Genomic DNA, 72,089 nt, shown 5'->3' with positions numbered 1-72,089 from the left:
ACCAGATCTAAGGCGTTTGGACCCCTCAACTTCAACCACCACTACTGACCGCCTCACACAAATGGACTTCTATTCTTACCTGCTATTTTAGCGCCCCAATGAATATTCTTCTATTCTGCAAAGGAAAAAACTGTTTCAGGAATTCTTAGTTGATGCATGGGCTGCTACTGAACAAAATAGATTACGGTACTACATATTTAGGCAAGATGTACTTTGTGCTGAATTCTATCAAAATCTCACTAATGTCCCAGTAGAAACCTTAAATCTAGATCAAGTTGGAAGGCACGTAGTTCTACCAGCATCATACATCGGCAGTCCAAGGCATATGTTTGAGATATTCCAGGACTCAATGGCTATAACTCGGTTCAACAACCATCCAGATATATTCCTCACCACGACTGCGAACCCGCATTATGAGGAAGTTATTAAGGCCTTGCAGAAAAACGAAACTGCTACTGATCGATCGGAAGTGGTAGCCCGTGTGTTTAAACTAAAGCGAAAAGCTTTAATGAGAGAGATAAGAGACAAGGGTGTGCTTGGTATTGCTGTTGCACATGTTTACACAATTGAATTTCAGAAACGTGGTCTACCACATATGAATGCCCTTATATATCTTTGACATCAAGACAAAATTTGTGTGCCTGCTCAGGTTGACCGCATTGTTTGTGCTGAATTTTCTGATCTAAATATCAACTGAAATTGTTCCAAGATCATTATCAAATGTATGGTTCATGGGCCATGTGGATTAAAAAATCCAAGTTGTCCATGTATGGTAAATAGGCATTGCAAAAGTCAGTATCCCCGTGCTTTCGAAAATGTTACGACCATGGATAAGAATGGATATCCTATCTGCCGTCGTCATGACACTGGTGAAGTTTTAGCTAGTGGTGGTAACTTCAAAAGAGTTTGTTTTAAAAGTGAGGTTCATCCTAAATTGTTTAGAGTTTGAGTGTGAGAGATGTGAAGAAGAAAGGTAGACTCTTGTATGGATTAGATTGGTTCTAAGCTAATGAAAACATTGAAAGCCTTAGTTGTTGGTATTGAAATGACTTGAAAATATTGAAAGAAAGATTGATTAAAACTTAAAATAAGAACAACAAGATAAGATTGAAGATTGAAATAAGAACAAGTAAATAACAAGTTTTGATTGAAAGGAAATAAAACAAACAATAAAGTAAAAACTTGAATTGAAAAACTACACAAGAAATTAAACAAACCAAATGGTTTGGATCCTAAGACAATGGATGGTTTCTCTCTCCCTTACTTTTGGGTTATATACCCCTACTTTTGCCTTTTATAGATTTGCCCTTCTCCATTACAAATTAGACACCTCACACTTCACTTTTGCTTTTGCTTTTGCTTTTGTTTTTTGGTTTCTTCTTGACCAAGGTAGGTTTTAGGAGAATGTCATATTTTTTAGATAAGGGCATCCATCTGTGGTCTTTTGAATTGAGGGCTTTAACTTTTGACTTTGACCGTTGACTTTAACTTTTTTAGCACTTTTCCATAGCAGCTTATGGTCTTCATAATAAGCATGATTAAGGCTCCTTTTGGTGCTAAGACGCAGCTTTTATGATAAGTGGTCTGAAATACTCCTTAACCTGGAAAAGGCAATAAAAGCTATGAGTTGTCTTTTCGTTAAGCGTAAAAAAGGTTATAATGCAGCAATATACGGGTAATAAAACGCACATTTGGGAGCTAATCAACTGGTAAGAAATATTATGTTAGAGGGCATGAAGTTGATAATAGGGATGTTGTTCCATCCAATCCTTATCTTTCTAAGATGTTCGATTGCCATATTAATGTCGAAGTTTATGCCGGGATACATTGTGTCAAATACATTCACAAGTACATATTCAAAGGACACGACAGGATAACAGTGGTGTTCAATGACTTGGATGAGATACAACAATATTTAGATGCATGATATATCGGGCCACTTGAAGCGGTTTGGAGGTTGTTCTGGTTTTCTCTTCACCAAGAGAAGCCGTCTGTTGTGAGATTAGCATTTCATCTCCCTGGAATGCACTGAGTAGTTTACAATCCTAATGAATCAACAGATGTTATTCTCTTAAGGGCTTAGCAACAAAAGTCAACTCTAACTACATTTTTCGAGCGGTGTGCTTCAGATCCTGATACACGGGAGCTTACATATCAAGAATTTCCTGAACATTATGTTTGGAGTAAAAGGTGGCATAGATGGACAAAAAGTACTCAAGCACTTGCTATTGGCAGAATGTACTTTGCAAGTCCTAACTCTGGTGAGCAGTTTTATATGTGATTACTTCTAACTATTGTAAAAGGCCCGCAATCTTTGATGATCTAAAGAGAATTGGAAATGGTCCTATGCTTCCTACTTTCAAAGAAGCGTGTGTTATGCATCAACTTCTTGAAGATGACAAAGAATGGGTGCAATGTTTACAAGAGGCTGCAATCATGCAAACTGGGTATCAACTTCGTCGACTTTTCTATATTATTCTCACAGAGTGCAATCTGGTGCAACCCGAAGCCTTATGGAATGAATTTTGCGAAAGCATTTGTGATGACCTCCCACACAAGCTTCAAACCATGTTCTTCATTCCTCATCCTACAGATGCCCAAGTACAAGATTATGGCTTATTTCTCCTAAATGATATTCTCTACAAGTCAGGTGATAGAACTCTTGCTCATTTTCCTACAATACCACTCCCAGTTAGAAATTGGAGCTTAGTCGTTGGGAACAGACTTATATGGGAGCAAAGGCAATTTCAATTTGGCCCACACAATAAAGAGGAACATGCCAATGCCATCCACTTAAATGCTTAGCAACACTTTGCATATAGTGAAGTGACAGATTCAGTAGCTCATAATAGTAGACGACTATTTTTCTTGAATGTAGCAGCCGGCACAGGAAAAACTTTTGTTTACAACACCATTATTGCTACGTGTCGTACTCAAGGACACATTGCTATTATGGTGGATTCATCCAGAATAGCTTCTTTACTATTGGCAGGTGGTCGGACTGCTCACTTAACCTTTTGCATCCCATTAGATATTATGGATAACTCTGTATGTGGATGTGGGTGTGGGTTCAGTAAGTGTTCACCACAAGTAGAATTATTCAAACAAGCTAACCTAATCATATAGGATGAGGTCCCGATGCAAAACAAGTTCTATTTGGGAAGCTGTTGATCGCACACTTCATGATATTCGAGACAATGACAACCCATTCATGGGGATTACTGTAGTTCTTGGTAGTGACTTCCGTCAATGCCTACCAGTTATACCCAAGGGGCCCGAGAGCAAATTGTTCGTTCTTCCTTGTGATACTCTTTTCTTTGGAATCACGTCAATGTTCTCACCCTGGTACAAAACATGAGATTAAAGCGTGGCACTTATGAGAATTTACTATTTGTAGAGTTCTTAACAAAGGTATGAACATTTCTGTCCTAATTTATAATATTCTTCTCTATTATAATTCTCATAATATTCTATGTCACATTTTATGTCATCAGGTTGGAAACGATCCTGAAGCGGTTATTGAGCTACCCTCAACGATCCATCATTGCATAAATCTTCAAGACCTGATTTCTGCTACTTATCCTCATTTGGTTGAAACTTCCACTGTCACCCCTGACTATTTAACTAAGCAGACAATTCTTTTTGCAAGAAATGATGATGTCAATGCCATTAATGCAGCAGCTTTACGTATGTTCTCAGGAGAAACTAGGACCTTTCTGGCTGCTGACAAGTTGGATGAGGTAGATGCAAATAATCCAAGAAATATTAATCAGTATCCAAATGAGTACCTAAACTCACTTGATCCCACGGGTCTGCCACCATTTTGACTCAAGCTAAAAAAGGGTTGTCCAATAATGTTGCTGCGCAATATTGCCTCCAAAGATGGGTTATGCAACGGGACTTGCTTGATGGTGTTGCAATGTCAACCACACATTATTTGAGCTAGAATTCTTACAGGTGAAAAATTGGGTAACCGTGTATTTATTCCAAGGATCTCTTTGTCACCATCCTCTTCAAATTGTCATTTCAATATGACAAAAAGACAATTTCCTATCCGTTTGGCTTATTCCATGACTATAAATAAATCACAAGGACAATCCATGAAGTTTGTGGGAATCGATCTTCGAACTGAAGTTTTCAGCCATGGCCAGTTATATGTGGCATTATCCAGGTGAACTTCCGCTGCCCGCATAAGTATTCTTCTACCTCCAAACGCTGAAAAGCTTACTACAAATGTCGTATACCCTGAATTCTTACTTTAAGCATTTGTCAGGTCAGTGCATAAGTAGTTTATTTTCCTTATTATTAGTTTTATTTTCTTTTCATGGTTGTTTATATTTACTTATTCAAAAAAAAACAGGCGAGGTTCTATCCAAACTTCCTGCACATCATGGTTTCCTTCTTCGACTGTTATTGGTAGTGTCGAATGAGGTTCAAGTTAGTGCCAAATACGCGTCGAGTTTGTCTGTGCCAGTCGAGGATCCTTCAAACCAAACCAAGCACTGTACTTAGAGGAGTCTGTATGAACACCTCTTACAACCTCTAATGTTCTATGTCCTAATACTCTCCTCCTCCTCTTTTTTCTCTCTCCCTCCTTTTTTTCCTCCCTCCCTCTTTTTCTTCCTCTCTTTCTTTTCTCCACTATTCCTCTTTATACTTCCCTCTTTTCCTTCCTAGCCGTTGATCCCCCTTTATCCTTTGGTCCATCTTGGCACACCTGTATTTTTAGGTTTCCGCGGCCCCGCTCTCATGCCCCCCGTTCCTCTCTTGTTAAGCTGCCTCCCCTTTGAATCTGACCGCATTGTTCTATCACATGCTATCGTACGACTCTTCCACTTTTGCAGAACCACGGCCCAGATACGGTGCTTCGCTCCCTCCGGTTTTATGTTACCTCGGGCTGGCAGACAGGTCATCTTCATAGCCTAAAATGGGGTTGACACAAATGCCCCCTCTCGGTCCGCGGATCCAATCGAATTCGTGGGCCGAGACTGCCTCGCTGTCATACCATCACGCTGTCTTGTCACCCATCAAACACTCGAATCTTTCTGACCTTCACGCTGCCTGCTGCTCGAACCACTAGATCCTGGCCACGTGTCCCTAGGCACGTGTCCTGCGGCGTATGCCTATCTAGCCCTGCTTCCTCGTTTCTCGCGATGCCACGCGTTTGTTCCTCAATGGCCTTCCTTTTCACATGCGCCTCCCTCCTTTTACCATTTTGCCCCTGACTACTCGAATCCCGCCCAAAGCCTTTATTTTGCACTTCTTCCTCTCCTTGACTCCTCACTTCTCACTCTTCAAAATGTCCCTTCAACTCTTGTCTTCTCCAGTTTCTTGCGTTTTCTTGCGTCTCCAAACTATTCCTCACACCTGCCATTTCATCTCCGGTGAGGTTTCCTTCGCATATCTCATTCGCTACACGCACGGAACGTCTCCTCGACTCAGGTTTGCGCTCCTCCTTCTCCGTTTCTTTTCCTTGGTATTGTAAGTAGGTGGGTCATCATTTTCATTCTCTCTTTATTTTTCTTTGTTCTGGTTTTGCCCATTCAGACAACCATCCCTTTCTTTCCGCTGCTCCACCATCTCTCTTGCCCGCCGCACAGTCTATCTGGTTCACCCTACGCTGGTGTCATGTCTGGCTCCGACCCTGGCGGATCCTCCGCCGCCGGATCTACTAGATATGTGTCCCCGACCTCCCGATCATCTGACTCTATGGCGGGATAGGGATCTTTCGGTCCCTCCGCGGATCACCCAGAATCTATTTCCACAGAATCAACCCTTGGGGCTGCTGTTCCATCCACCTCAGGTAGACCTTCTGCACTGCCTCCTCCTCCATCCCACTGCCGCAGACCTAATCTGGCCGCGGTAAGGGCGGCCTATGACATCCCCGAGGATGTAGTCCTGGAACATGTGCCTGGGGTCACCCATTTCCCTCATCTAGTGCCGCCGCGGCCAAGGTTCCTGGTAGCAACCGTGGGGCAAATAGTGGCTGGTCTCCACTTCCCTTTATCCTTGCTAGATGTTGCAGTCTGCAACCATTTCAACATTCCACCGTGTCAAGGCATCGGTAACTTCTGGCGAATCATGTACGCTGCCAACTACTACAATACCACGAATATCCCTCGCATTTCCCTTCAAGACGTCATTTCCCACTATTTTATCAAGAAGAGCACCAAGCTCGGGAGCGTGGGGTACCAATCCTTCTGCTTGCGTCCGCAAAAGAAGTCTTTCGTTATCCGCGTCACCTCCTCCGATAAGGCCTGGCATCACTATCCCCTCTACGTGTCTGGGAACTACCTCTTCGTCGCTCTTCCCCCTGAACTGTCTTTGAGGCACTCCCATTTTATCCGCCACGGTGAGTCGCGTCGAATGCTTTGTTGGTTTCCTTTACTATCATCCCCTTGACATATCTCTATCTTCTCTTTTCAGGTTGGAACCTGGATTCCCACTCCCAGATCTACACTGGTGTCCCCTCGGAGATTTTCACCAAACTCCGCAGCCTAGGGGAAAGCCAGTGCGACGTCCTCGGCATCGACCCCGACAAAGGGAGTCCACTCCTCCGAGATCCATCCCTGAAAGATATTGGTAAATACCGCGGCCCTCTATACCTTTTGCCCCCGCCAAAAGAGAGGAAACCCAAATCGTCTCCGCCCAAGAAACGGAAGGCGAAACCCACCACTCATCGGTCCTTTGGGTACACCACCAAGATCTCTAGCAGTCAAACACTAGCCCGCAAGGCCGCAACCTTTCAGCCACGTAAGCCCTCCAGTGGTTCTTTCCACAGTTCCCTCTGCTACTGCCCCTAGATCCTACTCTTCCATAGCTGACTGGGACGACGATTTTGCTCCCCCTGCAGGCACTTCTGACAACATGGACGTCACCAAACTCAAGCTATGGGACAGTGATTCCGATGGCGATGCGCCCGCCAATGCAGCCGTCGAGGGCCCTCTTGCTAAGAAGGCCAAGACTAAGACTACCCCTCCCACCATCCTCCCTCATCCATCCTCCCACCGGGCTTTAGTAAAGCTTATCCAGATCCTCCTTTCAAAGCCGGGGACCGCGATGTCACCACAGCGCGTGGGGACTCTGCGATGTCATAACCCGGATGGTGGCTGGATAACCCCCTCTTCTTCCCTCTTCTTCCCCCATCTCCCTAGGGACCAGGTGTACGGGGATTCTGGCTCCTTCGCTTCTCACCGAGCAGCGATCTATACAGGCTGGGAACGGGTACACATCTCATCTATCTCTTTCCTTTCTTCCCTATTCCTTGTCCTCTAACCTGACTTGTATCTTCAGCTGAGCCTGGACGTGGGCTATGTGATTCGTGGCCTAACCAGTACCTTGGAGGCATTTGACTCTGTGAAAGCCGAGATTCACGGGCTTAATGGGTGGAAAGCAAAATGTGCCCAACTTGAGAAGGAGAGGGATGAGGCTCGTCTCGCTGCCCTCAGACACCACAAGGAGTTCCAGCGCTCCGAGGAAGTCTATAAGGATTACGTGGTAGGTGTCGCGTCTCAGCTTGAAAATCAGAGGAAGGCCGATAAGGCCGCCGCCCAGGCTGACTTGGAGCAGTCGCTGAAAGGAGCCGCTGAACACTTCAAGGTCCTTGCTGCCAAAAAGATATCCCGGGAACTGAAGCAACAGCTGGAAGCTCTTACTGCCGCCGGGCGTCTTCTCCCTGACCCACCTCCTGCTTTGATTTCAACTGATCCCGCTCCCGTATCCCCTACTCCTGAGACGAAGACCGCCGCCCCTCCTGTGGTGTCTTCTTCCCCTATCAATGTGGATGGATCCGCTGACGGGACGGAGAAGGGTGGTTTGCCATCTAATGCCTCGGGCGAGCAGCAATGAAGTGGACCTAAGTTTCTTTTTGTTTGTTGGCCAAGCCATTTGCATTATATGTATCTGATATTTTGATACTTCAACTTTTTAGTTTCACCCCCTGGGTTTGGATTTCTGGGTACTCCCAGCAGACCGTAGTGGGTCCCTGTTTCAGTGTTGCTTATGTCTTGTGCAAACTCTTAGTAATTTAAGTGTTCCTTTTCCGTATTGTGTTGCCACCCCTCCTTTTTTTTTCTCTTTCGTTACTGCCTTGATTTCACCGCAGCGTTTGTCTCTGCCCCCTTTGCTTGGGTGTCGTAGGAGGCCGTTGAGCATGCTGGCCGTGGAGATATTGGGGGTAGCTGAGCATGCTCGAGCCACTCAGCTTGCCCCCAAGTTGATTGAGGAGATGTTGAGGGCCGCCGAGTAAGCCCGGGCCACTCAGCAGGCCCTCAAGTTGGCCGTGGAGATGTTGGGGGTAACCGAGCACGCCCGAGCCACTCAGCTTGCCCCCAAGTTGATTGAGGAGATGTTGAGGGCTGCTGAGTAATCCCGGGCCACTCAGCGGGCCCTCAAGTTGACCGTGGAGATGTTAGGAGTAGCTGAGCACGCCCGGGCCACTCAGCTTGCCCCCAAGTTGATTAAGGAGATGTTGAGGGCCGCCAAGTAAGCCCGGGGCACTCAGCCGGCCCCTCAAGTTGACCGTGGAGATGTTGGGAGTAGCCGAGCACACGCCAGGCCACCTTTGCCCCCCAAGTTGATTAAGGAGATGTTGAGGGCCGCCAAGTATGCCCGGGCCACTCAACGGGCCCTCAAGTTGACCGTGGAGATGTTGGGGGTAGCTGAGCACGCCCGGGCCACTCAACTTGCCCCCAAGTTGATTAAGGAGAGGTTGAGGGCCACCGAGTTTGCCCGGGCCACTCAGCGGGCCCTCAAGTTGGCCGTGGAGATGTTGGGGGTAGCGGAGCATGCCCGGGCCACTTAGCTTGCCCCCAAGTTTATTAAGGAGATGTTGAGAGCCGGCAAGTAAGCCCGAGCCACTGAGCATGCCCCCAAGTCCACTACACATTCCATCATTGATGTAAAACCCCTTATCCGCTGCTCCTAGCTTAACACACGTGAACGAATGCACATTCATCAGATGGGAAAAATTGATTATCGCTTTCATTACCACAATAGCAAATTCAAAATAGCATTACAAAGCTTGAATGAAGCAAATACAATTTTCTTTAATTGAAAGTACTCATAGTACAAATTACTCGTGAAATTTTTTCAGCATCCGGATGTTCCACGGCCACTTGATGCTCTCCCCTTGGGGTGTCTGCAGCTTGTAGGTTCCGGACGTCCCTGCCTCCACCACGGTGTAGGGTCCCTCCCAGTTGGGTCCCAATTTTCCATCTGTCTCCTTCTTCATGGCCGTGGTCACTCTCCGAAGCACCCGATCCCCCACACGGAATGTCCACGGCTTCACCCGTTTGTTATATTGTGTCTGCAACCTGCGGTGATACTCTTCCAACCTGTGAGATTCAGTTCCTCGGCCAGAAGTCTTTTGTTAACTCCTGCCTCTACAACCTTGGTTCTGGTCGTCGGGGCCACCATCTCTACTGGGATCACCGCCTCCACCCCGTAGGCCATTGAGAAGGGAGATTCCCTTGTAGAAGTCCGCGGCGTAGTGCGATACGCCCACAATACATGATTTAACTCCTCTACTCAACACCCCTTGCGCTCTTCAAGCTTTTTCTTTAAATTGTCCATGATCACCTTGTTGGAAGACTCAGCCTGACCATTCCCCTCAGGATTGTACAGGGCTGAAAAACCTTGTTTTACTCAATAGGCCTGGAGGAAGGCCTTCACTTTTCCCCCTGTGAACTGAGTCCCGTTGTCCGCGATAATAGTGTGTGATAGCCCAAACCGGCATATTATATTTTCCCACAAAAACTTTCTCACCTATTCCTCCTTTACCTGCTGCAAAGCCACGCCCTCAACCCATTTTGTAAAATAGTCAGTCCGCCTAGCATAAACCTCCGCTTTCCACTGGCCATGGGTAGGGGTCCAACAATATCCAACGCCCACATAGCGAATGGCCAAGGGCTGAAGACCTTGTGTAACGGTTTTGCAGGTGAGTGTATTAGCGGCGCAAAGATTTGGCACTTCCGGCATCTCTTGGCATACTCAGTCGCATCTCTCTTCATATGGGGCCAGAAGTACCCCTGAGATAGCAATCGATGAGCCGTTGTCCTCCCTGCCGAGTGGCTTCCACAGCCTCCTTCGTGAACATCTCCCAACACCTCTTGCGCCTGCTGCGGTCCCAGGCATCTCAGGGGTGGTCCGCTGACGTTCCTTCGATACAACTCCCTTTCTGTCAGAATGTACCTTCTTGACCTCTGTTCCATTCTCCTTTTCTCATCCTTGTCCCTGGTATCTATCCTCGACAAGTAACACTTGATAGGTTCCATCCGCCCCTGCTCTTGCTCGGTGGTCAAGCACACGTCTTCGTCCTCTGCGGTGCTTGGTACGCTTAGCACCCGGATTTCGATAGACCTCCCCTCTATCCCAGGAAGCACTGCGGCCACGTAAGCCAAAGCGTCGGCATGCCTATTATCTCCCCTACCTAGATGGGCAAAGCTAATTTTCTCAAACTTTTCTGCCCTTCTCTGCACCACCTCTAGATATTTTGCTATCCGAGGGCACCGTGCCACAAATCCCCCGTTAACTTGACATACTACCAAATTCGAATCTGAATACACTGTGAGCTCCTGCACACCCAAATCCCTAGCCAGATCCATCCCCGCTACTACTACCTCGTACTCAGACTCGTTGTTCGACGCCGCGAATCCTAGTTTCATTGACAACTCCAGGTGAGTGTTCTCGGGGGTGACCAGCACCACCCCAATTCCGTTCCCAGTATCCGTGGCTGATCCATCTGCAAATACCCTCCAACCATTTCGCATGTCCCACGGATCTAAGGGGTCGTGATTTTGGTCTGTCTCTTGTTCCATCACCATCTCTTCCCCCCAGGTGTGGTCCTCGGCCGGGAATTCAGCTAGGAATTCTGCCATTGCCTGAGCCTTTTTTGCGGTTCTGGCTTGGTACCCGATCTCATAAGAGCTAAGTAGCACGTCCCACTTCAACATTCTTCCTAATTTCTCGGCCTTTAACGCCTACTTGAGTGGCAAATTAGTCACCACCACCACCGAATGAGCGTCGAAGTATGGTTTCAACTTTAGTGCTAAGAAGACCAATGTCAGGGCATACTTTTCGATCCTACTGTACCTAGTTTCAACATCCAGCATGGTTTTGCTTTGGAAGTACACCGGCCTCTCTGCCTTCCCCACTATCCTTATCAACACTGAACTAATCGCACACTCTGATACCCCCAAATACAAGTACAGCTTTTCTCCCTACCCTGGCCGCGACAAGATCGGAGCCTTGCCCAAATATCCTTTCAATTCCTGGAACGCCCTTTCACATGCCTCGGTCCACTAGAAGTCGCTCGTCCTCCTTAACAATAGATACAAGGGCCGACACTTGTCCGAAGACTTGGATATAAACCTATTGAGAGCCGCGACCCTACCAGCGAGCCTCTGAACTTCCTTCACATTCTGCGGTGATGGCATCTCTATCAACGCCCTAATCTGATCTAGGTTCGCTTCTATGCCGCGATATGTGACTATATACCCCAGGAATTTCCTGGATGTCACCCCAAACGTGCATTTCTCTGGGTTCAGCATCAGCTTGTGTCTTCGTAATATGGCTTAACGCCTCTTTCAAATTCCTCAAATGTTCCTCTTCGGTCATACTTTTCTCTACCATATCATCTATATAAATTTCCATCTTCTCCCTAATTTTATCCTCGAACATCTTCTCTCCCACTCTCTGAAATGTGGCCCCAGCATTCTTCAGACCAAAAGGCATCCGGGTGTAGCAGTACGTCCCCCCTTCCACTATAAACGATGTCTTTTCTTGGTCAGGGCCATACATCACCACCTGATTGTAGCCCATTGACGCGTCCATAAATGAAAAGAACTTATATTCCACGGTTCGGTCCACCAGTTCGTCTATCCGCAGCATTGGGTAACAATCCTTTGGGCATTCCTTGTTGACATCTGTAAAATCTACGCACATTCTTACTTTCCTGTTCTTTTTAGGCACGGCTACCACATTGGACAACCATTCGGTGAACTTGCATTCGCGGATGATACCTGCATTTCTCAACTTCTGTACCTCCTCTCTAATTCCCTGTGCATACTGCGGCCTGACACTTCTCAGTTTCTGCTGGATCGAGCAGGCGCCATCCCGCATGTGCAATCTGTGGCATGCAAACTCTGGATCCAACCCTACCAACTCCTCGATCGACCATGCAAACATATCACTGTTCACAGTCAGCAAGGCAATCAGTTTCTCTCTCCACTCCTCTGCCAAACTGGCTCCAATGTTCACGAACTTCTCCTCCTCCGTTATTCCAATGTTTACAACCCCAACCTCGTCCATCGTCTTGCCCACGATGGACAGCCTCTTCTCTTCGGCCGCGATCTGTAATTGCTATGCCAGACCGTCCCCTGCTTCCAGTGCTCCCTTTCCAGGTGCGCGTACCAGACCCTTCGCCGCCACTTGGTGTAGGTTCTGTGCCGCGACCTGATCACCCCTTATCTCGTACATTCCTCCATTCATTGGGAATCGGATCACCTGGTAATACGTAGAAGGAACTGCCCTCATCTCATGAATCCATTTTCTTCCCAGGATCGCGTTGCATTGTGAGTTAGTATCCACCACCATAAACTTGGTGAAAATGGTCATTGGCCCCGCGGTCACCGGCAGTACTAGCTCCCCCACTGGCACAGTCATGCTGCCGTTGAACCCGAACAAATTAGTCCGCGGAGGCTTCATCTACTCCTTTTCTATTCCCATCTCTTCCAGTGCACCCTAAAACAGCAAATCCACTGAACTTCCGCATTCTATCAACACCCTCTTCACCATGTAATTTCCTATTGCTACGGTAACCACTAAGGCATCTTCGTGTGGCGAGCTCACTGACTCCAGATCCTTCTGTGTAAACTATACCCGGTCACTCCCTCTGCTACTTTCGGGAACTAGCCGCGGACCGCCAGAACCGTTTATCTGGCGGAGGTCGGGCGGTCCTTCTCACCTTATCCCGGTAAGCGTTCCTCCCCAGTGTTTCTCCGCTGAATATTACATTTATCGTGCCCAGGATTCTTGCTACGGTTGGGACCCTCTCGATCGGCTGAGCTTCTTTGACATGTTCTTTCAACTGTCCTCTCCCAATCATTCTTTCTACCAACCACTGTAAAGCAAAGCATTCGTTGGCCAGTAGCATGGATTCCTAAACTGATGGTATGCACAAAACGGCTTTCCTTCTATCTCCTTTGGCGAGCTCGGTGGCTCTTCGTAGTGCCGTTGTCCCTTGATCAGAGGCAAGATCTCCTCCAACGACTTGTTCAGCGGTGTCAAATCTATCTCGCGATATGGTTTTCTTTCCCTGTACTCCCGTCGAGCCTGGTCTCTGCCCCTCTCTACTCTCGGTATCTCCCTCCCGTAATTTCCTCTGTCCCTGGCCGCGGCCCTATCCTTATCTCTTCTGTCCTCCGCGGCCATGGCATGTATTGACTTGTCAGGCTTTTTGTGTTCCTTACTGTTCCTTCGCAGAATGTCCTCATACCTGATGTAACGTTCCACTTTCAAGTATAAAGCGTGTAGGGTGGTAACTTCAATCTTGGACACGGATTCATGTACTTGTGTCCCCTGCTTTAACCCGTGCTGGAATGCTATGACCGTGGTGCGTTCATCCAAATTCTCCACCCTAAGCGTTTCTTCCTTGAACCTGCACAGGAAGTCCCTGAGTGTCTCGGTGGACTTCTGTTTGACGTTAAAAAGGTCTGCTACGTCGACCACTCTCTTCTGCTGATGGATGAAGTGATTCACAAAGGCTTGTTTCAACTCCTCGAACCTCTTAATACTCCGCAACTCCAACCGATAATACCAATCAGATGCTCCTCCCTTCAGGCTGGCAGGGAAAATCATGCACCGGAGGCCATCGTACTTCGCCTCTTGCCACAATGGCATCTGCTGCCGAAAATGATGCAAATGGTCAGTCGGGTCTCCTTTCCCGTCGTAACTTTCAAACTGCGGCTGCGTGAATCTCTTGGGTACCTCCGCATTCCAGACCGAGTCCGCCAGAGGATTCTGGTGCAGGCTATCCACCACCTTTTTGGCCGCGCCATGTTTTTCCTGCTCCACCGCGCGGTTGGTTTCTCGGTCTCTTTTAATCATTTCTTTCACCATTTCCATGGTAATGCCTCCACCTCGGTTAGCCTCAACAGCCGTACGAGCCCCCTCACTTTGCACCTCCATTTCGCTTCCTGTCGGTGCGACTGTTTCCGCTCCCCCCTGGGTGTCTTCCCTTTCTCTCCTCAGCTCATCATTTTCTTCCCTAAGCCTGCCTATCTCCTCTTGAAGTAACCTGGTTGCCTCAGCCACTGAATCTTCGACTTCTTCTTCCCCCACCTCTATGTTTTCCACACTAGCTGTCTCGTTCTGTAAGGCCTCCTCCCTCGTCAGACTTCCTCTACCTCGTCCTCTACCTCTTCCTCTCTTAGCTGGAGCCATGCTTGACAACTTCCCGAATCGTGGACCTACCTCGTCCCCACAGACGGCGCCAAATGTATGAACACCTCTTACAACCTCTAATGTTCTATGTCCTAATACTCTCCTCCTCCTCTTTTTTCTCTCTCCCTCCTTTTTTTCCTCTCTTTCTTTTCTCCACTATTCCTCTTTATACTGCCCTCTCTTCCTTCCTAGCCGTTGATCCCCCTTTATCCTTTGGCACACTTGTATTTTTAGGTTTCCGCGGTCCCGCTCTCATGCCCCCCGTTCCTCTCTTGTTAAGCTGCCTCCCCTTTGACTCTGACCGCGTTGTTCTGTCACATGATATCGTACGGCTCTTCCACTTTTGCAGAACCGCAGCCCCGATACAGTGCTTCGCTCCCTCCGGTTCTTATGTTACCTCGGGCCGGCAGACATGTCATCTTCATAGCCCAAAACGGGGTTGACACAGAGTCCTTATTTCAATGTTTTAGCCAGCTATTTTACATTTCCTTTGGACTATTTATGTATTACTTTTCTAATTTTCCCATGTCTAATGGACTAACCATTAAGTAGTGGTTTTATATATCTTCTTACATGAAGTTTGTGGTTTTATATGAAAAATCATTGTGTGCTTTACCATTACATTTGACATATTTAAGTAACAATGTTGTGTTGGTGCCATTTTCCACAGGTGGTTATACAGTTAGTGCCGAAGGCACGTTGTGTTTCTCTGTGCTTAGAGGCACAGACATATCTACTATCTATATACTAAAGCAGAGACCTCTCATGGAGGATTTTATCTCTCCTATGTGGCACTCTAATATGAGAGTTAGTTTTTTCTCTCACCTATGTGGCACTATAATATGAAAGATAGTATTTTCTAATAGCCTACAATCCCACATACATGGAATCTTTTTGGAGAGTTTGAGTGTATTTCTAATTCTTATATTTGGAGAGTTTGAGTGTATTTCCAATTCTTATATATTTTATCAAATAAAAAAAATTGTTAAAAAATAGGTGATTTGTAAAAGGTAATTTCCTATTACGAATCAAACATTTTTAAGGTTCCAATTATTATATATTTGATCAAATAAAAAAAATGCTAAAAAATAGGTGATTTGTAGAAACTAATTCCCTATTACAAATCATATAATTTTAGTATCTATGATAAAGCACCGACTTATTTCGAATATATCATTAACACGGCCTCAAAACATAGTTAAAAACAATTATAATATATAATAACATTACAAAATATATAATAGAAAATGAAAAAAAAAAATAATGGCAAAACAATAATGACAAATATTTTAAAAAATATATAATACTGAATGAAACTAACATCAAAAAATAATTAATGGGGAATCGAAAACTGGATGCAAATGCATCAAACTAACCTTAAATAATATTTAACCGGAAATCGAAAACTGGATGCAAATGCAAACAGTAAACTAATCTTAAAAAGTAATTAATAGAAAATTGGAATATGGATACAACTGCATTAAACTAACCTTAAAGAATAATTAACGGAAAATCAAAACTTGAAGGCAAATACATCAAACTAAATAAAAATAATAATTGTCGGAAAATCGAAAACTGGATGCAAATGCATTGAGCTAACCCTCAAAGATTAAATTAACGAGAAATTAAAAACTGGATGCAACTGCATTGAACTAACCTCAAAGAAAATTAATTATAAATTGGAAACATGATGCAAATATGTAGAACTAATCTTAAAAAATAATTAATCGGAAATCAGAAACCGGATGCAACTGCACTGAACTATTCTCAAAAAATAAACTGGATGCAAATGCATTGGACTAACCACAAGAAATAATTAACTGGAAATTAGAAACTGGATGCAAATTCACTTAACTAACCTCAAACAATAATTAAAGGGAAATTGGAAACTAGATGCAAATGCAACTTTATCAAATAATAAACGAGAAATCGAAAACTTGAATGCAAATGCATTAAACTAATCTCACATAATAATTAATGAAAAATCAGAAACTGGATGCAAATGCATTGAACTAACCTCAAAAAACAATTAACAGAAAATTGGAAATTGGATGCAAATGTATTGAACTAACCGAAAAGAATAATTAACGAGAAATCAGAAACTAGATGCAACTGCATTGAACTGATCTCAAAAAATAAATAACGGGAATTAGAAATCTAATGCAATTGCATTGAACTAATTAACCTCAAAATATAAATAACGGGAAATCATAAAGTGGATGTAAATGCATTGAACTAATATCAAAACATAGTTGAATTATATGTTGTGGGAATATCTCGATAAGTATAGTTTTGCATTTAAAACGGTGTTTATCTTATCTTTTTCCGTATGATTGGGAACTCCTTACTATTCAAGTAGCTTCAATATATATGAACTTCACCTTATTAGGCAATCTAACAAAACTTCAATCAAACTTATTTTATTAAACAACAAAATGAAGTTGAAGGGTTTTATCAAAGGTGAGTTCTTTTTTTTAATGGAAAGTGAGGTTTTCACGTTATAGGAAATTTGGTTAAGTGATCAATATAATATTAATATATAATAGTTATGCATATTTGCAAATATTTTTCAGAATAATTAATATAACAGCACCCGTTCATAGATAATCTTTGAAGATTTCACATAGTGAGTCATGTATAATTTAAAGAATAATTACACTACTAAAAAAAGGGTTTTTTATGGCAGTTTTTAGCTGTCATGAAATACATATCATGACACTTTCTGATTGAAAAACTAGCCGTCATTACTGGGGGTGTCATAAAAAGTCAATCAAAACCGTCATTAAAATTATGACGGTTCATAGAAAAGCGTTTTAAAAGTGCTTCTCATTATGACATATATTAGTCTTGAAAACGTCACAATAGGTAAATTTTATTATGACACTTCATATGTAACCGTCATATATTATAGTTAGAACCGTCAAAAAATTTACAATATTTTCTAACACTTCCCGTCAGAACCGTCAAGAAATACCCATTGACTACTGTGAAACCGTCATTTTATAGAAAAAAAATATGTCAACAAATAGTTTACACTATGACTGCTCTTCTAAAACCGTCATCTAAGTTTTTTTTTTTTTTTTTTTTTTTATATTATTTATATTATTATATTTTTCTTGTCCAAAATACTGCATAATAACCTACGGCCCATAATAACCTGTAATTCAATTCCTAACCTGTAAACTTATTTCAGCAATAAAACAACTATAAAATTCTCAAAAATAAAACTAGAGCATCCACAAGAACTTCAACCCCATATATTTTCAAACCATTCGAAAATACTTATTCTTTACATCAATTTATTCAATAAAAACAAATAACAAGTTATTATCATTTATCCAACATCATTGAAAAATGCTAGATACATTTATTTGATATCACATTCAACCAAACTAAAAATCATTCTAATCAACTCCATCATCAACAAATTAAATATTATCCACCGATCGATCGAACGTTGTCAAACCTAAGAAACAAAGTAAAGAAACACTATTAGTAAATTTGCTACAAAAAGCTCGAGCCACTGACCAAAAACAGACTATTTTATATATATATGGCACGAGAGGAACAATGTGATGGGACCTAGCTAGTTCTCACAACGGAAGGAAAAATAGTGCATACATATATAAAATCTTGTGGGACTGCTAGTCGACTCAGAACCAGAGTTGAATCCTACATTACATACCCTTACTGCATAGTCCATAATACAACCAAGTTGAATACCAATTGATGCATACAGAAAACAAATATGAAATTTAGAAGTCATTAGAATGGTTTGAAATACGTACAATACAACAAATGATTGGGGTTTCTGGCAACTTGACCTTGAAATAAAGAAGCTGGAAAAATAAACAAAAGAATTTGTCAAAGCTGGAAAAAACTAAAAAATCTTCTTTCCAACATATTTTTCACTACTAAAATATGCATATAAAAAGTGCTTCTTAAGAGCAACACTAGAAAGGCTTGGAATTCAAGCTACCTATCAGCAGATTATCCTTATCCCTTGCACATTGGTCTAGAGGACCTCAAGATGATGTTGCACCCAATACTGATGCCTCCGTTACAACAGACTCAACTGGATTTGATGGCCATATTAGAGATCACAATAGAGCAGTTTTATAGAGCACTTTATAGAGGTCATATAGATTCTAAGTGTAACACCCCAAAACTCAAACCTATGACACGTGGCTTATCTGGAAAAATTTCGTCAGAATTTTCTCTGTATTTTCGATATTTCATAAATATAAAACCTATTATAACCTAAAAATTTAATAAGAATATATCCAAACCAAATATAAAACCTCATACCTCAATCGTAAAACCAACTATTAAAAGATATACCGATTCGTAGAACCAGTTACTTAACCATCTCGACTAATGCCAGTTAAGTCAAGTAACCAATCCTCGAATAAGAAGAAAACTATTAATATACAAACAACATTCCAGAAACCTAATACACGACTTATACAATGCAACTAACATACATACATCTCCACGTTACCAGAACAACTTCAACAAAACAATCTAACCCTACATATTCCAAATACACCCATAAACGAATGATCGACAAATGCCAGATCACTTGAGTACCAAACTAATATCGACTAAATAAACTAAACAAATAAAGATATCTCTAATATGGCAATCGGGTGGATACAAACACGACTAGAAATAATAACACCCATAGCAATAAATATTTTAAGTTATAATAAAACTTACTCTCATTGCCATTCCCGCATCTGCCTATTTGTAACCAAATGACATACGTAAAATATTAAATCTAAATCACTTAATTTCATATATATTTATGAAATAAAACAATGATCAAACATCATAAACAAAGAACTCTACGGGGTGGGTACGTATCTACCTATATGCCAGGTGGCTGCCTACGTACCCTTTCAGGGATCAAGCCATACGTAGTTCTTCCTTAGAACTCAACAGTTCAACCTCGACAGTCCAACATTAGAACTTAACATTTCAACATTAGAATACTACTTGTACACATGATTCACAAGAGATAGAAAACTCATGGAAAAGAATCGTAACTTCAATATAAGAGGATGCAACTCACTTAAGAACAAACTAACAAGAACAAATCAACAAGAAAGGGATATAATCATTCTAAATACAGTCCCTAATTCACTTAATTTAACTTGTAAGTATAACCCATTAATCATTATTATATCAAACGATAAAGGAATAATACAACCTACAATTTCATTGCCCAAGAATATATACCCAACATTAGACTCTATTACGTCCAGCAACCCACAAACCAAAAACATAAATAAATACCCAATATTTACACTAAAGATTAACAATGAAAGGAATTCCAGCAACTCCAATCCATAGCCATAGATATAAGTTCTTTTACATAAAAGTTCACAACAAAATAGAAATCAAACTCACAAATAATAAGCAATAGAACATCTAGAATCCAATATTCATAGACTAATAAAATCGGGAATTGAACTAACCTTGCAACAACAAATAAAACTAATTATATTTAGAATTAAGAGAAATAGAAGTACTGGTTTTCCTCTCCGAGATAGAGAGAGAAGCAGCGAAACTATAGATTATAAGAGATTCAAGAGAGAGCTGAATGTCTCACTTGAGATGGAGAGAGGGACGTCAAACCCTCAAAGAGAGAGGTGATTGAACTCAACCTTTGAGAGTGTGACTGAGAGAGAAAGACTCCCCCCCCCCCCCTTTCTATTTTTCAACCCAGAAAATAAAGCCCTGAAGCCAAAAGCCCAAAAATTTGGGGTTTTACACTAAGTCAGTCCTCACTCAGGAGCTTAAAGCTATAGAGGTGGGCATCCAAGATGCATGGAGTAGAACTTTAATTCTGTGATGGTAGCATTTGCTAATAGGCATCATACCAGCCAGAAAGTGTGTTTTTGGTTCTTTCACGTTCGTTCAATTTCTTTAATCGATCCTAGATTCAACTCTTTATTGTGTAACACTAAAAGAAACTTAGATTTTCATAATGAAAAGTTTTTTTTATATATAAAAAAAAATACACTTATACAAGTTATACATGTACACAAGATGATTTTAGCAATGAGGCAACACGTACTACTTCGACTATGATTTCAATTATGATAAACTACCAAATAAATAAATTGAGGAATTACATACTTCCAACTAAATGTTCATAAGTATGGACTATGATATACAAAAGAATGGCGTTAAAATAACTTGCATTTTTCAAACTCCAGATTGTTGACTAATGTACATGAACCCAAATAAAAATGATCAAATTCATTACTTCTTTAAGTAGCACTAATTGAACCAAAGTAGCAAAAACTTCAACCAGTTGCGTCAATTAAGTGTTCTAGAACCTAGAATGATAACTATTACCAAGTAAACACAGGATGTAAAGGCAAAGTAGACAAACATAAAACGAGAACGTATTATACTTTGCAGCTCCAAGTCAACAAAGACCAGCAGGCCTTCTTCGAAATACCTTGACATGAGAAAGTTCCCCTTTAGCGTTCCCTTGAGCTAGCTCATCGTCCGCCATTCAAAATAACAATAATGCAAAACACCTGATTCTCTACGTCTCAAAAAACTTAAAGTTCTTTTTCATTTGAAATTACCGTCTAAAATCCTAAAACAATCTTGTCCATCAATTGTAAAACTCGGTTGGATAATTCAGAATACAAATTCAACAACAAAATAAAGAACAGACGGGAAACAAAATCTTACTTGTCTGCAAAATGAGCGTTCTCCTCGAGATGGTTGAGTGGGAACATAACCCAATACAAATTCAAGAGGACTAGTTAGGTCTTGAAAGTGCAAGACAAACCAAATTCAAAAGAAAAACTACATACTGTTGAACAAAAAGATTAAAATTGAAAAAAACACTCACTTGTTTGCAATAAGCCCATTAAAAAAACTGAATCCCTTTTCTCGAAATCAGTAGGAAAAACCGTATATCATCGTTGAATTTTCAGTACGTGGTTAGAGAGAAAGGGATATTATTAATTAGGATTTGGAGAATGGCGGATGATGTAAAATGGTTTGGAGAATGGCGGATGGGGAGTTGCTAGCACTAATAAGATGAAGAATAATATATGAAGATGGATGGGAGATGAACTATTAGGGCGGCATACCAAGAACGAGGTGAATTCGGTTTGAACTTTGAGGAGGATAAGGGAGAGGTTGGGTGTTTGAAATTTCAAAATCAAACCTTTGACAATATACTAGAATCATTTTCTTTAGAGTTTGTCACCTTATATAATATTATGCCTAAGCTAAGCAAACCAAACTGCCATCACACAAGATCATCAGAAATTGCAAGCACTGTTGAGTAAATTATCAAGGTGACTTGCATGTGCAACTCCGTTTAGGATAACTAGCATATGCTTATTACCATTTTAGTCTATGTATATAATACATATTTCTAATCAACTAGTACCTCTTTATAGGATGACCCAGAGTGACCACATACTAGATGCAAAGACTATACCTCGAGTAAAAACCACACAAATCTTTTAGTCAGAGTATTCACCCTTGCACTTGATCAAAGCCTCAACAAAATAACACGATCTCATCCTTGGTGTTTCCCTCATGCACATCCACTACAAATGATTCAATTACAAGAGTTCCAGGTCTCCCATCTATGATCTCAGGATGGAGGGTGATAATGGATGAGTAGTTTTGCAAAACCAAGGCAAAATCAACGGCTTGGTTTTGGCTGATTAAACAAAAAGGTGGAAAAGTATAAGTTATCCTACACTGTCACATGCACCAGAATATATTTGTTTAAATTCATTACTGAATATATCTTAGTTTTAGATTGAGCTTTAGGCAACCACGTGCTAGTGACAAACTTAGGTCACAAACTTGGCAATGCAGAGAGATGTTATGGTTCAAACTCAAACAAATGAACAAAGCAAAACACTACATGAACTTTTACATAATCTACTATAGAAACTGGTTTAGAATGATAAAGCATATCTAACACAGTTACAACAAACTTGATTGAGTCATAGTTTATACGTTCACAAAAATAGAAAAACACAAATTCTAACAGAAAAAATAGATCTGAAACAAAGAGAAATTAAAGATAGATAAAAGAAATTGAATTACCTTAAGTTTCATCATAAAGATAAGGAAAAGGCATGTTTGACATGTCAATATCTCAATGTGAATCTTATTCGAATCCAAAGCTAGATTTTCGATCAGATCAAGTCTTGAATCCCAACTATTTGTTTCTTGTTTAATTTTGTTCGTATCAAGAGAAAGAGGGTTTGGGGGTGAATAAGGATCCTTTGTTCGGAGATTTCAGAGAAGTTTATGCAGGATTCGAAGAGAGAAACGTTAAAAAAAAGAAAGGAGGATTCATTTGAGATGGCGGCACGCGAACAAGATAGACAGAGGCTTATTAGCTAGGGCTTCGAGAGAATGACAGAGGAGGGGCAAAAATTTAGTTTCAAGAAGAGACGCACAGTGTGTGCGAACTTTTATTTTCTTTTGAGTCCTCTGTTGAGGCTTTGGTGGCTTGACTTCCAAAAGCATAAAACTCAAAGCCCACGGTTAACCTAAGATGTGTCATAAATTTTCTTGACACCTTTCTTAATGACGTCATAAATTAGACACCAAGCTTGACACATTGATAAAAAAAATGTCATAGATATTTATGACGGCTAGCCTATAACAGTCAACATTGAACGGTAAGTATACAATTGTTAGTCACAAACTTGACACATTAATAAAAAACGTCAAAGATATTTGTGACGGCTAGCCTATAACTGTCAACATTTGACATCAAGCGTCATAAAATTAATGGTGAGATAAAAATTATGATGGCTTATACGAAAGCCGTCAAGGTAGAAAAAAAATAGCCGTCATAAAAAGCCCTTTTTTTAGTAGTGTTAATAGGAAATCGGAAACTGGATAATCTTCGATGATCCCACATAGTAAATCAAACATAATTTATTTTTTTATGTTATATTTGCAAGGGCATTACAGATGGATCAGTAGAAGTTGGTATTATACACCACATTGGATAATTAAAAGAAAATCGGAAACTGGATTCAAATATATAACTGAGCTCAAAGAATAATTAACGGGAAATCGAAAACTTTATGCAAATGCAATATATAAACTAAACCCAAAAAGTAATTAACTAGAAATTGGAAACTGGATGTGATTGCATTAAACTAACACATGATAATAACTAACAGGAAATTAGAAATTGGATGCAAATCCTTGAAAAATATCTAACGGGAAATCGGAAACGGTATGCAAATACATCAAACAAACCTCATATAATAATTAATGGAAAACCGGAAATTAGATGCAAATGCATTGAACTAAACTCAAAAAATAATTAACAGAAAATCAAAAACCGAATGCAACTACATTAAACTAACCTCATAGAATAATTGATGGGAAATCGGAAACTAAATGCAAATGCATTGAAATAATCTCAAAGAATAATTAATAGGAAATCAGAAACTGGATATAATTGCATTGAACTTACCTCAAAGTATAAATAATCAGTAGATGCATATGTATTGAACTAACTTTAAAGAGTTATTCACGGGAAATCGGAAACTGGATCCAAATGCAATGAACTAATCTCAAAGACTAATTAACGAAACATTGAAAAATGGATGAAATTGCACTGAACTAACCTAAATGAATAATTAACGGGAAATTATAAATTTGATGTAACTGTATTGAATTAACCTCAAAAAATAATTAACGGAAAATCAAAAACTTGATGCAAATGCATTGAACTAACCTCAAAGAACAATTAACATAAAATCGGAAATTAGATGCAACTGCATTGAACTAACCTCAAAGAATAATTAACAAAAAATCAAAAACTGGATGCAACTGCATTAAACTAAAATCAGAGATTAACTAACGGAAAATCAGAAATTGGATGCAAATGTATTGAAATAACCTAAACAAATAGTTAACTGAAAATTGGAAGTCGGATGTAACTGCATCGCACTGACCTCAAAGTATAAATATCCGCTTTTTTAGCCTTCTCACATGAGTAATTACGAGCAATTAGGAACCCAAAACGAAAGTGAGTTTATAAAAACAGACTCTTACATGTATGCAAACTGTATATAAATTGTAAACTATCGAACTAACATAGAAAAACAATTAATGGAAAATCAGAAACTGGATGCAAATGCAATGAACTAATCTCAAATACTAATTAACGAAACATCGAAAACTGGCCGGATACAACTGTACTGAATTAACCTTAATGAATAACTAACGGGAAATCATAAAGTGGATGCAATTGCACTGAACTAACCTCAAATAATAATTAACGGGAAATTGGAAATTTGATGCAACTGCATTGAACTAACCTCAAAGAATAATTAATGAGAAATTGGAAATTGGATGCAACGTATTACATTAAACTAACTTCAAAAAAATAATTAATGGAAAATCAGAAACTTGATGTAAATGCATTGAACTAGTAATCCTAAAATATATTTGTATTATATGTAGAGAGAATAAATGTCTCGACAAATATAGTTTTGCATTTTAAGTAGTGTTAGTCATAATTCATTTATTGTAATTGGGAATGTATTGCTATCCAAGTAGCTTCAATATTATCTTCGTCACATTGGGTATTCTCATAAAACTTCAATCAAACTTCTATTGTTAAACCTAACAATAAAAAGAAATCGATGAGTTTTATCAAGGTTTGATGCTTCCTTTTTATAGAGAGTGGTGCAAGAAATTTAAATGAGTAATTAATATAATTTTCATATCTCATAGTTATGCATAGTTGCTAATATTTTTTAGAATAATTTAATATAACGGCACCCGTTCGTATGACACATTTATGTGATAAATCTTTTCAAGTGGGAGTAGTGTATTCTTTGAGGATATGGAAATAATCAATCTGTTTTAGTGATTTGTACAAATTAGTATGTAAGCCGAACGGTGATAATTTACCGCTAAATCATCATAAATCTAATAAAATTATTATACAAACTAGATCGAGTTTAAGATAATTCCATTTGAAAATTACGGATTAATATCATAAACCACAAAGTGAAGAGACTATCTCAATTTGATCTCTTAGTTTCTAAGTACTTATGCACCATAATCATTGTTTATTAACGTATTTCGATTTATTTTCAATAAAAATATATTTCGATTCGAATATTTGCCGCTAAATCACCATAAATCTAAGAAAAGTATTATTCAAGCTAGATAGAGTTTAAGATAATTCTATTTAAAAATTACGGATTAATATCCTAAACCACAAAGTGAAGAGTCTATCTCAATTTGATCCCTTAGTTTTCAAGTACTTATGCACTATAATCACTACTTATTAACGTATTTCGGTTTATTTTCAATAAAAATATATTCTTATTCAAAAATTTGCCGCTAAATCACCATAAATCTAAGAAAACTATTATACAAGCTAGATTGAGTTTAAGATAATTCTATTTGAAAATCATGAATTAATATCCTAAACCATAAAGTGAAGAGGCTATATCAATTTGATCCCTTAGTTCCCAAGTACTTATGCACCATAATCGCTGCTCATTAACGTATTTCGGTTTATTTTCAATAAAAATATATATTGATTCAAAAATTTGTATGAGACATTTTGTAAAGTCTTTTCAGCACACAAAATATTTAATAGATCCGGGACTTATAACCGGTCCAAAATCTAGTACACTAGTAACTAATAAGGAACCCTCTCCGAAATACAAAAGTTACAAACATAAACATATAAAGAGGACAATTATATGGGCTCAAATATATTGGCGGGCATCCGCCCACACCCGGCCGCCCCTTTCATAACATCCAAAAGAAAAATAAAAAAAGAAAAAAGAAAAAAAAATGTAAAGAGGATAAATAGAGAGGACACTGGAGTACTGTACACACAGTAAGGTTTAACCAAACAGCTCAACTGAAACCGTTGGAAGTTCTTTGTACTTGAAAAGCAAAGTTCACCAACTCTGGATATTTGAGTGTTCTACTCATTTCTCAACACTCACTTCCACTTGCAATGAACTCATCCCTATAAACACAACAACAACTTCAACCAGCCAACTTTGCAATGACAACAACCCTTCCAATATCAGCAAACATTTCAGCTTTCAACAAACTATATCATGTTCTAAGTAAGAGAAGAACCTCTTTTACACTCAAATGCCTTCGACCCATTACTTGTTATGCTTTTTCAAGAAAAAAGATTGATTCTTTTCATGAAAACAAGTTTAAAATGAAGGATGTTAATGAATTGTGTTGTTATTTTGGAGTGAGAAGAGAGAAAGATGGGATTTTGAGTAGAAAGAATGAGAGAAGAAGAGTTGTTGTTGTTAGAGTGAACCAGTTTGGTGGTGGGGGTGGAAGAGATGATGGAAATAATGCAAGGATATTGGGTAATCTAGCTTTGGCTATTGGTTTGACTTATCTTTCAATGACTGGGCAGCTTGGGTGGGTTTTGGATGCAATTGTTTCAGTTTGGGTGAGTTTACTTTTATTTTGGAATCAACAGTTATTATCTGCTATTTACTTTAATTGTTGTACTAGAACTAGTCCTGCTAAGTTTTTGCCTTGGTAGTGTGTTTAGTTGTTGCATTTTGTTTTTTATTGGTAGTGATATACTTATGCTAGTATACCATGGTGCGAGGAGAGATGTGAGAGGGGGATAGATGAAGGAGTGTGAGGGAGAAATAGATGAACGCTAGAAAAGGAGAAGACAAATAATTGAGCGGTGAAGTTGAATGATTGAGTGTGGAAGATGGAGATTTGGAGAATATGAGGAAAGAGACAAACACGGTCGTCGGTCTGATTCAGTATGTTTTGTTTTCTTAATATATAATAGTGCTTTACTCTTAGCCTAAGTATACTATGAAGTAATCAATTGTTTAATTTTTCTCCTTAACTATAAGTGCTTCTGAAGAGAACAGTGGTTTATTTATATTTATAGCTAAATAAAGTAATAATAACTTTATATCCTTCCTAGTAATTTACAAAAATCGCCTTCTATGTTGTGGAAAGAAGTTGTTCTGGCGTTTTCATGAAATTACTATTCAGTCGGACTGTTTATTCAACCAGAATACCTCAATTCAGAATTAGAGTGATTGAGATATGTTTTGTTCACAAATAAGATTATATCAATTGAATATATTTAACAGTATGGATTGAACCCTGTGACTAAATCAAGGTTTACTGGATTTATGGTGCCATAGTCGAGTACAATTCAATTCTCAGTATGGGAAACTAGGTCAATGTTTTTTTTATTAAGTTCTGCTGTTGAGCATAATCTACTGGTCATTCTACTTTTCTAGTTGCTAACATTAATGAATCTCAAACATATTACCAGTTGAGGAGCTATCTTCAACAATTTTCATATTATCGAGCTACCAACTTGTCATTAGGATTCAGGAGACTAATCCTGATTTGCAAGACCCTTGCATGAGAGTCATAAACAACAGTAGGGGCATGTTCTATAAACGACGACTCAAAATTCAAGAACCATCAGGATTCTGCTTAAGGTTGGTGGTTGTATCTATTACTCAGCTGCTTGGGTGGGTTTGGGACATTGGTCGGGAGGCTCTATTGGCCTTCAATACTGCCCTTTGAGCAAATCAATATTCTACACTGAGCATCATCCTCTTGAGGGAGGCCTTGAAATAGGTACGCATTCACGTTCATATTTGATAAGTGCATAGAGTCTCTCTTCAGGCTGTAGAAGGACCCCTGTATGTAACAGCAGAAATGGTCGGAATTGGTATCCAATTGGAAGGCATAGGCTGTAAATATATCTTTGGAGGGGTTACTGTAGGTGGAGATCTTGTTGCTAATCATTGTAACATTGTGACTGTCTATTTTACTCGGCCATTTTATAGAAGACCTGGTGAACTTCATTCTCCAAGATGCTTCACAATTCTTGTCCACTAGCTTTGTACCTTCTTAAGTTGGATAAAATCTAGAAGTGGTCTTCCCAACACCAGATAACTTTTGTCAAGAATATAAAACAGAACAAAAGTAGAATAGGAATGGCTTGTACGAGATCCCTCAAAGGAGTACGTTAATTTGGAACCCGCTGAAGGAGTCTTGGTTCAGATCAATTTTGAAAAACAAATATATGTGATACAGGATTTCTGGGAATTGGACCGTGAAAAGTGTAGAAATAAGGAAAAAAGCAACTAGTCCTGTTCTACGTGAAAAAAGGGAAGAGCTATGGTCCCTTTTTCTGACAAATCATACACTACTATGATTTTTTGGAGTAGTAAGTCATTGCCAGCAGTAAAGAAATGTCCTCATAAACTATTTTTGAAGTAACCATTTATTTATATTTTTCTTGTGACATCATTTTATTGCTTAGTAAGGTTAAAACACAAGGCTCCGCTTGATAGCCTTAGCAAAGTTTACTAGTTAGAAACTAAGCTAGTACAAGGGTTTTGGTTGTCTTCGTAGATCGTTGCACCACTACAATCTCTATCAAGACAATGCGGTTACAACTTTGCTGAAATTTAAACACAAAACTTTGAACGTATTTGCAGTTTCTTTGAATGAGAATATGGTGTGGGACTACCTACTTAGACAACCAAAGCTCTTTGATCTCCTAGTTTAGACTTTAGCTATACTATAATCAGTAGAATTCTGACTACTAGACATGGGAGATCCACGTGTCAGGATTGGAGGAGATGGGAGATGGTGTGGAGATGAAGGGGGCAAACTGACTGGATAGGGGACAAGTTCTGGTGGCCAGTATAGGGTGGGAGATTGAAAGTATTTTACTGTACGTGGGGTTTTCTTTGGGTGGGTTATTTTTGTAACCATGGCATACATGTAATTTCTTTATACTTGGGTGGGGTGGTGGTTGTCTATGGAGAATTAGTTATATATATATATATATATATATATATATATATATATATATATATTTTTTTCAAGAATTAGCTAGTTGTTGATCATCCCATATGCAACCTTCTTGATGTATTGCAGATGGCATATATGAATAACTTTTATCTATCCAAATAAATATATCAGAAATGTTCTGTTCTGTTTGTAGGGATACTTAGGCCGAGAGAAAGTAACAAACTACACTCTTAATTCACACAATTGTTTGCTGGCTTGGCAGTTGGCACCGTAAGGTTGCATGTTCAAGACCAACTAAAAAGGAAAAGTATAGGCATTGTGCCATTAACCAAACCTGCACACCCGTATCACTTTGGAACCATGTCTCATAGGCACCGTATACACAAATCAGTGATGTTGCAATGTTTAATATCTTGTTTTTGCGTATAAACTGATTTCCATTGCACTTCATTTAAATTACATAAATGGTCAGAAGGTACTCACTTGACTCCCCTGATTGTTCGATTATTTTTGTAAACAGATCCTTGCAATAATTCTACCAATTGCTGGACTCGGTGCTTTTCTATGGTGGGCTGGACGCAATATAGTTCAAAGCAGTGTAAGGCTTCTTTCACCTGTGGTTCTCCTCTTACAACATGAGAAAAAATTTCTGCATTTTGTTTTAATTAAGGCCGTGATAGTTGATACATTGACTTTCTTTGAATATTTACAAGACCACTATGTTTAATTAATAACAGGAATGTGCTAAAACTATCAAAACACATGCATACAGTCACCTGTGGACATGCTAGTGTTTAATCACATTTAAAGTATTATGTGGTTAAATCTTATACTAGGACCTTTTTCGTGTCCAAAAAAGGTTAAACACCTTTCCATTTTTTTCCATCTATTTCTATGTATGAATTTTGTTCATGTCTATGCTTTTGTCCAACTCACAATTAGTTTCTATTGTAGATGGGCATCCAACTTAAAACCAATTGGTGACAAATGTAGAGGCCCCAAGATTTATATATTTACTGGCTAGGCTTTAGACACCTGATGTGGGATGATAATCTCAACAGTTTCTATTTCCATTGCATCGATTTTGTTTTGAGTAGATGACACACGTTTTCAGAGGGGGGAAATGGAGAATAGTTAATGGCTGTTTTTCTGTGGGTATGTTCTCCACAATCCACATCATGGAGATCTTCACAAAAAATCTGTCCATCTGAATGTGTATAACGTTGTCAAAAGTTGTGTTCAAGTTTAGGATTTATCTAACAGTTCACAATTGTTCACTTTTGCGACATTTTTTTTTGACGAAGTTAAAACATCTCCAAACAGGCTTAAGTTTTGTGAGAATGATCTTTATCATCATGAGAGCATCCTTACAAAAGTCAGCCTTGGCTCTTCTCCATGTACGCCCAACTACGCGTCACTTAGTGTGTCATTTTTCCGTGTGTCATAATGTCTTTCCCTATATGCATGGACTGATTCATAGTGTTTCTGTAGATCTGTAGTCTTTATTGGTAGAAAATATGAATGCGGAAGTCGCACTTCCAAGTATCCAAGTATATTCTATTTTAAAACACAGCATATAAGTTTGCCAACCACATGATCCTCTTAGCTAGAAGTTTTCTTTCTTCGGAGAGAAAAATAAATGCAATGAAGTGGTGTATCACAATCTTACAAAATTTGTCCATCTTTCTATCCATACTTTTATTTATTTATTTATTTATATCAAATACCTCGAAGGGGGGATTCAGTGGGTTTTTCTTGCTTGAGTTTGATGTTACTAGCTAAATACACACACATAACAACCTAACACAATTGTTCTGTATACCTCTCTGTATGTGTGTATCGGGGCGTGTGAAGATTCTAGCTTTATTTTGACTCTAGCAAACGGGGTAGTGACTGTTCACTGTAACTGATTAAAAGGTCCATTTAGTCTCATATATAGCGTACAAGCAGGAGTAAGAAGTCTGTCCAATTAGGAAACTAGGGAGTGACTCTCCAGGATAGATCGGGGGAAAAAGTAACCCTCATAACCATTTTTTTTTTAAATCACTCACAAGAACTGGGTAGATGAAAGGTCAACTATACCTTTGACGCGAAATTAAAAACTGCTCGGGTTGATGAAAAGTCAAGTATACCCCTAGCGCGAAATAATAAATAGCCTAGCCCAACTGAAACAACTCGGCATATATAGTATGAACAATGATTGTTCATACTTATTTGATTGTTCATACCTCAACATAATGTATGATCGGTAAGAACCCCTATTAAGATATGAACAATCACTGTTCATACCTTAACATGAGCTATGAACAATCAATGTTTATACCTCAACATAATGTATAATCAGTAAGAACATCTATTGGAACATGAACAATCATTGTTCATACCTATTTAGAGTATGAACAATCAATTTTCATACATTAACATAATGTATGATCAGTAAGAACACATATTCACATATTGGAGTATGAACAATCATTGTTTATACCTCAACATGAGTTATGAGCAATCATTGTTCATACATTAATATATTATATGAGGTACGTTCACCTATTTGGGTATGAACAATCATTGTTCATATATCAATATAAGGTATAAACACTCATTGTTCATAGCAAAACGACAGAAAGGGTAAAATCGGAAAATATTAATTTCAAATCCGGGCTATTTGTCCTTATAGGTTATTTTCACTAGAAAATTGGTTTTCAAGGTTATTTTCACCCAAAAATTGTCCTTGAGAGTGATTAAAAAAAAATGCTGGTTGTGAGAGTTATTTTCACTCGAAAATGGGCCTTGGGACCAATTTCTTGATTAGGAAACAACGTCATGCATGCCAGAAGGCACCGGAGTAACCAGTCAATTTTATAAATAATACACATTCGCATACACGTGAGTTCAAGAAAATACCTTACTTTCTTTTGACTTGATAGCAAAAAGGCTCCTGACAATTTACTGCTGGTTGACAATTGCGTTTTAGTCTTGAATGGCTTGGGAGGATAGGGCATAGTATTAGTCCTTCCATTTTCATTGTTTCTGTAAGAAAGGACTATGTATCAAGTGTTTTGAGTATACTACTTTTCTATTGTTAATTATGGATGCAATAGATTTCCTTTAAAAGAACATTTTATTTAATGGTGAAGACACAGTAACTTGAAAGAACTTAGTGGTTTTCATGGTAGTGATGTGACTTTTACCATGTTTTGGTGTGTTTGCAGTGCCCTAACTGTGGAAATGAGTTCCAGATATTTAGGTAATTTTAACAGGAATTTTTTGTGTTCTACGCTTGCTTTTGTTACCCTTCATAGTTTTAGTTTTAACATCTTATTGTTAATTTTTCTGTATCATTTAAGTCATTGCATAATGACTCTTGCAGATCTTCTTTGAAGGATGGCTTGCAACTCTGTCCTTACTGTACTCAACCTTTTGGAGGTAAGATCCTCATTTTTTATTCTTTTCCCCTGGTTTATATTCATCAACTAAGTAGGCTTGTCTCTCTTGTAAATCTTTTAGTATACAAGTTGAAGAAAAAGAATTATCAGATGCACCCTTCTAATGTTGCATTTTCCATCCAAGGGGAGAGTTTGGTGCCCCATCCATTTCTTCTAATGATGTGGAGTGAGGCTAAGGTTCTATAGAGGCTCAGGGAACTCTAAAAATATGTGCATTCATGTGATAATGGTGGAATGTATTGAATATTCTATTATCCCTTATCAATCAGTGAGTATTTAGTGAATGTAAAAAAATATCTTAACTTCCTGATACCAACTTCCAAACACCAGTGTTGTATTACAGGGGGGCGGGGGGAATCTGAAATGTCCTGGTGTTTTTTCGCTTAAATTATTATAAACGGATAGGGAATTTAGGAGGTGGTGCAAAGGCGGCTGAGCAGAGTTGAACAAAGGAAGACTAGGTTAGGAGAAAAGGAAGGAGATGCCAGAAGGTCTATTTTTAGGGCTGGCGTTCACCAGTGAAATGATTGAAATGCCATGGTTTGCTGCTGGTGCATATCTCGTGTGAGGATATTTTCCACGTAAACATGCACCAGCTCGCTTGGTCTCTATAACTTTTGCTGTTATTTGCAGGAACAGACATCCTTTCCTTTTCTGAATGTGTGAAGCCCTATGAAATGGTTGAAAGCCATAGAAAACCTTGAAAGTGTAGTGCGCTCCTATATAAAATCGTAGAATCTAAAATATTCTATAGATTGTCCCATGTAAAGTACTTGTGCTAGTGAATGTGTGGATATATCTTCCGTGTAATTAGTGAAGTTTTCTGAGTGTCCTCCCAAGTTGATGGATAAGGAGAAGGACTTCATTTGTAGACATGCGGGTTCTAAGAAGAATAAAAGTACTTTTCTTTAAACTTCTTTCCAGATGTGTTTTTTTGTATGGGTCTTCCTTGGTGGAGTATAGTGTATATGTATGGGCCTAGACAGAATCTAGTCAACTTAACTGCTTGAAGGGTAATACTGGAGTGTGATCACTGGTCATTGAAATCCGATAAGTCCAAGTCTGTGACAGATCGCTTAGATTATAAGCTTTTTCCCCATAAAATATTTATTTCACATCAGTCCAAATGCCAAAGCTGCTGGAGAGAGGGACAATATGGAGGCAGGCACATGTCTAACAAAACCATGGGTGCTAGTTAATAGCACCCCCTCCTCAGTGCTAGGGTTAGATTGCACACTTGAATATGAACTCTCATTATCTACTGCTGCAATGACTTTATAAGCCCAAAGGACCACTGGTCCAACATGGGCCTGGCACATGCTTGACATTTGACAACATCTGGGGTTGGCAACACAGTCACTGGATATAACTTAGCCGCAGTACAGAATCTCCAAATTTTGAACACAGATGTGTACATTTCAGTGCACAAGAGTGAGTAGAAGAGAATGCAACTGACAAGCTTGAAGCTTCTAATATTTTCTTGCTTGAACTGCAATTGCAAAATATTTGAGTTCTGCAACATAGATTTTGCTATGGTGTAAGCTAGATAAAGAAAAGAAACTGCTGACTCCAGTAATGCGCATGCAACCTTAGTTCGACACTTGATTCATTAGAGGCCAACACTTAAATGTAATATCAAAGCTACTAGAAAGAGTCCTCGGAGAAAATATATTGCCGTGTGATTAATTTAGTCCTTATAGAAAAGGAAAGAGAATAACAGGTTCTCAAGTATAATTGTTTTGTAACGTTTCGGTGGATATTTCTCTTCTATTTCAGACAAAACTTGTTTGCCTTCCTATCCAGCATTATCTTCCTCTTTCTGCACCAAGTGACCCATATCCTATTTGATAAAAGCATATAGACACATGAGAATGGATCAGCTCTGTGTCAAAATGTAGTTTCTAATTGTGGTTCTTCTTAGGAAAATTGTGAATGCACCGTGACCCATGTTGAAGGAAGACGTGGCATGCTGTCCAAAAAGAACAAAATTAAGAAACTATGGTCCCCAGCACAAGCTGATCTGTACCCGTAAGCACATAGATTAGTGGCTGTGTAAGAAACAAATATACAAATATCAACAAAGTACTTTTATATAAACAAAGATTGTATCCTGTCGTTTATTTCTATATGATCTACTTAGGCAGATTGGCTGGTGGATTTTGAGCAAGTCTTAGAGCTGAGCTCCTTTGATTTTGTTCGGTGCCATTTATATTTGTTTGTTTGGAGTTCCTCTTCTATGCATTTGAATCGGCTCTGTTGAATTATAAATGTTAATGAGCTGTACCTGTATCAGTTGGTTACTTGGTTTAATACAATCAGTTTCACTTTCAGTGGAGGGTGATGAGTTCATAAAGGACTCTTCTAGCTTCACCTCCAATCAGTCTGCCACATTTGGACAAGCATTCAGTGGCTTCTCTCCCAACTCCAAGAAAGGTATCTATTATTGTGTGCCTGCTTTTACTGGTTCTGTAAGTGTGTTAATCTAACTTCTGTAGGCGTTCTATTGCTAGAGGGTTCGTCTAAAACTTTGTTACTAATGAATGCAGGAAAGACTTCCTCGTTATCAGTTGTTGACATCGAAGCCGAAGTTAAGGATGTGGAATGATTCAATTACGTCACCTGTTAGGCTGTTATACCCTGTAAGTGAGTAAACAATCTTTGAGTTCTCTTGATTATCGCATACATGTGTCTGTTTGTTTTAATATGAAGAAAATGTAAAAATAAAAGGAAAAAGGAAAAGAAAGAAAACAATACTTTGCTGTGCAATTTTTTAGGTGATAACTATTTACTGCAGTGCTTGGAAACTACGGTATAAATATTGGTAAAATGTAATTCCCCAATGCATCATAGTCTACCCAACAAAAAATACTTTGTAATAGGACTGGCTATGTGAAGTTATGATTCTTTTTTCGTATTCGATCCATTGGAACTTCTTCTTATATTAACCATATGCAAACTATGTCGAACTCTATTGCTAGGTATGGCATCCTTGGGTAATTAACTTAGAAGGCGTATATGATTAAAAGTATGTGGTGGAGAAACATCTGCTCTCATTTAAAGTGGCAATGTCATCAGTAATCGAGATATATAGTAAAAGTCATCATGACCGAAAAAGGTGTTGGCCACTGAATTTGGAATGCAAGACTTTTGGGAGGCTTAAACACTTCCTTGGCAAAAGAGTAGATCAATGTGCTCAAAGAAGTACTTTAACAAAGTAATTCACTGTTGGAGTTGAAATGTGGAAGCCTATTTTAAGTCAGCTAAACTGATTGGGATGATTATATATATATAGGAGAGTTTTCTTTTGAACTCATAAGCGTATACCTTTTAGGTGAATTCACGATGGATTCTAAAAGCAAACTAAAATGCATGCCTAGGTAACACTTAGACTTAGAGAGGATATTTGCTAGCCCAAGTAAATGATGATTTGTTTGGAAGCTATGTAAGAATTCTTACAGTGTGCCTAACTAAGCTTCTGGTGCAGGTACCTTGCTAGTATTCTCTAATGGAGAGAACCCTTATGATTGAGAAGAAAGTTAAGAGAGATGCAACTTCTTAAGACAATAACTTGAAGAGTAGGGTTTTCTTTGTAGTCATACCTTTGTACATAATCGATTATATGTCTTGAAAGGTCATATTATTGTATATCATATAAAAGTAAGTAACCTGTTTTGTTTAGTTCCACTTATCATCTCGGAGTAGAATGATCCACCTTATTCTATTGTGTTCTTATTGTTTAAGAAATTATATGGTAGTAGTGACGGTTGCGGTACCTTTAAATGATTTGAGAAACAAAAAATCGTTCGCACAAAAGAAAGAGCATAGTTTAGCACAAAATGGCCGTTTTAACTGTTACAATCTCACTAGTCACACTTTGAAATTTTCGAGGCAGGTCTTTCCATCATGTCCTTCATAATGGAAAAATTGAACATACTCTTTCATAGAGAACTCTGTATATAGGAGCACTTTCGTCTGAAATCAATTCTTTAATTGGCCCACGAGGTTTTGTATCAATACCATATGTGAAAAAGCATGAAGCTGATATTCTTGGTCCGAGACGGTTGGCTAGTACCCTATGCTCTACGCTTTTAAGCTTGTCATTGGAAGAAATCTGCCTGAAAATGAAGCAATTAGTAATGGTACTATCTTAAAACCCAAAAACAACCTTTTAAAGTCTATTACAGGGTTCAGATACAGTACCAATTAATGCCACACGAAACATACCTGGAGAAGATCACCGACATTCACTACTAGAGATCTTGGAAGAGGATGCACATCAACCCAATGATCTTGATGACGAACTTGGAGGCCGTTAATGTCATTTTGGAGAAGAATAGTTAAGAAAACAGGATCTGTATGGCTTGCATTTCCTAATACTAGTTCTGGCTCTGGACATGCTGGGTAGTAATGAGAGACAACGGTGCAGGCTTCACCACAATTCATATTCTTCAGATGATCTGCTTTGAGCCCAATACTCTCTGAAAATAACTGGAACAATGTATCTCCTAAAATAGCAAGTTGCTTTCCGAATTCGATGGTTGTGTCTCTACAAATTTAACATGTATGCAACCTTCAACGCAACATATAAGACAATGACCACAGTTTATATTGAAAATTTTACTCATGATCAGAAAGATGTCACAATAAGGAGTCCAAAAATTTTACCAACAATAAAAAAAAGAAAAAAAGAGTCCAAATAAGATATACTGATATACAAGCTACAGTAGAAAATGTCTCCTAAGTTAGTAAATCTCAATGCCTGGAAACGGCTGGTAATTCATCGTGATCTTTAGAATGCTCATAAAGATCTGCCGGCGAGGTTCGAAAGACCAAAGTGTCTTTCCACTGAGCACCTTTAGATTTAAATAGATCAAAATTACTATGGTAGTACACTTTTCTGCTTGTATCACGAGTGTAGTAATGTTTTTTGACCTCGACATCTTGGTCATAAAATCTAATCACCCCTTCAATCATCTCCTCCAACACACTAGAAGGCACACCATGATCCACAACTATAAAGAAACCCCATGTCTCTGACGCATGTCTTATCTCGGCAACCACTTTCTCATGTTCACCTTGGACGTATATGACTGGAATTTTGAAGTCGGACACATCGGATTATGACTTGATTTCATTGTGTTCATTTGATGGTCTAATGAACATTTTTGGCACTTTCAGTATGCCAGAGTCAACTAGCCCTTTAACACCAGCTTTTGTCTCATCAAAGGCTTTGAGTTCTTCAGCTCTGTTGTATTCTAACTCAGTTCTCATGGCCTCTGCTTTCCTTTTTTTCTTGTTTATGTGTAGAACTACTGGAATATTGAGTTTCTATCAATAGAGAGCAATGCTATGAAGTATGAACCAACAACTTAATATAGGGCTAAGAGTATATTTGCTCGAGTCAATGGAGCACAATAGCACATGATAGTTAGAGCTGAATTCTTAAAAGTTCCTAACATAAAACGAATGAAAATTTATTGATAGTTAGAGCCTTTATCTTATCTACAGAACAGGCTGCTAATACGTTTTTAAAATTCAAAGACTTGTTTAATATATTCAATAACTCTGACTACGTCCACGGCACACAAGATGCTGAGTTATTTTTAATTGTGGGTGGGACGGTGGGTAACCACTGCTGTGATCGGACTAGCTTGATTTGAATTGATGCTGCCTGATTATTTAACTAGAAAAAACAAGTGAACTACTCTATTATTATTATTATTATTATTATTTTATTTTTTAACTTTTATTTTTTTAATAAATTTGGGGATTAAGGCAGACCCCTTGCCCTGTTTCATTAAACCAAACCAAAAAAAGTACAACCTCCCTAAGAGTATGATCACTAGGAGTTCATTCCAAAGGAAATACATACAACATTACAACCCTTCCAAAAGAAAGAGGTTCAATAAAAACACTAGTTCACAAGAAGAACTGGAGGCTTCTTCCTAGCAAAAAGGGCTTAAACCATCTGAACAGTTGAATTCAACCACAAGGAAATGAATTTTGCAACCTCGAATCTCAACCAAGGAAACAACAAGAGAAGAACACTTGAGCCTAAAAATATGCAATTTTTCATAGAGCTTTGTCTCCATTGTCCACCCTACACTTCAAACTTCATGTTCCCGCAGAAGAATCAAGCGCACTTAATCAAATCCAACAGACAAAGTCAATTTGTGTCACTTTTTAACCACAAGAAGCAAAGCACCTTTTTAAAAAGGCAAGCAATGCAACTTGCACTCCATTTTTAATAAATATTCAAATAGGCAAGACTTTTTTTTCTCTTTATGTGTAAATAGTCAAGATTTCGATGGACAGTAGTGGCTCCGAATCTTGTGTATATGATGCTAGGTTTTTAATGCTAAACTAATATCTATTTTAAGGTTAAACTAACAACTGAAGCATTATTATAAGATTCAACAATAATCAAGAACAAAGAATAAACTTGTTGGTGCTTTGAATTGTGAGAGAGACTAAATTATGTCCAATATACGCTTAAAATGTGTGCTTCTCACCACACCATCAATACACTGATGTCTAGCAACGACTTTTTGACGCTTCACCGGATTTTTGACATCCAGCATTACATCCAAGAAGTCCTCTTTGTTGTTTATTCTACCATTCTGTTGTTGTAAGAACGGAAGAAATCAACCACATTAGGCACTCCTGCCCATACAACACATGAGCCAACGAAGTGAAGAATTTGTTGGGGATTATACCAATACCAATCGATTCCCCCACTACACAGATAACTTGTATATGGACACAATTCAACTCCGGACAAAATCTAAATATCAACTACAACCTATACTAACATGCCCAACTCGCTAAACAACTATCAACAACAAATAATAATGTAAAGTAGTAAAAGCAAACCACAACACAAAGATTTACCGTGGTTCGGCCAATGATGCCTACTTCCACAAGAGCCAGTTCTTAATAAAGTGAGAAGAAAGATTACAATCACTCCTTGCAGTCTCTCACCTTACTAGATCACTCTTATCTCTTTACAGGGTTGTATCTCTGTAAATGTTATCTCTCAATCTTGATAGCTTTCAAGATTGGGTTTCTCTCTCTTTGTTTTTGTCTGGTTCTTAGTCTTAGGTTTTCCAAAACCTTGATTTTGGTTTTTATATCCAAAAACCAAATTTCGCGGTTACTGTAGTGAAGCCCACAAAGATTAGACACGGGCTGCACGCTTTGGCGCTGGTCGCGCTTAAAAACACCGAGGCCGAAGGCTGGTCGCTTCATATGAACGCGGGTCGCGCCTAACATACTGGAGCTCTGAGCGCGGGTTGCGCCCCATATGAGCGCGGGCGCGCTCTGACATTTTCGATGTCGAATTCGCTCCGTTTCTCTCCAGCTCTGTTTCTCTCCTCATGTGAGGGATAACTCCAACAATCTCCTCCTCCCGAACAGTGAGGGGAATACCTCCATGCAATTTCCAAATCAACAGGAGGAGTATGCTACCATTCCGGCGATAGCACAACAAATATCAAACTTACCTTTCGGTAAGACTTTGGTCATCATATCCGACCCGTTCTTGTCGGTATGGATCTTCTCGATACACAAATGCTTGTCTTCGAATACCTCTCTAATTTAATGATAACGCACGTGTATGTGCTTGGATCTAGAATGAAAACTCGGATTCTTGCTCAAGTGGATGGCGCCCGATCACATAGAACTAGAACTACAAACCGCTTTTAGCCCTAGTTCTAGTTCGTCAAGAACCTCTTCATCCATAACAACTCTTTGCAACACTTTCGGTTGGCTGCAATATACCGGCTTCAGAAGTGGAGAGGGCAACACACTTTTGCAACTTAGATTGCCAAGAAACCGCCCCCCAAAAAAGTAACTAGATAACCGGAGGTGGACTTCATCGAGTCAACATCACCGCCATGTCTCAGATCGATAAATAGCTTCAAGTAATGGCTTACTTCCACCAAAATACAAAAACATTTGGAAGTGCCTTTGAGATATCTCAATATCCACTTAACACCTTCCCAATGCTCTTTACCCGATTTGATGTAAATCGCTTTACAACCCTAACGGCGAAAAGCAATATCCGATCTAGTACACACCATGACATACATCAAACGCCCATCATGGGATGCATAAGGAATCTTTTCCATCCGACTCGCTCATGCTCACCCTTATGACACATCTCTTTGGTCATGCAGAACTGGCCACCAAGCGGACAACTGATTGGCTTCGCTTGATCCATATTGAATCTCTTCAACACCTTCTCAATGTAGCTTTCTTGAGAAAGCCATAACTTCCCACTCTTTCTGTCACGAGTGATCCGCATCCCAAGTATCTGCTTTGCTTGACCCAAATCATTCATCTCAAAGGACTTACTCAAGTCTTTCTTTAGCTTGGATATCTTGTTGATGTTTGGGCCAACTATCAACATATCATCCACATACAGCAATAGGTTCTATCCCATCATGAGCAATAAGATTCTCATCATGAGCTTCAAACTCATGGTTCTCTGCATTCTCAATGCCTTCTGCACGTTCCACAGTAGGAACTTCTGGTTCTGAATCAACAAGATCATTGGTGAAAGCCTGTAGCTTCTCACCCTCCTCAAAGTTTGCTATGGTTTGGTCTTCTAAGAACACAACATCTCGACTTCGGATTACCTTCTTGTTAATCGGATCATAGAGTTTGTAACCAAACTTTTCATCTCCATAACCCAGAAAAATGCACTACTTGGCTTTGTCATCAAGGTTGGATCTCTCATCCTTCGGAATATGCACAAATGCCCTACACCCAAATACCCTCAAGTATCCATAGTCAATATCTTTGCCTGACCATACCCTCTCTGGATAATCACTATTCAGAGGCTTTGTCGGCGACAGGTTGATCACATGCACGGCTGTACGCATTGCTTCTACCCAGTAACTTCTAGGTAGCTTAGAGTGAGATAGCATGTATCTCATCCTGTCTACAATGGTACGGTTCATTCTCTCTGCTATTCCATTCTGTTGTGGTGCCTTGGGAACGGTCTGCTCATGACGAATCCCATGACTCTGGCAATACTCTTCAAATGGCCTAATGTACTCACCCCCATTATCCGAAATTAATACACTTCCACAACTTCCCAAATCTCTTTCCACCATGTTGTGGAATTTTTCAAACACGCCAAGTACTTCATCCTTGGTCTCCGGACTATAGGCCCATATCTTTCTTGACGATCATCAATGAATGTCAAGAAGTAAACTCCACCCCGGGTGGGACTTTACTCTCATAGGACCACATAAGTCCGTGTGCACTAGTTCAAGGACGATTGTCCTTTACGTGGAGACGGAATCTTTAGAAAGACACCCCTGTGTTGCTTTCCTACCAAACAGTGAGTACATGTATTTAAATGTGTACCTTTAATGTCCAGCACACCTTTTGCTTAGGAAGAACTTCCATCCCTTTTATGCCCATGTGACCGCGGTCTCTTGTGCCATAGTTCGATGAAGCTTCTTCTTTTGCCGCATTCGCTTCTGCTTTACACAAACTAGCCTGTGTTTTGTAAAGAGAGCAAGTTTTCTTTCCTCTGGCTACTACAATGGAACCTCTCTCAGTTTCCATACCCCGTTACCAAACGAGTTTACAAAACCATCGTCATCTAATTTCCCAACCGAAATTAGGCTTAACCGTATGTCGGGGAAGTCTTACATCTTTGAGTGTCAAGGTGTAGCCGACATTGGTTTCTACATGAACATCTCCAATGCCTATAATCTTCGAGACTCCATCAAGTACCCATCCTTACTTCACCATATTCACCACAACCGTAGTAGTGAAGAATCCCCGCGGTTAATGTGACGGATAGGATGCTCCTCAGATCTATCACCCACTCAGATATCGACATGAGGTACTAAGACAGCACACACCACAATCTGACACAATTCCCACTAGGTCGTCGACTAGTGCGGTAGTATCTCTGCCTGTGTTTCCGTTCCTCTGCACCATGTCTTCATGTACCGCGGTTATTCTTCTCATCCCTCTTTCGTTGTTCTCAGACTCATATCTGAAGTGGCCTTTGGTGGCACAATAGTAACATTGCCTCTCTGCCTTAGGAGTTCTAGCTTCACCCCTAGATTTACTTCTGTCATCACCTCTAGAACGAGATGGTTTTCTGTTTCGACCTCTCCCCCGTTTCTCTGTGAAAAGGATCTCTGAGTGAGAAGAGCTGCTTCTTGCACTCCTTCTAGTCTCCTCATTCAACAAAGACGTGGTAGCCATCTCCATGGTAACAATTCCATCCTTGGTCGCCCGTGTGTAGAAACCGCTAATGTCTCCCAACTTTCGGTAGAGCCTAATAGAAACAAAGCCTCAACTTCGCCTCCCAAATTGATCTTCATCAAATGCATCCGATTGATGATATTCTCGTACTTCATTAAGATGCTTTCGGACATTAAAGAACCTTCTTGGTACTTCGTTAATGCGCAAACTTTTAACGACTAGCACTTTGTTTCCACCCGACTTCCTCTCATAAAAGGTCTTTGAGTTTCTTCCACGATCAAGGTCAGTAGTCTCTTGGGACACATGGTGAAAGACACTGTCGTCAATCCACTGTCGAATGTATCCAATCGATTTTCTGTCAAGCTTTTTCCACTCAGCCTTATCAGTCTTTTCTGGTTTTACTCCCTCATTCTCAATAGGAAGTGCCAAGTCCTTGCAGTATAGCAAGTCTTCCATCTTGGCTTTCCAGATGGTGTAGTTCTTCCTATTCAGACTCATCATACGAGTGTTCACGGAATGGTCCATCTCTACAAGTTATTTAACCTCAAATCTTCTCTCAGGAATTTTGTCAAACACCTTCTGACCAAGATTCAGATAACACCCTAGGCTATTCTAACCTGGCTCTGATACAACTTGTTGGGGATTATACTAATACCAATCGATTCCCCCACTACACAGATAACTTGTATATGGACACAATTCAACTCCGGACAAAATCTAAATATCAACTACAACCTATACTAACATGCCCAACTCGCTAAACAACTATCAACAACAAATAATAATGTAAAGCAGTAAAAGCAAACCACAACACAAAGATTTACCGTGGTTCGCCAATGATGCCTACTTCCACAAGGGCCAGTTCTTAATAAAGTGAGAAGGAAGATTACAATCACTCCTTGCAGTCTCTCACCTTACTAGATCACTTTTATCTCTTTACAGGGTTGTATCTCTGTAAAGGTTATCTCTCAATCTTGATAGCTTTCAAGATTGGGTTTCTCTCTCTTTGTTTTTGTCTGGTTCTTAGTCTTAGGTTTTCCAAAACCTTGATTTTGGTTTTATATCCAAAACCAAATTTCATGGTTCTCAGAATGAAGCCCACAAAGATTAGACTGGATGCTGGCGCCACTTTTGAGCTGGTCACGCCAAAACACTGGAGGCTGAGAGCGGGTCGCGCCCATACTGAGCTGGTTGGTTGCTTCCCATATGAGCTGGTGGCCTCGACATTTTCGATGTCGAATTCGCTCCGTTTCTCTCCAGCTCTGTTTCTCTCCTCATGTGAGGGATAACTCCAACAGAATTCAGACCCTTCAGATTGTGGATCAACAACATATTTAGAAAACAAAAAGATTACTTGTCATCTCTACACTATATGATAGCTGTCGAGGAATCCCCTCCCCAATTTTGAATAGGCATTTTGTGATTTTCCTATTTACTTAATTTAGAAGTACCTCCCTCACTTAAATTAGAAAAAACACTCACTTTATTAATAATTTAGCAAAACCTCACTGATCATGTCAATTAAATTATATAATTATCTACCATTTAAAAACAAATTATAATAGCAACCTCTATTGTTACAATTGTAATACAAAAAAACTATGCTAACTATCGATTTTGAGAGACAGTATTGAAAAGGTAAAACCCCATATTATGGGCTTTTTAGTGGATGACCCAGGAGGCCGGCTTAGGATCTATCTCTCAGGGATATCTCTTGAAAAAAAAAAGAAAAGAAAAAAAAAGGGAGGGGGTTGGGGGTTTCCGAAAAGGATCTTGATCTCTCTCTCAGTGGTACTTAGTACTCTCTCTCAGCTCTCGGTCCTCGGTGGATCTCTTTTTTTTGGTAAAAATGGAAATTAGTGTGAGAGCTGAATTTAATGAGGAGAATTAGGGGTTTTGCAACCTACACTTTTGTAATCATCTTGGAACGTCAAAGGAAAGAGGGATTCCTCTTGGAGGACTATCCTATTTAAAAACATTCTTATTTGAGGGAATTCATGCACAAATTCAGGGAAAGTAAATCTTCTCTCTATTTCTCAAGTCTAATTTGGGTTTGGACATTGAATTTTACTGATCGATTTGGTATGTGTCTAAACCTTTTTGAGTTGCTAGAATGTTTGATTGTGTTATTAAGATGAGATGATGGATTAAGTTGCTTTATGCGTGTCTTTAGCTAACTGTTTGGAAGACAGAGGACCCTGGTGATTATTTTATATATGACCATAACTAGTTTAATCTTATATACTTGGCATAAACATTATAATACTCATTATGGTCTATTAATGACGTGGTTACCTAGCTTAACAAACGCATCATTTTTGTTTGGGTAATAACTCACCTAAACACACTAATGAAGCCATAAGGGGTGTTGACTGTGGTGGAGGAGAGACTGAACCATGTGGCTACCTATGTATCCAGAGTGTTTTCTAGAATCAAGTATTCATGTGCGTAGTTCTTTGTAAATGAGAAGTCTTATTTATATGTGAGCAAGGAAATTATATTCCTTGTTGTTTAATGAATATAATTTTCTTAACAGTTGAAAAGTTTCCTTAATTGTTTAAAGTCTTACCAAGCTCTTTAAAAGGAAAAACATCTTGTCATGTTTGTATCTAGATAAGATGGTCGATTATGTGGGCAATCTAAGTAGGCCGCACTAGTGGACAATGAAAGTGGGCCACACTAGTGGGCAGTGCAAGTATGCAACCCTTAGTACCTAATGATGGTCGCTTGTGGGGGTACGAATATGGTGGTACATACATCGCCCCCTCTTTGCCGGATGAAATTTATTCTTTGTGGCAAATAATACAAAATTATGTTTGATCCCCACATGTATGTAATTGGCTGCATGAAATTATGTTTGTTTGATGATTCACACTTGTTGGTATTGCAAGTGTAATTTGTATACCTTCACTTTTGATGCGTGGGGTAAGGTGTTGCAAATGTTGACTCCATGACTTTGGATACCTAAAGTAAGGGCCGGGTCACAAACTCTAGGACTTTTTATGTATGGAGTAAGATGTCACAAACGCAAACTCCACAAATTTTGATTCATGGAGTTAGGTGTCGTAAACGCAAACTCCATGACTTGTGATGCGTGGAGTAAGGTGTCGTAAACGCAAACTCAACGACTTTTGATACATAGAGTAGTAAGGTATCGCAAACGCAAACTCCATAACTTTTGATATGTGGAGTAAGGTGTTGCAAACACAAACTCCATGACTTTTGATGCCTAAGTAAAGTGTTGCAAATGCAAACTCTAGGACTTTTGATACGTGGAGTAAAGTGTCACAAATGTAAACTCCATGAATTTTGATGTACGAAGTAAGGTGTCACAAACGCAAACTCCATGAATTTTGATGCACAAAGTAAAGTGTCGTAAACGCAAACTCCATGACTTATGATGCGTAGAGTAAGATATCGCAAATGCAAACTCCATGATTTTTTATGCATGGAGTAAGGTGTTGCAAATGCAAACTCCATGACTTTTGATGCGTGGAGTAAGGTGTTGCAAACGCAAACTCCTCGACTTTTGATGCAAGCTAACTTAGAGTTTCTCCTTTTCATCTCTGCGCCAGAGAACTAGTTTACTTTTAAACTCCCTGACATGGTTGTTTTATAGATCTGGATGTTTGAATTGTTTTTTATGCTCTGCATTTTGTATCATCAAATAAAATCGCCTAACGACATCTTCGTTTACAAGTAGGTCTTTCCAACGAGTTTTGGCTATACTAGTATTGCGCATTGTTCTATTAATGATGTCTTTAATATGTTGCTCAGTGTATGCCGCCCATGAAACTTCATGATTTTCAATGATTACCAAAGAAACTTTTTGGTGTTGTGTCTCATTTAGTGGTTGCCTCCAGTTGTTGCTTAGCTTTAGGATCTGTTGGTTCCTTGAATTGCGAGACTTGAGTCTTTAGTACCGACTATACTGTCGAAGTTGGGAGTAGTTTATTTGATGAGGTCGCATTCTGGGCTAGTATTTAGTAACCATTATGTATCAGTTGTCTGTATTCAAACCATCGTGTTTAACTTTGTTGTCCCTAAGTTTTGGGTTGTATATAAAGTATTGGTAAAGCTTAAACTTTATTGTAATACTAATTTTTCGATATGTCTCTAGTATTTTTCAAAACGACTTCTTGACTGTGTCTTTGTTTTGCTGGTCAGTGTAGGCAAGATAGAGTTCTCTAATGTTTTACGCCATATTATACAACTTCTTGACGTCGATTTCTTACGGGTTGCCCCCAGTTCTGCATTTTGTATCATCAGAGAAAATTGCCCAATGACATCTTCATTTACTGCAAGATCCTTCCATCGAGTTTCAGCCACACCCACATTGCACATTGTTTAGTTAATAATGTCTTAAATTGTGTGTTCCATGAATGCTGCTCCTGCGACATATTGATTTTCAACTTGAGGAATAACTTTGCTATGCTGCACCTCACGGTGTGGTTGCCCCAAGTTGTTGTTTACTTCTAGATTTTGTTGGTTCCTTAGACTGCGAGACCTATGCCGGTAATACGGGCTAAGCTATCGAATTGGAGAGTATTTTATTCGGTGTGGCCCCATTCTAGGCTGATCTTCGTTAAACCTTCTATATTGGTTTGCTGCATTCAAATCATGTCATAGGTCGTGTTGCAATTTGTGTTTGAGGTCATGGCATTGTCATCCGGTATCACTTCTTATGGTGGATGTTGTCCTCCTTTCTGATTTTCTTAACATGCTGGGATCAACACATGATGATCTTGGAATCCCATGGGAGGTATGATGACTACCTGACAATGTGTTTTGTTATTTTTTATGCCTTGTGTTATGACCCTTGCTACGCCCATCGTCGTTGTTATTTCGAGATCTGGGTCACCTCCTCGAATGGGATGAATGTTTGCTTGCTTGACCTTGAGTGATTTGGATGATTTTCAAGGATAGGTTCCAATGGACGGAATCTTCCGTTATTATCCTATATTTGGTTGAATACATTTCGATTTTCACCATATTTTGGGGCACTTGCTGGTATGGAAGAAGTAACATCGGTGACATCCGTTTGCATTATTTTCCCTTTATCCAGTTGCTTCTGCAAGTAGTTATTGCATTCCTTTTCTCTTCCGAACCTTTGGCACATCATTTCTAACATAATGTCTTCATCTCTTGTCTCCATATTTTTTGGATCTATTTTGTTTGCATTTGTAGCATCTAGATCTTGAGGATGAGTTGTTGGAGCCTAAGGTCGTGTACGTCTAGATCTGGGTTGTCGTGGCACTTGGAGATGTGAAGATTAAGCTTGCAGATCTAGTGCGGCTAGTTAATCCATCGTGACCTAATTAATCGGAACTTCAGGATTTGGTAAGTTGTTTTCTTCTTCTCGTCGTGTTCTTGCATTCTTGCTCCTGTGAGCCCGTGTAAAAAAGGTTTCTTCGGTTAGACCCCGTGTACTTTTGAAAGAGTAGGCAAGTCATGAACCTAGAGCTTTATATGAACCCATATAGAGCATAGGAGTTGAGTTGTTTGTGGTTAGACCCTCAGTGATTCGACAACATATAAGCTAGAACCATATTTGCCTAGGGCGTAGAAGGTGTCCTTTGATAGGGTTATATACTAAAATCATTACTTTTGTATTAACTCTAATTATTTATATTTTGAATGAGAATCATATGGACAAATGTTATGCATATTATATATGTTATTAGTTATATGCATGTGTCTAATACTTTATGTTGTAGATGATATGGTGTGAACACACAGAAGATCATATCATCAGTACCTTATAAAGTATAAGTAATCGTTCACAACCTAGATGGATTTGGACAAACCATTGGTACGGTTGTAGTATAATCTGGTATTAGTCTATCTTGACTATATGATTACACTAGTACACTTTGTGTGTATTGAACAGGACCAAGTGAGGTTATTTCTCTTTATACTGACTATATAAGTGAACAAACGCCTCTGTTATTATGGATGTTTGTCCTCTTAATCCGGATATAATAATGGGCACTTATGTGCATTGTGTATTGTACATTGCTTTAAATCATCAATGAGTGAGATTCATTTGTGAATCAACAAACTCGATGGATTGGGTAATGACATTGTATGTAAGGTGTGCTGTTGATTATAGAAGGAATCTGTGACCCGCAGGAAGTCGGGTTGATGATGTCCCCTTGAGGAGCTCAAAAAGATTGTCATGTAAACCCTGCAGGTGGATTTATTTTGACATGACAATGAGGTTGAGTGGTACTACTCAAGGACATAAGAAGTTGATTAATGTAGTTGTTAGTAACTTGACTTCATCAACGGACATTCGATATCTTAAACACGGGGAGATCAACAAGCATATAATATGGAGCCCATAAACGCTGACACGTAATTTGGGATTAGGGCGGTAGTGCAACAATGGCCTTTAGTGGAATAAGCCATTTGTTGGCGGACTTGGGCCGTGTGTTCTGGGCAAACATGGGAAGCCTAAGCCCGTCAGGAGGCCCAACCCTAATTTCTCCTCATGGTCCCTGTTGTAGCCTATAAATAGAATCCCTTCTCTCCTGGCTGAAATTACTATTCATCTAGATTGAAAAGAGAGGCAAGGAAAGATAGATCCAAAATTGGTTCTAGCTTTGTGAGAGAGAAGGGGTTGGTAGATCGTTGCCCACACAACGTCCAATCTATTGAAAGGAATACAACAAAAGATCAAGGGGTTGATTGTTGATTTGGATTCATAGCTATTGGATTCTCAGAGTTATCACAACCGATTCAAAGGTATGTTTTCTATCCAAAACCGTGAGCCCCATTAATTCCGTTGCGCGTGGTTTTCACGGTTTGTAGAAATTTGCATTCTGAAATAACGGTTCCTACATCCTTAATTTCCCTTCTACAACGTAAAAAAATGCAATGAAGATATATGCGCTTAGAAGACCAAGGCATGTCATTTTTCTTTGTTCTGTTACTTGTTTGTAGTTGAAAATTGTTTGTATCTATTGCATGACACTTTTTATGGACTCGGAGTAGAATAGGAAGTTCTTTAGATCTCCTACAAAATTGTTAAAAGATTAAAAGATTATATATAATAAATATCATAAATATAATCAAAATGAATGTGATTGAAACCTCAAAATTGCCTCGAAGTTTGATGTAGCTTCTGAATAACAATCGTCTTGGTTGGGGTCTAATGGTCCCAAACATGGTTGACCTATCACTGGTCCATTTTATGTATATGCTGATCTGATTGATTTTAAGTCTGATTCTTGGTTGGTTGCAACGTATAGTATAAGCTAAGTCTTGAAGAGAACATCATTTTGATGCAATTGAAATTTATTGTAGTGGCATCATTCCACCATGATTCGTGGATTTAACATTTTTTTATGGTTGTTTCTTTCAAGCAAGTACGTGTTTGCTTCTTTGTTATTGGTCGTTGCACTTTTGCGATATGTTTTTTTTTTGTTTGCCGCTTGGGTCAGGCAATGCCTGTGGTATGAAAACACTCACCAATAAATGGAAAGACTTTTGGAAGTTAAGTGTATTGCAGGCGCCCCCAATTATGCACTGGATCTAGAGTCCCCTCAGGTTATAGACTACGAGAATGTATGCGTTGTCGTTGAGGATGTGTTAAATGGATGATGCTAGTGAACAGGGTTTAAGAACGTGATGTGGTCGGATGCACACCATATGACTTTAATGTGTTAATAAGACTTTGATAATCTTGTTTGGTACCTGATGCTATCCACTAATGTTTCCCCACTTCTGTTGATCACTAGTCCTACCAACTTTTGGTGTCTTGAAGTGTTGCTCACTAGTGCTACCCACTTTTGGTCCCCAAAAGTGTTTCTTACTAGTGCTTCCCACTTTTGGTCAGAACCAGAAATATTGCTCGGTGGTGCTACCCACTTTTAGTGCCTACGAGATGGTGTCGTCTTTCTCTGTTCTTGTTATTTGTTGTCTTGTATTAAGTCCATACACTATATATGGTTTACTTTAAATTTGATTGTGTTGTAGAAGTGGTAGCATGGTTGTTGGTCTCTATCTTGTGGTTGTTTCCTTTTGCTTTATACTGACAATATTGTAGCATCTCTTCTGTAACAATGGTATTGTCTTGTGTGCAGTTATGTTTTCCATCGCTAAAGCCTAAGGAACAAAAATAAATAGTAACAAAAAATTAAACGAAGAAAAGTTAAAAGAAAAAAATTGAAACTTTAGACTGTAAAAGTCTAGATCTGCATTGTGGTGGCCATTTATAAAGGCGATAAAGGATGCAAATATTGAGATTTTTGGCTTGTTATTGTGTTAGACTGATGAACTAACTCTTGTTTGCTTACTTGTCTTATATCGAGTAATAACCGTTGATGTAACTTGAAAGTAGTAGGTTTATTCTAGTTGATAGTTAAAATTTGAATGCTCATTTAACTTCTTCATTCCGTTTTCCACCACGGTTGACTTCAGTGTTCTTCTCTGTAAAGGTGTGAGATCTGATAATATCTTGGAGCACTTGTGGAAATTCTCTCACATTTTTCCATTGTTGATAATTGTGCTAGCTTCCCTTTGTTTAGTTGCTTCTGCAAGTTGTCGTTAAGTTTTTTTTTTTTTTTTTTGAGCCTTTGACGCAACACTTCCAAGGTTAGGTTTTCATCATCTGTCTCCATATTTTCTAGATCTACATCTCGCGAAATTGTGCCATTATGAGGAGAAGATACTAGCTAGTGAAACCGTGGAAGTTTAGATATCGGCTTCTGTGGTATTTGAACCTGCAAAGGTGAAGCCTTTTGGTATGGTAGATCTTGATTGATTGGATCTTCAAGATTTGCTAAGTTGTTTCCATCGGACTGTTATGTTCTTGCCTGGTTGTTTACTTGAGATCTTGTAGTTGTCACCATTAATGGAACTTGAAGAAAAAACGTGGAAGAGGGCCCGTTGATAAAAACCGCAGACGACGCCAATTATGTTTGGGCAATAACTCACCTAAACACACTAATGAAGTCGTAAGGGGTGTTGACTGTGGTAGGGGAGAAACTGAACTATGTGGCTGCCTATGTATCCAAAGTGTTTTCCAGAATCAAGTCTACATGTGCGTAGTTCTTTGTAAATGAGAAGTCTTATTTATATGTGAGCCAGGAAATTATATTCCTTGTTGTTTAAGGAATATAATTTCCTTAACAGTTGAAATTTTTTCTTAATTGTTTAAAGTCTTACCAAGCTCTTTAAAAGAAAATTATATTGCCATGTTTGTATCTATATTAGATAGCCTATTATGCGGGCAATGTAAGTAGGCCACACTAGTGGACAATGAAAGTGGGCCACACTAGTAGGCAGCGCAAGTATGCAACCCGTGGTACCAAATGATGGTTGCTTGTGGGGTTACGAATATGGTGGTACATACAATTTTGTTGAGTGCCGATGAAATCGATAGTACACGTTATTATCACATAATTCTTGCTACTGTAGCTTTGATGAATGAATATTATTGTGTGATACATTTCTAAAGTAAAGGTATGTGTTACATGGAGTTGACCTTTTATTTGCATTAGTTCTAGTGTTGAACCGTCGAGCTCTAAAAGAAGAACTACATGCATATGGCTTCATCCACTAAGGGGTACGTAGGCAGCCACTTAATTGGCGCAACCACTTTATGATCAGTAGTATTGGTTGCGCTGTCTTTTTGGATATTTAGTCATTGTTTGATTTTGGAATAGTATATGATTGATTATGCTAAGTATGATAATGAATGTTCATGTGTTTACACTAGTAAGAACTGGAACTAAGCTAGCTAGTTAGGTTATTTAACGTTATATTGGACAACGTAGGATATGTGTAAGTGTAAATGGTATGTAACTTAATTGCTAGATGCGTTATCTATTGCTCTATTGGATGGTGCTATCTGTGAGCATCCATTAATCATCCTACTAGTTCTATTAAATGCTGATTTACCTAAGTTAATAGTATCTGAGGTGTCATCCTAGTTAATGGTTGGTTATGGATTACGTGCGTTAGATCGCCATGAGGTTTATTTGTTTGATTTGGTGACAAGGATAATGTAATGATAGGTTTCATTCATTATAGTGAAAGTTGTAAATGTCATGCACTTCTGGTTTATCTCTCGTACTATTTTAACTAGTTTTAGACATGGGAGATAATCATTGTCATTATAATTGTTCTTCATGTTGAACCCATGTGACTCAAGTGATGCTATGTTGAACGCACTTTGATGAAAGTGGAGCAACCATGTTGAACCCATGGTGTTAGAATGGTGGTTGATGTAAATAACCATGTTGAACCCATGCTGTAGGCGTGGCGGTTAATATATACATGCGATCGTGTTGAACCCATTAAGCCACTACTAAAAAAGGGGTTTATAAGCTTGACAAAATGGTGAGACAATAGACTTTTTACCTTGGTTTTCAAGGACCCCAAAAAACGAGGTTACATCCACCGAGATAATAGAGTTCCTGAAACTAAGATAATAGACTACTAAATTATCTCAAAACTCCGACATCTTATCTAAATTAATTATCACACTTTTCTAAATAAAATTGAAATTATATAGAAGAAAACCAAGATGAATTGTGATTGAAACTAAATAGTATAGAAGAAAACTGAGATAATTAGTGATTGGAACCGAGATGATAATAAAAACAGCCGTGATAAATTCTTATGGAAAGATGATCTTACATACGACCTTTTACCTCACCTCTTTAATTAGCCGACATAACTAAACACTTATTCATAAACATTAACACCAATCAACAAAAGCCATCCAACATAAATAAATTTCTTTGAAGACTCAAATTTCATTGAGAATTGAATGAACAATGTGGAACATGAACATAACTAATAGTTACATCAAGTCATAAAGTAGCTAAGTTAAATAGTTATGGATAAACTACTGTTTTAACCCTTGTACTCTTGGTCAACTAACATTCTCCCCTTTGTACAAATTTAACAGCTTAAAACACATTGTACTCTTGGTCAACTAACATTCTCACCCTTGTACACATGGGCATAACCCCGATGACTAGGATATTTAGCGTTAAAAAAAAAAAAAAAAAAAAAAAGAACGTTAGTTGACTAAGACTACAATGTGTTTTAAGCTGTTAAATTTGTATAAGGGGGAGAATGTTAGTTGACCAAGAGTACAATGTGTTTTAAGCTGTTAAATTTGTACAAGGGGGAGAATATTAGTTGATCAAGAGTACAATAGTAGTTTATCCATAACTATTTATCTTAGCTACTTTATGACTTGATGTAACTATTAGTAGTTTATCCTAATAAAACTAATAGAAGCCCGGTCTAAAATCTTCTCTTTGAAAGTGAGTCGCATGGAACCTACCAAGCCAAAATGAAGATAGTAATTAAATGATTGGTTTGACAATTAGCATATTTTACTAATCCAAATTACAAAAAAAGTATAACAAGTACTTACTTTTTGGCAATTGATGTATAGAAGAGCAAAACAGTGTAAGAAATAGTCACCGTAAACCGAAAGTCTATCATTCCCAAATGCCTTTCACCATTTCAAATTTAAGTATTTAGTTGAATAAAGTTGAGACATACAAAACAAAGTTGTCTTATATCTTCATTGGTGCATGCTGGAATCTTCTCCAACTCTTGGATTTAAATTAGAGAATGATTTAATGTTATTGATACATCTTAAAAGCAACAATTCAAATTTCAGTTATATGATTAAGTACACATTTACCTTAGTTATAAATGGTTTAGAAGGATCCCTAAGAAAGTGTGTCATAAACATCATCAATCATGTGGTAACCACATTTAGTATTACCTGGTTGTTTTGGGCACTACATAGAGACATATATATGGCGAAGAACTTATCTTGATCTTCTGAGTATATCTTTAGGGATATTATAACTCCTTAAGGTGAATTATTTATTGCCCATTTGTTATGATAGATGAGGTCTATTGATTATTTTAATAAGTGAGTGTTCTGGCCCCCAAAAATGTGACCCAATAAAAGCCCAATTCAATACAAACCCACACTCAGTGCCCACGCTTAAAACCAGCCTACTTACCTACCTACAATAAAGCATATGCTCAGAGCCCAAAAAGCCTACGCTCAGAGCACATGCTCAGAACTTATCTACAATAAAGCCCATGCTCAGAGCCCAAAAAGCCCAAGCTCAGAGCCCATGCTCAGAGTTTATATACAATAAAGCTCATGCTCAGAGTTTATCTACAATAAAGCCCATGCTCAGAGCCCAAAAAGCCCACGCTCAGAGCCTATGCTCAGAGTTTATCTACAATAAAGTCCATGATAAGAGCCCAAAAAGCCCACACTCAGAGCCCATGTTCAAAGCATATGCTTAAAGCTTACATACCTACATGTAAAGTCAATATCAATTGCGCACATGTTTTGTGAGGAAGTTGTTTGACCGAGTCAAACAACTTCCTAAACTTCCACAACTCCGTCCACATTCAAGATTCACTTCCATCCACTTCTGATAACCTGTAAAAACTCAACTAGATTACTCTAACCACATTCTTACGGTATCAATTATTTATTTCCTACTCTCACATATATATTCATGCAATATATAGAGTACGAAATTGTTCCACTCTTAATCTATCTAGACTTAAACGAATTCAATTAATCAAACACAAGGAACAATGATAAGAGTAATGAGATGTGAAATTTATATTCTACGATTATACTATGGATTTAAATAAGTCTAAATTAACTAAACTAATAAAAATATAGATGAATCAAATATGGAGAAAGCTAGAGAGAGATTGAAATCCACTTTTTAAGTTCTTAACATGCTAGCATAGATTTGTATATAAAACCCTAGTCTAGATATTCTCACACAAGATCAAAATATAAAGACTAGACCTTTAATGATCCCTAATTACTTTATACTATCTCTAGTCATAAAATAATTAGTATGAGAGAAAGATTGTTCCCATTCTCATGGCAAACTCACTATTATCTAGTTTAGGTTAAACTCTTCGTATTTCTAAGTCAAGAAAAACATAAACTGAAAATCCTAAACAACAAATCTATACTAATAAATCAAGTCCTCTCAAAGCTTCATTCAACTCCCTCTAATGGAAGTTTAGGTTTGATTCATGGGACTATCATGAACAAAATAATGAAAAGAATACATAATAGAAAGAGAAGCAATTGAATTGAATAATAATTAAGCTTTTATTAAATGGTTCTAATGGAGGCTACAAAGCTAAATCTAAATTAAAACAAGGTAATAGAACTAATTACTTGAATTCTAAAACTAATTGTAATTCTAAATAATAATCTACTTTGTTCTAACACTAATTAATTGAAGGTAAAAACTAGATCTAAAACAAGCTATTGGAACTAATTAATGGAGTCTAACCTAATTTTCTAATCTAGATCTAACTATTCTTAAGAGCTAAGTCTTATCCATACAAATGGAGGAGACCATATCCACTTTTTCATGCATAGGCTGAGGGGCCATATTTTGGGCCGAAAAATCGAGCCCAAAACCCAATTTCTTCAGTCCACATAGGCCTTTTCAATTGGATTTGACTTATATGGAATTTTCACCCATTTTTCTCCTTTAATTGGGTCAAAGCTTGAACCATTGGAAAGCTCTTTCATAGCCGGTCGTTTTGACATAAGGTAGGCCCAATTCTGAGGTCTGAGTCCAAAGATACGGCCTTCGGAAGTTCTGCTGACTTTTGTAAGATGTTTCTGCATGCGTTGACTTTGACATTTTAGCTTTGACCGGGGTTTAAAAAGGCTTTTTCTCCTTGAATCTTGGCCTTTAATCAAGAACTTCTTAGCAACCAACCCTTGCTCTTTTATCTCGAAAAGGGGGGCATTTCTGCACATATTCGACTCCAATGCCTGAAATACATAAGAACACGATAGCAGTACTAACTCTTACTTATTAATCACATAATTGGTCAAAAGCAATATTATTAAAGGGGTTAAAACTACAGTTTTGGGCTCTTATCAAACCACCCCCAAATATCATTTTGCTTGTCCTCAAGCAGATATGAGAAATTAGAATAAGTGACCAAAAATGGAGTTCTAAGTAATCTCGTTTCGCCGAGTGCGATTGCATTGACCATATGTAACAAGGCCTTAAACCACTAGGAATTCCCTAGTGGACGAGTTATAGCCTTGTGAGAGTTTCCCAGTGAAGGTACTCACAAACTTTATCTATACTACAACGACTAAGAAATAAAACTATTGTTTCCTTAATTATTTATGTCTCAATGATCTATACATCTCACTAGTATTTAAACAAGAATGATCATTCTAAAACTTAAACTAATACATGCATAATAATCAAATCATCTTAAGAAAAATAACTATACAATGAACTATGATATAAAATGCAATGGCAGGTCCGTTTGTGAAACTTTTGGGTAGCGTACCTAAGTAGGTTCTCACAAGGAATGTGTCAAAACACATAACACTCTAATTTTTCCACTCAAGTTTGCTAACTCCAGTGTGCAGTAAGCACACGTTTCCTCACAATCTCAATGACAATCCAAGGAAGCCGAGGTCGATCAAACACATCTACCACTTACTATCACACCAACCTATTCCTAATTGAGCTAGAGGTCTTTATTAGGTGATACGGGCGTAAGTGTTGGTTAAAGAAGGAAGGAAATGGATATTCAAAAAGACAAGTCTGAGAAAGTAGGGTTTTCATATTATGTAACTAGAGAAAACCGTGTTCTTTTGCTTATACACTTTGTTTCTATCCTTAGCCTTTTTATTTTGGCTTTTTGACTCCTTTTATTCTATTTTTGGAGTTTTTATTTTATTTTCTTTTTCTTTTCTTTGGATGGAAACTTCTATTTTTTTTTTCTTTTCTGAAGCAACTAAATAATTTTTGTTTACATTTCTCTTCTCTTTTCTTCACTCATCCCATTTTTCAGACTTATCCAGATAGGTAGGCTGATTTTATTTTTTTTCTTTTGTTTTATTGGGTAAAGGATTTGTGGTTTGTGAAAAAGCTAATGAAAAGCTCAGTGGGGCGACTAGCGGATAATAAATTTCATATAGGTGTGAATTTATGGCTATATCAATCCAAAGAGGGCCTAAATTCTCGCTTAGGATATGGTGTGGTGATCAAACAAGTGGATGTGTGATTTCTCTACTCGGAATTTACTTCTCTCTTGTGTCATCACTCAGATATTTCACTCTTATGAGGCTTTTAGGCTAGATGCTCACATGATATGTATTAAGTACTCTAACTTAGGTCTTAGAAAAATACGCCAAGTACAATAAAAGATGCTCATGCAAGATGTTCGTGAAAAGATGCAATGACTATTACCTATGTATTAATCTATGTTTCAAAAATTAAATCCTAATTCAAGTATTACGTGAGATTTCTAGACTGATATCATCATGGAGAAGGGAACAATACAATTATCACTAAGTGCCTAGTATAAACAATATTTATGATTTTTAATTTTTTTTATATAAAGAAAAGTGCGTAATTTACATCCTAAAAGTGCCTAATTTTTGCAAATGTTTCTATCCCACCCCCAAACAATCGAATGCTTTGTCCTCAAAGTGTAAAGAGATAAGGAAAGAATTTACCATAGAAACGTGGCAAAAATTGGCAGTACCTGTAACAGAAATATTGTAAAAATGATATGATAATATGAAGCACAATTAAACTATTACGTACGAACTAACACAAACTCTACTGGAGTAAACATGACAAGCAAAGGGTGGCAAAAAGATTTGAAATGAAATACCAAAATACTCCACCCCCAAACAAAATTAGAAAACTCTTTTTAAGTTTGAAAATTTTTGTTTGGCCTATACTCCAGAAAGTTAGTATTGTACAAAAAGTTAGGGTCTTTTAAAGTCAAATTCCCTAGACTTAATGTGATATATATGTATTAACATGCAGTTTCCTATATATCAATAATCTAAATAATTATGGATCTTTCCATAAATAGTTAACATGAGATGCACCATTAAACAGAATTAAGGACCAAGATTTCCTATGGTATGGCTTAGTAGAATGGGAGTGAATTCTGATGGATCTAGAACCTAATCAAGCATAAAGTTTCTTCTTTTTCTTTGAACAAAAAGATGTCCAAGTGAATGATTGTGAGAAAATGGATGGTTGTGGAAGATACTTGGAATGTGGATAAGTGTTAGAAGAAAAGGGTGGGAAGAATGATTGGATTCTGTGAGGGATTAGCTCAAGTAGTTGGTGGTAGGGTGGTGCTCTAGGCAATGTTTGAGAGGGTGGATCATCACAGGCTCTTAAAAACTCGTCGAATTCCTCATCTAGGTTGTTCACATCCATATAATTATGGTATTCATCTCCATCTTTGAGGAATTCATCTATCTCGTCTATTGTGAGGTTTACTCCATCTCTTGTAGTGTCGGAAGGCAGGGTGGAAAATTCTTTCTCTAGTTCAGTTATGTTCAAGGAGTCAAAATTGTGATCTTTGTCTTCTTCCATAAGAAGGGTATCTACTAGTGTAGGGACGAGATCGTCGGAAGCACCAATGTGATATACCAAACTCTCAATAGACTTAACTTCACCTTCTATAGGAAAACCTAGTTGTCTCTACTTTTGTCTAAACATGTTAACTTCCACATAAAGATTTCCAAAAGAAAAAGTCATTGAGCCATCCTGGCAATTGATTTGGGCATTGGCAGTTGCCAAGAAAGGACGCCCTAAGATGATGGGAATAGAATCATGAGCAACTTCTGTGTCAAGAATAACAAAGTCGGCTGGATAGTAAAAATCCTGCACTTTAACAAGAATGTTTTCAACTACACCCTTGGGATACTTAATAGAACGATCGACTAACTGCAAAGTCATTTTGGTTGGTTGAAGTTTTATTAGACCCAGTTGTTTATATAAATAAAAAGGGAGTAAGTTAACACTTGCTCCCAGGTCTAATAAAGCAGTTGTTATGAAGGTAGCACCTAAGGTGCATTGTACAGTAGGATGCCCAGGGTCCTTGTACTTAACAATTCTGTTATGTTCAGATAAAGAGGGATATTGTTCAGTTAAGAGTGCTTCATGGGGTATGTTGGTTTTCCTCTTCTTGGTGCACAACTCTTTTAGAAACTTAGCGTGTCCAGGTAGACTTTTTATAGCATCTAGAAAAGGTAGGTTTATAGTTAGATTTTTAAACACTTCCCTAATCTCATCAAAAATTTTGTCCTTTTTAGACATAACTAGTCTCTGGGTATATATGGTGGTTTATCTATATATTTAGCAATATTATTAGTCTTTGCTTTATCTCTAGCCATTTTCTATCTAGGTGTCCATATTGGAACCTCTACAGGTGTAGGATCATCAATTTCTATGACAGTATTCGATATGGTTTTATTTTCAGTTTTTGTTTGTGGGTGGTCTTTAGGCATAGCTACTTTGTTATCAACTACTCTCCTTGAACGAAGGGTAGTGACTACCTATAGGTCCCCTGGGGTTATATTACCATTACACTAAATACTTTTTATTTCGAAAGCGGTGTTTGTTGACTTAGGATTAAGCACTGCTTGACCTGGAAACACGCCTATTTGGTTATTATTTTGGTTAGGAGACATGTCAATAACCTTTTGGCACAAAGACTGCATCATTTGCATCGTTTGTTTCATCATATTAGAGGTTTGATCATGCTGATCTTTCATTAAGTTAGAGTTTTGTTGCATAATTTGATTTTGTTTCTCTAACAAGGTCACTACTATTTCGTTTGTAGATGGTTGAATTGGAATTAAGGCTTGTTGAGCGTTCATGTCTTGATGTTGATAGTTCTGGGTCATGGGCACTAAACCTCTATTCTGGTCACCTAAGTTTCCTTGTCCTTAAGGTTGAGTTAACTGGTGGAAGTTTGATGGTTGTGGTGGTGGTTGTGCATAGACAAGAGGACAATAGAAGTCGAAATGCTCAAGACTAAAACAAACATTACAACGAGTAGATTTAATGTTCATGACTGGAGTGGGTTGTTGTTGAACAGAGATGACATCTACCTTTTTAGTGAGGGCATCGATAAGAGTTTTAAGCTCAGAATCAGGTTTAACCTCAAAAGAAGAAATAGTGGAGCGGGAAGAGTCGTTACCTCCCCAATTGTTATTCATCTTAGATTGATCTTCTAAGAATGTATAAGCCTCTAAGGCTCCTTTACTAAGAAAACTACCCCCAGTCATGATATCTAGAACCTCCTTATGACGATGTAAAATCCCTTTGAAGAAGGCACGAACAAGCGTGTCCCTCGCAAGATTATGATGCGGGCATTCAATGAGAAGATCAGTGAAACGATTCCAGGCCTCTGAAAAGGATTCATGAGGATTCTGGTGGAAGAAATGAATCTTTTGAAGCATTTCATATGTCTTTAGTGGTGGGTAAAACTGTTCCATGAACAATTGAACAAGATTAGCCCATGAGTCTACAGAGTTTGGCGTTTGGGCAGTTAACCAAGACGCTGCCTTGTCGGCTAGGGTGAATGGAAACACCCTAAGTTTAACTTGATCTGGACTTACACTAGGATGATGGAATGTAATGTAAACTTGGTCTATCCTACGCATATGTTGGTAAGGCTTCTCGTGGTCTAAACCATGAAAAACTGGTAACAAGTTAAATATATTAGGGAGAATTTGAAAATCCCCCACTAGGTTTGCAAGAGCGATGCACGACTTAGGGCCATCGTTTAGGGCTTTATAAAAATCAGAAAGAGGAGTATCTTGTTCTTTAGCTATTGATGCAGGTGTAGTGTGTGAAATTCTAAATAGGCGTGTGGTATTTATGTCTACGAAAAATAAGCCTGATTATACTAGAATTAAAACTCCTCTGACAGAAGAGGCGAGGAGTGGAAGAAGGAGTACCTGAATGCCTCCTTGCTACGCATTTGAATAGCGTCTTGTATACGCGATCTCAGTATTTGTATGATGTTAGAAACACTAAATAACTTGAAGAAATGAAAATTTGGGTGACACAGAAAAATCGGGTTGCTCCGGAGAAGAGAGGCGGTCGCGGCGCTGCCTAACTCGAGTTCAGTGGTTGGCGCCAGGCACACTTGGAAATAGGCTACCTAGGGCACGGGTTGTGCTCGTGCTTGACACAATGTCCAGGCAGTTGAGCACGGGGCGCGCTTGGAAATAGGCTATCTAGGGCGCGGGGTGCGCTCGTGCTTGACACAATGTCCAGGCGGTTGAGCGTGGGGCGCGCTTGGAAATAGGTTATCTAGGGTGCGGGGCGAGCTCCAAAAAATTTGAAATTTTTACAGTAGCTTGATAAGATGTCTATCAAGTAGCCTATAAAATTTCAGATCAATCGGAGCTATGAAAGTCCTTCTACTGCCCTTCAAAGTTTGTAAAACAGTTTTGGGACACAATACAAACAACTGAATGGCTAACCAATCAAAACAGAGACAAAAATCGCCAAAATTTTACTGGAGAGTCCTGACAGATCATGAGTATTCTTCTAAAAATTTTAGAGCAATTGGAGTTCTACAAACCCTCCTTATCGGCTGATGTTCCAGAAATTAAGTGTTTGCAAAACTACAGAAACGCACTGGAAACACTCCACTAGTTAGGAGGTCAAAACAAATTAAAAACTTATCAAATGTTTACTGAAAATTTTTGACTTAGGATAGATACTCCTGTAAAAAATTTAGAACTTTTGGAACTGCCTAAGTAACCTTACTCCTCTGTTTTCAAGAACTTACAATTTGAAAACTGAAATGCGGCAATGTAAAGATCATATTTTTTCACAAGGTAAAACAATAAGGAAAATTCTGAAAATATTTCAGTAAATCAATAACACCTTAAATATTATACCTAAAAATATTCAGAATTTTCGGAAATTTAAAAATACCTTTACCGCAGTATGCTTCGCTGTGATTCCGCAGACACAAGGGAGGGCGGGCGCGCTCTGTGCTTAAAACATTGAACAGTAACGAAAATATGAGAAAAAAATAAAGAAAAATGAAAAGGGTGGGTGGGTAGAGAATGGGGGATTACCCCTTGAATTCAAGCAATTGAATTCATGTCTTTAACGTAACCCGTAAAAACTCAACTAGATTACCCTAACCTCATTCTTACGATATCAATTATTTATTTCCTACTCTCACAAATATATTTATGCAATATATAGAGTACGGAATCATTCACTCTTAATTTATCTAGACTTAAACAAATTCAATTAATCAAACACAAGGAACAATGATGAAAGTAATGAGATGTGAAATTTATATTCTACGGTTATACTATGGATTCAAATAAATCTAAATTAACTAAACTAATAAAAATATAGATGAATCAAATATGGAGAAAGCTAGAGAGAGATTGAAATCCACTTTTTAAGTTCTTAAAATGCTAGCATAGATTTGTATAGAAAACCCTAGTCTAGATATTCTCACAAAAGATCAAAATATAAAGACTAGACATTTAATATCCCTAATTACTTTATACTATCTCTAGTCATAAAATAATTAGCATGAGAGAAAGCTTGTTCTCATTCTTATGGCAAACTCACTATTCTCTAGTTTAGGTTAAACTCTTCTTATCTCTAAGTCAAGAAAAACATAAACTGAAAATCCTAAACAACAAATATATACTAACAAATCAAGTCCTCTCAAAGCTTCATTCAACTCCCTCTAATGGAAGTTTAGCTTTGATTCATAGGACTATCAGGAACAAAATAATGAAAAGAATACATAATAGAAAGAGAATCAATTGAATTGAATAATAATTAAGCTTTTATTAAATGGTTCTAATGGAGGCTACAAAGCTAAATCTAAATTAAAACAAGGTAATAGAATTAATTACTTGAATTCTAAAACTAATTATGATTCTAAATAATAATCTACTTTGTTCTAACACTAATTAATTGAAGGTAAAAACTAGATCTAAAACAAGTTATTGGAACTAATTAATGGAGTCTAACCTAATTTTCTAATCTAGATCTAACTATCCTTAAGAGCTAAGTCTTCTCCATACAAATGGAGGAGACCAGATCTACTTTTTCGTGCATGGGTTGAGGAGCCATGTTTTGGGCCGAAAAATTGAGCTCAAAACCCAATTTCTTTAGTCCATGGAGGCTTTTTCAATTAGATTTGACTACTACGGAATTTTTACCCATTTTTGCTCCTCTAATTGGGTCAAGGCTTATACCATTGGAAAGATCTTTCCAATCCGGTCGTTTTGACATAAGGTAGTACCAATTATGAGGTCTGAGTCCAAAGATACGACCTTCGGAAGTTCTGCTGACTTTTATGCGCTGTTTCTACCCGCGTTGACTTTGACTTTTCATCTTTGACCGGGCTTTAAAAAGGCTTTTTCTCCTTGAAACTTGGCCTTTAATCACAGAACTTCTTAGCAACCAACCCTTGCTCCTTTATCTCATAAAAGGGTCGCATTTCTGAACATATTTGACTCCAATGCCTGAAATACATAAGGACACGATAGCAGTACTAACTCTTACTTATTAATCATATAATTGGTCAAAAGAGATATTGTTAAAGGGGTTAAAACTACAGTTTTGGGCTCTTATCAACTTCATATCATGTGATTGTTCTCCAGCAGTTATCTAACTTTATCCCACGATTGGAATATTGGAGAATGAGGAAGTAACTGATCACCTATCCTACCTATAAAATCCAACCTTCGTCATTCTCCAGAACTATGCAATTGAGACTTGATCCCAAGACAATACAATATTTGGATATGTAGGCAACTTCAAACCGAAGTCCAGTCTCAATTCTCAATAACAACCATCCCTTTTGCAATCTGTTCCGAAAAGATCACTTCCGACCCAACTGGTGTGTTTTGGAAAATCTTGTCGAAACATATTTGGCACCATCTGTGCTCCTACCCTCAACCACAAAACAAAAGTTACGTCAATGACTTCTCAAAAAACAAACAACGGTGAAAGTTTCTCTCTTGCCGCACAAGTTCAGCACTCACCTTCTGCTGGGAATTCACTTTCCAAGTCCGATGGTCCTCGCCATCTGCGACTGAGAGAATGGGTATTCATGTATCCGATCCATCAACTCAGGTCGACCGTTGTCTTCGACAATTGGAGAGCAAGAATAAAAATCTGAAGAAACAAAACAAGTCAACTTCTCGAAAGATGATTCGAGGGGTCCACAACAAAAGTGTTTGGGATCGTTTTGAACTCGAAGCATCTCTCACAAAAGACTCCAAGCACAAACTCCTGCACCAAGAAGAGAAAACTACGAAGGCTTTAAAGTAAACAAAATGTGCAATGCCAAAAGCCAACACTTTCCAGTGTAATCGTAAGCGAATCCACAAACTCCTCTACCGACCTTGATGCCAACCACCCTGTGAAGGATCGCTAACTTACAAAAGATCTCATGAAGAAAATAGGTTTAGACGATTTGAACCATACTAAGGGAGATCAGCAAAATATCCATATAGGTTGGCAAGGTAAACTACCTAACCAACAAAAAACCAATGAAGTTCATACCCCAAACTCTAGGAGGGGTAGGTAAGCCACTGCAAGTCCTCATCACAACAGCAGTATGCACCGATCTCGACAACAACACTATTCACCAAGCAGTTCCAGCTCACAACCTTATCGCTCAAAGTGTGGTCCCAATCCAAGAGCTCATTGTCGGCCAAAGTATGTTGACAATGGTAGCCATGGAGATGGAGACTCACTTGTAACAGGTCAAGAAAATGGTTGTGACAGTCCAACACTCCATCCGTATTCTCCCATGTTCACCATAGGAGATGAAGGAACCGATCTCCACGAATGGCTCGGTCACCTTCACCTATATGGACGGGTTGACGAGAACTCACTCCACCTCCTCTGAAGAAATCTTGGTCAAAACTTCCACAGTTCGGTCGCGACCATCGTCGAGAGAATGTTCCATTTTCTGAATGATGCCTCCATGATATGATATTGAAGGTTGTTAATGATAAGGAGTCATGAGAAAACAAAATTCAAAATCTCGCTATAGAGAGTGGTATTGATTCTCCCTTCTCTCTCCGAATCCAAACATCCGTTCATCACAAGGACTTCAAGCAGCCAGAATTCAAGAAATATGATGAGATTGATGGAGATCCTTTGATGCATCTTGTTAAATACAGAAACAAGATGATCTTATGGACTTTCGACGATGCTCTTCTTTGCAAGTTATTCTAGTCCACACTCATTGGAATTGAGTCGATGAGATGGTTTAACATGCTTCCAGAAAGATCCATCCATAATTTTACTGATCTTGCTTACAAGTTTTTCAAGCATTTTCGTCACAACTGGAAATAACCAAAAAATATTTATTCTCTATTCAGTATTAAACAATAAAAGACGAAAAGCTCAGTAAGTCTGTTGCGAGATTTCGGAAAGCGGCTGTTGAAATTCCAAATGCATCTGATATTCTTATCATTTATGCTTTCAAGGAAGGCATTAATTATGATAGGGACGGCGTTTACAACTCTATAGTAAAAGACGTCCCAACAACTCGTTATGAATTTTTTGCTCGAACTCAACAGTTTATTCGAGTTGAAGATGATGCATCGGCACGAGTTCACAGAGATAGGGATCAAATAAGCAAGCCGCAGGAACAGAGTAAAAAACTGAAGTATCAACAAACAATCGATAAAAAGTCCAAGAGTGATGGTAGGCCACAACAATGGAACGAAAAAGAACAAAAGAAACTTCCCGAGTTAAAGCTTACCACCCTCAACGAGAAGTATTATTTTATCTATGAGAAGATTAAGGGAAAGAATATCTTATCTCCACCTTTTCCTCTCTCCGAAGATACCAAGGCTACACGTGACAAATCACTGTGGTGCAAGTTCCATAATGATTTTGGTCATGAAACTGAACAATGTCGATCTCTAAGGGGTAGAATCCAAGATTTGATCGAGAAGGGTATGCTCTAGGATTATGTGCTGGGTAAAATAAAACAAGCTTTAGTCGTGACCGCACACATTGTAATCAAAGTCGGTCATGCCAGAGTTGATTCAATGTCTAACACCCAACACAAGAATTTCAATCACTCGAAGATCACTGATCTCAGCCACCACTATGTTTATAGTGGATATGATTTTCTCCACGGTATGGGTACTGAGATGTATGAGGAAGGACCTCTCTGTTAGACTAACAATGATCTGATAGGAGTGCACCATTCTCATTATGATACTGTTGTAATACAAGCTTTTGTTGGAATTCATCGTGTGTAGAAAATCATGATCGATACAGGTAGTTCAACAAGTGTGATCTACAAGCGTTGTTACAAAGGACTCAATCTCCCCGAGAAAATGATAGTTCCCAATCCAAATCCTACCATTGGCTTCGATGGGACAACAACAAAATCAATTGGTAGATGCTCTCTTCTGGTGACATTAATGAACAAGAAAGTTACAATTGATTTTCTTCTCTTGGATTGTAACTCCTCCTTGGGAAGAGATTGGATTCACTCAATGGGAGCTATCGTTTCTACTTTCCATCAGGCTATAAAGTTCTGGTGTGATGGTATGGTATACAAAGTTCAAAGTGATCAGATAGAAGCTTTGAAGTGCCATGAGTCTGTGCTCGAAGATTATAAAGATTCGGAAGTCAAGGGCAACACCATCCTAAATGTCAATGGGGTAAAATAGTAATTACAAAATTCCATTGACCAAGGCTTATTTTGCTATAAGGCAATGCCTTTTGGTCTAAAAATGCACCGGCAACATATCAAAAATTCATAAATACATCATTTTTAGACTTCTTGGGCAAGTTTATGGAAGCTTATATTAACGATATGGTCATCAAGTCGCATGAAGAGTTTTCACACCTTCATCACTTGCAAAAAGCCTTTGATCGGCTAGTGCATATTCGAATGCGTCTAAATCTATCAAAATGCACATTTGGGTTAGCATCGAGTAAATTTCTTGGATATCTTATGACCAAACGAGGCATTGAAGCTAATCCTTATCAAATCCATGCAATTATCGAAATGCCCTCGCCAAAAACCAAGAAGCAGATCCAATAGCTTACGGGTAGGATAGCCGCTTTGGGTAGATTTATCTCAAAATATTCAGATCAACTTCACCCCTTCTTTCAAGCCATTAAGGGATCTCCATAATGGACAAATGAGTGTGAAGTAACTTTTCAGAAAATGAAAGAATACCTAGTACAGCGCCAATTCTTGCTAGTCTGACCACCGGACAAACAATTGGCATCTATTTGGCAGCATCAGAAATATCTATGAGTGTTGTCTTATTCATTGATGATGAAAATGAACAACCAATTTTCTTCATAAGTAAGACCCTTACAACTCCAAAAGCACGGTATTCAAAGATCGAGAAGCTCTCTCACTTGTCCATACTGCACGAAGATTGAAGCCTTATTTCCAAGGGTGTATCATCAATGTTTACACTGAATACCCCTTAAGGAAAGTTCTCTAAAATGCTGATTTGAGCCGATTAGCAGAATGCAAAACATATTTGAGTGCCTACGAAATTATCTACAAAGCTCGATCATTTGAGAAAGGGCACGCATTTGCATCACTTATGGCAGATTTTCCTGTCGATGATATACCGACCATGGAAGAGAAGTTTGAGGAACCTCCTCTTAATCCACAAGAAGGATCGGCTGATCCTTCCACAAGTGCTGACCCTTCTTTATGGATTCTACACACGAATGGTTCCAAGAACAAATCAGGTTCAGGCCTTGGTTGTGTTTTGATCCAACCTGATGGCGAGAAAATTGAAAAATCTATTCGCCTTGGATTTTGTGCATCAAACAATGAAGCTGAATATGAAGTAGTTCTTTATGCAATGCGAATAACACTTGACCTGGGGGCAACAAAGATCGAGTTATTCACTTACTCAAAGCTTGTTGCAAATCAATTTGGCAGATCTTTTGTTGCTCGAAATGATAAGATGGCTGCATATGTCCAAAAATGCATGAGCTATCCATTCATTTCAAATCCATTGCAGTTCACCAACGCTTTCGCAATGATAATCGTCACGTCGATGCCTTAGCCTATCTCTCTACCGCAGTTGACATTAACAATGAAAGAAAAATCTATATTGATTTCCAACCTTTTCCAAGCATAACTGTTATAGAAGAACATGTTCAAAACTTATATATTGCTCATCTATGCTACTTCCAGATGACATCTCGAAATTTCAAATTCGAGCAAGTAAATGCCATAACAACAAGGAAAAGAAAGTGAGAAGAGCTAGCTCAATTGGCCAGCACAAGTTCAGAATCTCACTCAGAGGAAGCAGCTCAAGAAGATTTAGCCGACCATTAAGATTTGGCCAATCATCATGTTGAGAGTGATTCTCCTATCACATAAGATGCCGACCAAAGCAATGTTGATATGGAAGATGAGTCCCACGAAGCAGATAATTCTCCACAAGTACCACATTTGGATCTCCAATCTATCGACGGTGATTCTTCACCAGATGATTGGAGACCTACTTATTTAGAATTTCTTCAACATAGAACTCTACCTGAGGATTCGTCACTTTCCTACAAAATTAAGAGAGATGCCTGGAAATTTGTCATAATTCCAAATTCTAAAGGCAAGCTCCTACTTTATAGGAAGGCAAACAATTTCAGTCCTCTTCTCAGTTGTCTTTCCAAAAATCAAGGTCATCTAGTTCTCGAGTAGATACACTCCGAACTTTGTGGAAACCATTCTGGGGGACGTAGTCTTGCATATAAAGCCATGACTCAAGAATATTGGTGGCGTAGCATGCAAAGACAATCAGCAGAATTTGCCCAAAAATGCATACCATGTCAAAAACATGCAAATATGGGCAAACTTCCGGCAACAGAACTCCACCCAATTCTAAGCCCTTGGCCTTCTGCGAAATGGGAATTGGATATTGTGGGACCTCTACCAAAGGCACTTGGAAGTGTACGATTCTTATTGATTGCGACTGATTATTTCACTAAATGGGTAGAAGCTCAACCGCTTGTCAACATCTCAGCAACAGATGTACGACGTTTCTTATGGAAAGACATCGTTTGTCGTTTTGGAATTCCATCTAACATCGTCTCTGACAACGGTAAACAATTTGATGTGGAAGAGATTCACAAATTTTGCGCCTCACTAAAAATTCAGCATAATTTTTCCGCACCATATTATCTATCCACAAGCAAATGTACAAGCAGAAGTAACCAATAAGACGATTCTCTCGACTTTAAAGAAGAAGCTTCATGAAGCAAAAGGAAATTGGCTTAAAAGTTACCTGTAGTGCTTTGGGCTTATCACACCACTCCAAAGCATTCTACCAATCTTTCCCCTTTCAACCTAGCTTATGGCATGGATGTTGTCCTCCCGACAGAACCAATTGCACCAGCTACAAGGACAGAAGCAATACAAACTGGAAACAATGATGCAGCTCTAACTTTGGTGGTAGACTCAATTGATAAAACTTGAGAAAATGCTTTACAATGTCTAAAAAAATATCAGGCAGACATGAAACGCAAATATGATAGAAAGCTTTGCCTCAAGAATTTTGAACTAGAAGATTAGGTACTTAGTCAAAAATAGAAGCTCATTGAATCTGGAAAACTGTCAGAGAATTGGGAAGGACCGTTCATCATTGATAGGCCAGCATCTAAAGGGTCTTATTTCCTTCATCGAATCACTGGAGAAAATTTTGCCAAGCCATGGAATGCTTTTCATTTGAAAAAGTTTTATCATTGATGTGTTTCCCTTATTTAATGTTTGTTTTTCATCCATTTAATCATTTCATAATTCAATAAAAATTAAATCCATCTTTCGTTTTAAGTAGGGATCAAATATCCTAAATTTCATTATCATTACACTATGAAGGCGGCGACACCCTGAATTTAATTACATTATCAATACATTATGGGGGTAACGCCTGTATTTAAAATACGTATTTATTTATTTATTTATTAATTAATTTAATTATTTATTTAAAAATCGGCTGGATTGGATTTGGGATACGCGGGCCTGATTTTTGGACCCGAGTCTGTATTGGGCTTGGGTTTCAAACCCAAGTATATATTCGTATTGTTCTAGAGAATAGGGTTTTTGGAAAATAAAAAAATAATAAAAATGGAGGCTCGAGCGTTGGAGCGTGACGACTCGGACTCGGAGAAATTCGTAGGAGCTGTGAATACAGGTGAGTAGTTTAGTTTTTCTTTTTTCCTTTTTCTCGTCTATCGCCTATACAATTTATACGGAGATGTTTTACGGGAGTATAACAGTTTTATGAGAGTGCATTGTTTCCTGTTATTTTTTTTGCTCTTCCTCGTCCGCGATTGTTCTGTTTTTATTAGTAAAGTTGGTTATATTTTTTTGACTGTTGAAGCTCGATAGAGTGACAATGGTGGCGGCGCGAGCCAAGAATCGTCCTATATACTATCTCTTTTTTTGAACCTTTACAATGTTTAATACGGTGGTTGGGATACGAATTGAGATTGTTGGTTTACTGGGGAGTGTGGTGGAAGCTTGAACAATTGTGATAATGGCGACCAAAAATCGCCCAGTTTAGATTAAACATTGTTGTTTGGGTTTTTTTGTTTGGGTATTTGAATGGGTTGTTTTGGTATGTTTAAAGGTTAGATTTGTTTGGTTATTGTTGGATTATGATGGAGTGTTGGAGAGTGGGGGCAGTGAAGCTTTGTGGGAGGCGTTAATGGTGTCGCCCCAGCAAGAGAACGAACTACTCATGTTTGTGATGTTTGAAGTTGGTTGATGTTGAATTATTGGTTGTGGAGGGTTGATGGGGGCTGTCAAAGCTCGGAGAGGAGCATTAATGGCGGTTACGAATTTCAGATCTAGATTTAGGAAGAGTTTTGATTTTATGATTTTCGGTTTTTACTTTTTTTAAAGGTGTTGGGTTTTTCAAATTGAGTTAAACCGATGTGTTGAAGTGGGAGGAGGAGAACCCGGTGGTGGTGGTGTGGAAATTTCTGGCTTTGGAGGAAGAAGATGACCGGCTGGGCTTGGGCCTGGGTCGATTTCTCTTGGGCTTGGGTGGTTTGGTTGGGCCGGATTCTAGTTTAGTTTCTTGGGCCAGTTTTTATGATTTTGTTTGGGCCCAATTTAATTAAGTTTTGGGACCATTTTTAGTGTTAGTTGTGGGCCGAGTTCTATTTCGGATTTGAGCCAAACTAATTAGTTGTTATGGGGCCAGTTCTAATTTTTGTAATCATGGGCCGGTTTTCTTTTATTTATGTGGGTTGGTCCTTATGTCCCCAATTGGGTCAGGTAGAATAA

At 38.5% G+C, this 72,089-nt stretch overlaps 4 protein-coding genes across 6 annotated transcripts in view; 3 read left to right on the top strand and 1 right to left on the bottom strand.

Moving 5' to 3' along the window:
- The window catches only part of LOC147475720 (uncharacterized), a 1,776-nt gene extending 1,157 nt beyond the window's left edge, over positions 1-619 (top strand). The window contains exon 4 of the mRNA XM_086585510.1: positions 140-619. Within this exon, the coding sequence (XP_086441636.1) occupies positions 140-619 (480 nt within the window). The remainder of the gene's footprint in view (positions 1-139) is intronic.
- Positions 620-826: 207 nt separating this feature from the next.
- On the top strand, positions 827-3,827 carry LOC147475719 (uncharacterized). The gene is made up of 5 exons (XM_086585509.1): positions 827-890; positions 2,130-2,238; positions 2,304-2,741; positions 2,823-3,048; positions 3,495-3,827. Exons 1-5 carry the CDS (start codon positions 827-829, stop codon positions 3,825-3,827), a joined length of 1,170 nt encoding a protein of 389 aa, XP_086441635.1.
- Positions 3,828-9,776: 5,949 nt separating this feature from the next.
- LOC147475718 (uncharacterized) lies at positions 9,777-10,952 on the bottom strand. The gene has a single exon (XM_086585508.1). It carries the CDS (start codon positions 10,950-10,952, stop codon positions 9,777-9,779), a length of 1,176 nt encoding a protein of 391 aa, XP_086441634.1.
- Positions 10,953-26,161: 15,209 nt separating this feature from the next.
- LOC147475717 (uncharacterized) lies at positions 26,162-36,500 on the top strand. 3 transcript variants are annotated; one of them, XM_086582582.1, is made up of 7 exons: positions 26,162-26,917; positions 29,801-29,878; positions 32,493-32,527; positions 32,651-32,706; positions 35,058-35,159; positions 35,273-35,365; positions 36,211-36,500. In XM_086582582.1, the coding sequence occupies exons 1-6, from the start codon at positions 26,507-26,509 to the stop codon at positions 35,329-35,331; spliced, it is 741 nt and encodes a 246-aa protein (XP_086438708.1). In that variant the 5' UTR covers positions 26,162-26,506; the 3' UTR covers positions 35,332-35,365; positions 36,211-36,500. The 3 variants fall into 3 exon arrangements, with proteins under 3 accessions (XP_086438708.1, XP_086438709.1, XP_086438710.1); XM_086582583.1 differs by having other exon boundaries at positions 26,328-26,917; positions 35,273-35,369; XM_086582584.1 differs by lacking the exons at positions 35,058-35,159; positions 35,273-35,365; positions 36,211-36,500 and adding an exon at positions 32,788-33,114 and having other exon boundaries at positions 26,330-26,917.
- The last annotated feature ends 35,589 nt before the right edge of the window (positions 36,501-72,089 follow it).

This window comes from Coptis chinensis, chromosome 9 (genome assembly GCF_015680905.1).
Source record: "Coptis chinensis isolate HL-2020 chromosome 9, ASM1568090v1, whole genome shotgun sequence".
Taxonomy (NCBI): Eukaryota; Viridiplantae; Streptophyta; class Magnoliopsida; order Ranunculales; family Ranunculaceae; genus Coptis; species Coptis chinensis.
This window is presented reverse-complemented; position numbering and strand designations above follow the sequence as displayed.

What these genes read in the sequence shown, in the direction of transcription:
- LOC147475719 (XM_086585509.1), top strand. Translation starts at nt 827, where the DNA reads ATGGATAAGAATGGATATCCTATCTGCCGTCGTCATGACACTGGTGAA. An exon ending in TGAAGTTTTAGCTAGTGGTG is followed by an intron (nt 891 to 2,129) that starts GTAACTTCAAAA and finishes GGTGTGCTTCAG; the next exon opens with ATCCTGATACACGGGAGCTT. An exon ending in TAGATATTATGGATAACTCT is followed by an intron (nt 3,049 to 3,494) that starts GTATGTGGATGT and finishes TTATGTCATCAG; the next exon opens with GTTGGAAACGATCCTGAAGC.
- LOC147475718 (XM_086585508.1), bottom strand. Translation starts at nt 10,952, where the DNA reads ATGTTGAAGTGGGACGTGCTACTTAGCTCTTATGAGATCGGGTACCAA.
- LOC147475717 (XM_086582582.1), top strand. Translation starts at nt 26,507, where the DNA reads ATGACAACAACCCTTCCAATATCAGCAAACATTTCAGCTTTCAACAAA. An exon ending in ATGCAATTGTTTCAGTTTGG is followed by an intron (nt 26,918 to 29,800) that starts GTGAGTTTACTT and finishes TTTTGTAAACAG; the next exon opens with ATCCTTGCAATAATTCTACC. An exon ending in AATGAGTTCCAGATATTTAG is followed by an intron (nt 32,528 to 32,650) that starts GTAATTTTAACA and finishes TGACTCTTGCAG; the next exon opens with ATCTTCTTTGAAGGATGGCT.